A 72,089-nucleotide genomic window follows, 5' to 3' on the forward strand; every position below is an offset into this window, starting at 1 on the left:
ACTGATTTATTTTCCACATTGTGTGTAAATGTGTCCTTCCGAAGTGGAAAATAAATCAGTTGTTAGTGAGCGCTCGTCTTATGTGGTTCCTCGCTTCGTCCTTTGTGTTTTTTTCCGCGCTCCCAGTTCGCTGAAAGAAGAAAACATTGAATAAAGGCGGTTTTGTATGGGCAATATTTAATTCAACACCCTTGAATCAGGGTGATTATCACTACCATTCTCATGAGTACCATTGATAAATTTCACTAGTAAATTGGTCATCGTCAGCGCGACATTCCGCGTTCCTTAGCAGTGACCGTATGTACACTTAGCGCTGTCTAATTTCGTCGATTTGGCTTAAGGAATGCAAGTGCGGCCGTTATTTTCGATTCTTTGAAGTTAGTAACATGCCTGCTTTCTCTGCGCCACTAAAAATATTGCGTTCACACCTATACTTCAACACATTGCCCCTTTTAAAAATGGAAGTTTCCACAATTGTGAGTTCAAGCCACCTTTTTATTTCGGTTTCCGCAATAGGCGATACAAACGGATCGCTGCGTGCTAAGTCTGATATTATTTCACGCTTTCTATCGGCTTTTTATAGCAACCAAAAGTGTTACCGTCTACCTCTTGCCGCCAGTGTATGTCGTCCAGACATTCTTAGGTGTCGCCTTCAAGTAGCACGCCCGTGTTGAGCGTTGATGCGAGAGTCTTTAAAAAAATTCACTTTATTCTCGGTACTTCTTGAGAAGGCAAACAGGCTCCTCTGCGTTCCCCGAGCTCACCGGTTACATGCCCAAAGTATGTATGGTGCCACTACGTTAAGGTTCCCCAAACACGCAAAACAGCCACCTTGTGATGCCTGAGCATATATAAACCGCAACTGCAAGTACGTTTCTGGAAGTCATAATTACAGCGCCAGGTTGGCCTGAAGGGTCTCACAGACGGTCCTCGTTACTACAGACTTTATTGAACCTCTTATTAAAGTTTTTATTGGATAAAAATCGAGAACACACGCAGATGTTTCCAATCATTCCGAGGCACAGTCCACGTTTCTTGCCCTTCTTCTGGCAGTAGTCGTTGCAGCGGGAAGGATCGCGGCACTCACGACCTGCACGTTCAGGAAAACTTTGTTGTGCACAGATGATTCTGCGCAGGCAGTACTCAAACCTATTAGTCGGCATTTGTGGTGCCTTGTGTTCTCGCTTGTGTCCGCGTTTGCACGTCCAATGTTTTAAAATGAATACGTACCAACTAGCTTAGCTCTCTGTTATTCAAGCAGATGTCAACCGCTGTGTACGTCTTTCCCCGTCTTGTCCCTTCCTGTCCTGTTTCTCTTTCTTAGTGCTGAAGCGCGCTGTGCAGCAAAAGTCATATAAAATAATTGCAATCCACCACTGTAACTTATTTTATAATGTAAAGTGCACACTCTCCCGCAGAAGCGCTAAAACGTGCAGTGGATTTGTAGGAATGCGTAGTTTGTACGTAATTGTCGTAGTACGAAAACAAAGTAGATTCCTATAATCAAAAGAAGGAGAATGTAAGCGCTCGTTTTCCTTTATTAGACACAGCCCTAATGAAAAACAAGTCACTGAAGCCAAGTGAGATATAGGGCACTTTATTTGTAGTCCTTTATTTTATTGTAGTAATTTTGATATAAAATTGAATAAATTAAACGAGGTCGAAAAGACAACTTGCCGCCTGTAGGGACAGAACCCACAACATTCGGATAATGCTCTACCAATCGAGCTACATTCTCCCGTATACATAATTGGTAACATAGTATTAGTAACATTTAATCAAGTAACGTTGGAATGATCCATTTATTACTATGTCGGACGCGCTGCAGCAAGAATAACAAAGAGCCCTAGACTTCATCCGCAAACGCAAATGGCAATCCTGTTTCGTGAACTGCCGAGCTTAAAGATGAACAACATATGCGGGAAAGCATCGTGTCAAGCCGAAACTGTCCGCCGTATCACTAAGCCTGTCAGTCATGCAATCCCAGTCAGTGATATTAGTCTTTGGAGCTCCGTCCATGATAATCGCACAATGACTCGGCAGAATTGTTAGAGAGGGTTCCCATATTTCTCATTTCTCTCTTTTACGACCCAAACATACACAGATAACCTGTAATGCGAGCCTAGTTGCTCTATGACAAGGCAGAATTTAACACGTCCACCTTTTTTTTTTCACGGCGGCGCTGCTAAAGCAGAGCTTGAACGTAGTCGCTGATGCTCGCACCATAGCGAAGCGGTTATGTGCCATATAATTTGGGTGGGCTCTATTGCACAGGATAGGTTCACTAGACATGAAGAAGCTGTCTATAACTAGCCTAGCGCGTACGTGCGCAGCAGTTACTAACATCCTAGCATAGCATAGCCATGCTTAGTATAGCAATGTATTGCAAGGTGGTAGTAAATGGAAGTGAGAGTGTGGGGGAGGGAGAGAAGGAGGCAGGGTACAGCATAGCACAGCGGAGTCGTGTGGAGAACGGAGGCGAGTTGGAGGTTACAGAAATGCAGGTGGTCGTCGTGTGGAGAGGAGGAGTGGGTGAGCGGAGAGGAGGCAGCGGCGCAGGTCGTACGGCGGAGGCGGGTTTGCGAGAAGGCAATGTGCAGCCACACCTAGCGCAGATGCTGCGCCGGTAATAATGTCGTCGTCGGCCTTCACGACGTTAGTCAGTGCAGCTGGCCCCTCAACTTCGTTCTGAATTTTGTCTTTAGGACATTGAGTCAGTTGAAGCCACTTATACTTTTTCAACCTACCTTAAAGGGACACTAAAGAGAAACAATGAATTGGTTTATATTGATAAAGTGTGCTCGGAGAACTCTTTTGTAGTTTATTTCACCACCATAAATTTATTATTAGAGGAGAAAATCAAGTTCAAAGTTTCATTTTGAAATTTCGCGCTGAACTTTCTAATTCGTGACGTAAAGGTTTCAAAGGTCATTTAACGTATTTTGGCGCCACTGGCTCGACAAAATTTCCACAAACTCGTTATGTCAAGTATCTGGCCCCCTCAGATTACAATGTACTTCGCTTTAACCGATTAGGAACTACGTAGGCCCAAGCAGGCGCCGTCAAATATATGAGACGTCACGGCAAATGGTGCGGGAATTCCAAGGCGGCGTCGCCACCTGTATTTTCTTTTTGCGCGTTTTCTCGCTTATGAAGAGTCTTCTCGCAGCAAACGTAGCGTTTTTGGTATCGTGGGAGACTACTAATACGAGAAAAATCATTTTGCTCTTTAGTGTCCTTTTAAGTTTTCGTAGATGTGAAAATAAGCTATGAAACGGAAAATGAAATGGACCAAAATCGTTCTCATGTGAACATGGGTGATACTGGTACACACGTTTCAGCAATTCTTTGAAAAGTCTATTGAAAGGTTCAACGAGTAAATTTGTCTTAAATCATACTACGTATATGGGATGGCCGTGAAACCTTCGAATGGTGCCGGATCAAGGTCACTGATCCACATTAAGCGAAAACTAATCTATTGTGCAAGCGAATTTCGCGCTATTGCATGGCCAGTGACTGCCGATTGGCTGACAGGTACCTGCTGCACTTTCTTTGGTAAAGTCGTCCGTTTACGTATGCTGATTCAACATTTGAAAAGGAGAAAGATTTACTGCAAGGCCATTCATCTGATAGCGCATGTCGGCGCAGAACTTGAATTCACAGATGTGACATCCACTTGCAATTTTGGGGGATCGCCAACATATCCGCATGGTGATATGCCTAGGAACGCATGGGCCTTATAGCAAGCGCAGTTTTGGCAAGCACATATTGAAGTGATTTGCTTGTCTACAGCGGAGCTACGTAGAAACGAGTCCTATTCCTCCTTGCCCAGTTTGGGGTACGCCGACCGGCACTCCCAGAGCATGTGAGCTAGAGTGGAGGTCTGGCCGCAGGACGCCCAGGCGTCGTCGTGATATACGCTGGTGTAAAGTTCGTGTAAAAGGGCCAGACACGGATATGCGCCGGTATGTAAGAGCCTCAAAAAAAAACGGCATGCGCCCTACCACACCGCACCTACGATACAGTTACTTCGCTCATACGCTCATTCACGCGACGAAAAGATAGTGCAGTGCTGGATGCTACACAAGTAAGCTGTAGAACTGCCTAGTAAAGACACTGCTCCACACCGCTGTCAGAAGTACATGCGTGAATTGCGTGAGCCCCGCCAAAGTGCGGACTAAAATGTGAAGTTGCGCACTTGGCATGACAGCTTCAACTTCTTCCTGTTCATGCCTACGTTACGCCTGCGTTGTTTTGTGCATCGCCAGTGTCAGCTAGTGAGAGAGGCCGCGCGCCGACGAGTACACGACGAAGCCAATTTCAAGTCGCAGCGCAAGGATAGAAAAAAACCTGATACATGTCCAGATGCAGTGCTCGACAGGAACGCAACAAAGTGTCACGTTGATTGTGTTCCTTCATTATTATTCAGCAAGTCACTGAGAATTTGCACATGAAAGTAAAGACATCTACTACTTCTGTCAACACTTTTGAGCGTCCATACATTATAAACTACTTTCTACGCTATGGTGGACTTATTTATTTGTTTACAACACCTGTAAAGGTCCTCAATGCAGAGTGTTACCTGAATCCTAACATCTTTCGTCATCCTTCACAGTATAATATTATTTTTAACAGCGCACCTGTTCTAGCTCGTCGTAAAGTAAGTTGTGTGTGTGACCGTGCCAGAAAACAATCACCATCATGAACGGTTATGTGCCACAGAATATGGGCAATACCCACTACTCGCCGCTACGGCATGGCCTGTAATAACTCTAAGAACGAGTACAGAGAGAGAGAGAGATACAAAGACATAAAGAGAGAAAGAAAGAGACGGAAAGAACGATGCAAAGAAAGAGGAAGAGATAAATATTTGCCGCGAAAAAAATTCTTCATGAGGAGGGATTCGAACCTGCGTACCTTCCTTCCGAAGGCGAGCGTCCTAACCACTCGGCTATCCAGGCACGCTAGCGGAGCATAGCATAGCCTTGTATAGTATGGTGTAGCTAGGGGTGGGTAAGGAAAGTGAGCGTGAGGAGGAGAGAGGTGATGGTGGGAAGAAGGGAAATGAGAGGGGGAGCGAGTAAAGCGTAGCATAGAAAGAACGAGAAAGAGAGAAATAAAGAGGAAGACATGCAGAAAGAAAAAGAGATACAGCAAGAACATCAACAAAAGAGACAGTAAGAAGTAGAGAGAGAAACAATAGAGAGAAAGAAAGACGAACCAAGAATCGCGTGGTCTAGCGAACAGATACCGCACCACCTGGCCAAGCCGCGCATGTGCAGTAGCTAAGCCACACCCATAGATGGAGACATCACGCGCAACCTCGGTTCTATAGCGCATAGCCTGGCTGCATACTCCTGAGGAGGAAGCCGCGCATCTCGAAGCTGGACGTGCCGATCGACGGGGAGTGCGAGCGGCGACGGTCTCGTGCTTCGCTGTGACAAGCTCTGCGCGACTTAGTGCGAAATGCCCGAAATTTCTTTTTAAGCTAAGGACAGCATCGGAGACGTCTACTAATAGACTAAAGCATTAGGAAGAGCAACCATTCATGCCTAATGGTGACATGTGCGAAAAGAATCACTGAATGTTGTATGTCAACTAAAGATTCCGCACATATGCACTAAGGGCATTCATTTATAATTCATTCATCAAACTTGATTTGTCAAGATAACTCGGTGTCGATGTGACCGGAGCACTAGGGCTAGGGCCTTACTGGGCATCACTGCCTGCTGTGCCAGTTAAGGCCAACTCTTCGCCTGGGTGCCGACTCGCGAACAGTAAGCACTTCATTATGGAACACTGTGGCCACTGCACCAGCTTTGATCCATCGTCTTACGCCTGTGGCAAAAGTTAGGTCGCTAGTGAACGAGCAAATCAACATATTGTACGACCGACATCTTGAACTACACACCGACGGATATACTGAGAAAAATAAAGAAACTGCTAGCTACGCATCTTACGTAATTCCTGCTCCAAAGTGTACCGTGGCCTATCAGGTGTCACCGCGTCGTGTACTCAACAGCGTGTGAAGTCTTAACGATTGAAGCAGCCTTGCAAGAATTCAACAGTCTGCCTCATCTTTCCTGCTCTGTTTTCAGACAGCCAGGCTCTCCTGCAATCACTGTACTGTGGATTCCCCTTTGAGACATTGACCGACATACATTATAAGCTGCCAAAATAATTGCAAAAGGATGGATTTGCTACTGCAGGCGGTGACGCCACTGGAAGCCTTCCGTAGAAACTTTGCAATTCATACCAACAACGAAGACTCCGCAGAACTCAAAAACAGACACCAAACAGTCTATCCTAAATCATTTTCTATTAGTATAGCCCCCCAGCACCGACAACGTGATTATGGGACCTAAAATAACTGAAGCGCCCGTTTTTGATTGCATCCGCACTGAATTAGGGCCAGCTGAAGCATACAGGTGCAAGAAATGACTTCGCACATCACCACATTGTTCGCAGTGTAACGTGTGGCATTGAACATTATTAGATTGTTCTGACTTCGACACACAACGTGGAACGCTATCAGATAAACGGTAGCGCCAGATTTCCATGCACTTATGTGCACGTATCATTTTTCCCGCACGAGGGCGCTTTTCTCGGCAGAATGACATTGCAAGCTTGCTGTCATCCTGTCGCCAGGTATACATAGCTGACTTCCAGAGGCTTATCAGGCCTGCATAGACTGCGGTCAAAGCCAAGCGGACGCTACGTGAAGCTCAGCTCGACTATCGTCTTGAAAAAAACGTGCGTTCTCAACTATGAGTATCACCTACCTAGAACACTCTTGTTTAAAAATGATACATTTAATAAGCAGTCTTGAGCTTAACTTCGTCCGCAAAAGCATATTATTTCATTCAACTTACGGATTCTTGTGTGGGCTTCAAGGCCCCTCGCAATCTCTACTTGCTCAACTCTCTTCTCAGTACCATCGTTAGTACCATCCGTGTTTTCATCATTTCCAGAGCTGATGTTCAGTAAAACTGCGTAGAGCATAGAACAGAATATCGCGATGGTAAACGGGAATGTTTTCAATGTATATCAAGCACTTCCTTATTCATCACCGAATTCACTGCTGCCACATAAAAAACGAGTTTGTTCAAAATAGTTAAGCTTCGTTCACGATACTTAGTATCTCCGGACGACTTCATGCAGCATAAAACATACCAGAATTCACTAACAACCGAAACGCTTCCTTCATGTTCAATACATATTCCTACGCAGCACTTTCCCGCTGTAAGGAATAAAACGAATTAGGGACGACCTCAAGCGCGTCAAGCACACCACAAAGTCACGTTCAAACATGAGGTTAAAGAGACGATGAAACAACCAAATGAATTTGGAATGACTGTAATATTAGGGTACGATGTCCCACGAGAGTACTGGTTAGGGCATATTGGTGGAGCAATGCAAAATGAAAACGCGCACAAAATGAGGGCTGCCTTCGTCATAGTCCTTCTGCTTACATGTGCGATTGTCGTTTCTGCTCATGAATCTTCTGCCGCAGCACATCTTGAGCGCGTCGTATATCACGCTGGCGAACGACATTAGTTTGGTGTCGAGAACCATGCTGGGGTTGCGTAAAGGGATGACGAGGCACAATGCTCTACATGAAGGTTATGTCGAAGTGCATCATTGTCTTGAATATGGTCTGTTTCTTTTTTTTGTGGCACGCTCGGTCGCTAGTAGTTCTCGGTTTGCTAACCAGCCGCGTTAAATCCACGCAAATGTGAATGCCGGCTTTGTTAATGTTACAGTAATTTTATGCTAACAATAACATCTGATGGCTTTTACAAGCCAGTACTACCCGCCGTGGTGGTTTAGTGGTTATGGCGCCTGACTACTGACCCTAAGGCCGCGGGATCGAATCTTGGCCGCATCTCATTTAGATAAAATTCTAGAGGCCCGTGTGCTTAGATTAATATGCACGTTAAAGAACCCCAGGCGGTCGAAATCTCCAGAGCCCTACACTATCGCATGTCTCATAATCATACCGTGGTTTTGGAACGTGAAAACCCAGCAAATATTAATGCAAGATCTAAAATATGACATTGATAGACGCCGTAGTTTGGGAATTTCAGGTTGGCTTTTACTACCTTGGGTAACTTAACGTGTCGCTATATTTAGCTATACGCCTGTCCTCTTGATTCGTCTCCATCAAACTGCGGCAAATGTCGCCGGGAACTACACCCACGCCCTCGACGTTAGCAGCGGGAACCACAGCGCGTGCAACACTGCACTGTGATACGTGGAATATATGCAAATGAAGTGAAGTAGGCTTCGTAGCTCATAAGTTCACTTGCTCTACCCTTAGCTTTAAATGAGGTGCTGTTAAGATAATCTTCAGCAGCATTACCCGCCTTGCTGATGATGTCGTCTATTCAATTAGAGGCTCAAAAGAGTGGCTAATGCTGTAAAGCCGAAGTGCTTTGCAAAAAACTTCATCCACTTTTATTAGATTGCTGATGAAGGCTCACGATGGGATTGAACAAAACCATACGCACAATTCTGTTATACGAACACAGATATGCCACTAAATGTCAATCAGCATGTCGTTTGAGTTATGGTTCTTCAGGCTGATGTATAACATATAGATATTTATAGCTGTAGGAGCACTAAATTTATTTTAGAAACCAAGGACAAAGACCCCCACGCTACGTGGTAGCAGCTCGCAATCTATTTGAGCTGCAATCAGTCAAAATATCCGAGGAGAAATTTCAGGACCCTTATTGAGCTTGTTGCGCCGTGATCGTGGGTTAAGTATTTTGTAATGTGAGCGTATGCCTGCCAGCGGTTACGTACATGACTTTCTTGAGTGAATGCGATGAGGTCAGTGCGAAGTAACATATTTGTGAACAGGTGTGAGACATTATTATCACTATACAATGGGTGTGCACACTACATCACTTGAAGGAGTTCCGGGCTTGAAGGAGTTCCTTCCGGACTTGAAGAACTCCTTCAAGTTTACCCGCCCGTACCCGGCCCGGTGACTCAAAGCGAGGCCCGGGCCCCGCCCGAACCCGAGAAAATCTTTCGCTTACCCGGCCCGGCCCGACCCGACCGCAGATCGGGCCCGACAGGGGCCCGAGCGAATAATCTAGGTGGTGTTGCCCGTACATGGAATCGGCATCAAGACGTTTCAAGTGACAAATCTCTACTCTTTGTTCGTGCATGTTTCGCTAACAAATATACTTTAACCTTTGGTAATTCCTTGTAAAAAGCGGCTCACGATGGAAACATGTACCTGAGCGGGGGTACGATGAACGTTTGTTCGGGGGTCTATTTTTTCTGCAAATACAATTAGGATCATCAAGAGCGTTTTGTAACAGATATTGACAGAAAGTGATTGACAGAATGAGCTCAGTTTTAATAGGGAGCGCAATATTTGTTTTTATTGCACGCTCTATTGAAATTTAAAGCATTCTCTAACGAAAAAGTGAATCGTGCACTCTTCTGGAGAAGTAGCGCCTGTCTTCAGCATAATAGCGCCTTGCCACAGCGAGAGAAATAGACGAAAAAAGCCATATTTATTACCTTCGTTGTGAATAAATTATCCCAGGTAAAAATTATAACGAACCGCGTGCACTACGCATACTTTTAGTAATACGAATGTAAGCAGCCCAAAGGAAGAAAAAAAAACTTTTTGTCAAAACATACTTTTCATATATCACACCACTCCTAGTACAGGTTTTTTTTTGTGTGGCATAGTTTATAGTTTATTGTTTCACATGTTATTCTCGCAAAAATTAAATTATGAAGAGATTCCGGCTTGAAGTACGCTGTTGCATCACATATCCAGCCACGCTAAAGTTTCTTGCGCTGCTTCCGCTAGCCGCAGGGGCGCACATCTTCCTTGCGGATTGTGAAGGCGTCAGCCGACGTTCTTACCTTCCACCGCTGGAGAAATTTAGGATATATTTGTGGATCTCTGCAGAATGAATGTAGTAGCTGTCCACCTCATCCCTTCATTTCTCTCGTTCCCGAACAACGTGCCACTCCTCAATATTATGTTTAAAACTCCTCCTTGAAGGCTTCTTCCAGTTCTCAGCAGTGTATGTTATGCACGGTTTGCACTATGCTGTTTTTTTCTTGTTCTAATGGGTGTGTGCCTTCCTAACAATGTTGTACCGGCAGAAGGTGGCCATTGGGCTACGCGGGTAGGACTGACTGGAGATGGACGAAGCGATTTCAGTCTATTTTCGGGGTTCGTTCCAGTTTGGCAATAAAAGCGCGAATAAGCTTCTCGAAGCTTACTCATTGGATGAATGTGGTTCGACGTAAGGGGGACATCACCCGGTACGGTGGACCTATGCTAATCCTGCACATTCCAACTTTGTGGCGGCAGTTCATGTAGCTCTTTCGGGCTGCATGCGGCCCGCTGATCTCTCGCTAGTGTCTTAGTCTATTTTTTTTTATTTTCTTTATATGTACGTTCCAGATCTACACAGGCATGACAGCTCTAAAGAAATTTTTTTTGTGAGGCACCCCCTGCGGTCACCATTTGTTCATACATAACCGTGAAACAAAACTATATTTCAAAATCGGCGGCCAGATTTTAGTCCAGTTGGAGATAGGTATCTATATGTTGTCGGAATCCAGCCGCCAAACCCCGTTCAGAAATGACCCATATATGAGATATGTGAAAGGTCTTCTCTCAAACGGCGACGTGAGCAGACATTCTGTCCCACCCGATCCCCGCTCCTACCTTCGTCACTGTCTTGGCCCTGGCAGGAGTAAATTTTCCTGAATGCGGCCCGTTAGCTGAGGTGAGTTCGAGAACCCTGATATAGCGTAACAAGACGAAAGCTCAGACGTTAACATTGTGGGCACACAAAGCAGGCTGTGCATATCAATCTCGCGTCACATGACCACTGGGAGCCGCGAAGGATAAAAGAATGGGTCTTTATAGGGATTCTATATAACGATACCTCGCGCGGTCCTTGCGTTTTAGTGAAGGGCTGGGACTTTCAAGAACGTTTCTCCGCTTTGGAGCTCTGTGACCCTTCTTGCGATGAAGAATTGCAGGTATAATTTTAATATATTACATTTATTACTGCGAATACAGAATAACATTTGAGATATAAAATAATAGCGAATGCACCTAATAAAGCACGGAATAGAGAGATGTTAAAAATATAAGCCTCTCGTCTATTTACTTTTAGCTCGCCTATTTCAGATAAATCAGGTAGCCCCATATGCAAGAAGCAAGAGTAGTTCATTACTTGACCCTCAGAAAACTTCTTCAAATAGCCTGCCCAAGATAAAAAAAAAACTTTTTTTGTTTTTCGAGATAAAATATTGGAACATACGTGCATGCACAGCGTATGTGCTGTAAACTTAAAGGGACACTAAAGAGAGATTTGTATATTATCAGAAAATTACCCTCTTAAAATTCCAAAGTCACGCTCGCCGCGACAAGACTCCGTAAGCGATAAAACGAGGAAATAGCAAATGCGGGTAGTGACGCCACCTTGAAACTCGCGCAGCAAGTGCCGTGACGTCATAGGTTCCGACGGCGTCTACTGGGGCCTACGTAGTTCCTAATCGGTAAAAATGAAGTACATTGACCTCAGAGGGGTCATACATACATCAACATACCAAATTTCAGAAAATGTTTGAGCGAATTTCGCCAAAGTACGACTAATACACTTTGAAAGACATGACGAGCTGCGCAGAGATTTCGGAGCGAAACTTAAAAACAGAGCTTTGACACAGATTTTTTCCGCTAGAACTAAACTTATAATGATGACATTAATGGCATTCGGGTTCTCAGAGTACACTTTATCAGCCTAAACCGATTCAGTGTTTCACTTTAGTGTCCCTTTAAGAACTGAGCAAAGTAAGCCCGGCCCGACCCGAGCCCGCCACCTCAAACCCGGGCCCGGCACTAAGTCCGGAGCTCCAGGCCCGTGCCCGGCCCGGGCCCGCCATGAAAACTACTTTACCCAGCCCGGCCCGGCCCACGGGCCGGGCCGGGCTCGGGTTCTCGGGTAGGCCCGAGCTCGTGCAGTGCTCTAGTGCACGCCGTTTCTAAACGCTTGGTAACCGTGACATTGGCTCCAGTAGCCCTGTAAAGGCTGGTAAGCATCGTGGCGCGCGCAGGCACATTGTGAAGAATTGACAGCGTTCGACAGTCACCTGTTGTGCTGGACGAAGGCTCGTTGGGTCGTGGTCAACCCTGTTAACGTTGCGTGCACTTACAGACAAAATAACGCGCACACAAACATGTGGTAGGAGCTGACGCGCTGTGTGCGGTTGCGAAGCAGGTGTTATTTGCCTGAGTAGGAAGCATGCGAGTGAAGCTGCATTCTCGTTGTACAGCTGTCCGCCCGGAGTTTCTTCTGACTGTGTTTTTTTCTGTACAGCTGTCTGCTCGGTGCTTGTTGAGACGTCTCATAGCTGTGACATCTGCGGCTTTGTCAGCGATGAAGCGTTTCGATAATAATAATTATAATTGCTGGGTTGAACGTCCCAATACCACGATATGATTATGAAAGACGCCATAGTGGAGGGCTCCGGAAATTTCGACCACCTGGGGTTCTTTAACGTGCGCCTAAATCTAAGTACACGGGCCTCAGGAATTTTTCCCTCAATCTAAATGAAATACGGCCGATATTCGATCCCGCGATCTTCTGGCCAGCAGTCGAGCATCATAACCACTAGACCACCATGGCAAGTGAGGAGAGTTTTGCTTTAAGGCTAGCGTCATATATTAACATCTTTGTTAATATATACCAAATGCCGGGCTAACGACTACAAAAGTCTTGTCTGCTAAGGCCACCAGGAGGTGCTATGCATCGGCGAGACAATGAATAATTGATGTGCACACCTGGTTGGTGTCAGTAACTGCGAATCACATGTCCGTAAGTGCCATATTTCGTTCAACTTACAATTGAGGGCACTAAAAGGGCCGCGCGCTTGGCGGCAGTCATGTGGTAATTTTTTTGAAAATTCCCGCGCTTTAAAGAAAGGCCAGAAAAAAACTAAGCAGGGCAGTTAACATAGACTGAAAAATACGATGTTTCTGAACAAGCGCTACAACTTTTGTATTGAAAACTTTTTCTTTCGAGTTACTACTTAAAAAGTTCTTTAAGCAATGCTTGTTATTTGCCGGGCTTGGCGAATTGGAAAAAAATATTCTGACGTGCACTACATCACTCAGAACAATGCTGCGCTAATAGGAGACGCGTAGCGCCTATGCTTAATTTTTTGATACTTGGTGATTTTAGCTGAAACACCCTGTAAAAACTGACAATCACCTGTGGCATACACCCGCACACCATAGGCCCCAGCATGCAGCTATGTGCCGCACGTGACTAATGGAAGTGATTTCATGACGCAGGTGACAGGAAAGTCATGTTATTCATGTTGTGACCTGCGAATCGTGTTCGTCCTACATGCAAGTTCTCCTACGCCAATTTTAGTACATACCAAGCTAAGGAGACGACCCCGAGAGCACCAAGGCATAGATAGATAGATAGATAGATAGATAGATAGATAGATAGATAGATAGATAGATAGATAGATAGATAGATAGATAGATAGATAGATAGATAGATAGATAGATAGATAGATAGATAGATAGATAGATAGATAGATAGATAGATAGATAGATAGATAGATAGTGTCACGTGGTCGTGGCGTCGACGAAGACAGCAGTCGGCGTTTGCAGGATGAAACTGTTTATTTGGCCGAACTTGTGGCCGGAAAATCAGAACTAGAACTACAGCAATACACGCTGTACAATGATAGCGGCGAACAGGGCGTCGTCCGTCGATCAACTGACAAGCGGTCAAGCGCGTCGGCTTTTATACAGGTGCTATGGAACTTTCCAGCAATATCGCTGGTGGCGGCGTTATCTCTCGACAACGCTGGAACATTCGCGTGCGGCGCGCAATCTTAACAAAACGATCTACCAGAATCGTGAAGCTTCTCGAACACTGCTTCGGGGCCAGCGTCGAGCGTTGATAACCGTCCTTGCTGGTCAAACTCGAACACATCAAAATAAAAGCAGAAGCGGGCATGGCATTGCCCCCCTCTGAAGAAGCATCGTCCCGATGCTTGCAACAGAACATGGAAAGGAAAACACAAGTGCATACACAAATAAATTACAATAACAAAGGAAAAAGTAGATTCTCCAGGGTCGCTAACGCGCAAAAAGCGGCTTAAGGCGCACGACATGGACGACTTCAGGTCGTGCGCGGCGTCGCTGGGAGTTCGTAATGCCGTCCGGGACGACCTCGTAGTCAAGAGCGCCGTGACGTCGAAGCACCTTGTATGGCCCGAAGTATCGCCGAAGAAGTTTTTCACTGAGCCCACGTCGGCGTATCGGCGTCCAGACCCACACACGGTCACCGGGTTGGTACTCCATGTGGCGTCGTCGAAGATTATAGTGACGGCTGTCGACCCTCTGCTGGTTCTTGATGCGCAGGCGGACGAGCTGTCGAGCTTCTTCGGCGCGTTGCAAATAGGCGGCTACGTCGAGGTCGTCTTCGTCGGTGGCGGTTGGTAGCACTGCGTCGAGCGTCGTTGCCGGGCTCCTTCCGTAGACCAGCTTGTACGGCGTCATTTGCGTCGTTTCTTGCATGGCCGTGTTGTATGCGAAGGTCACATACGGAAGGATGGCATCCCACGTCTTGTGTTCGACGTCGACATACATGGCCAGCATGTCGGCGATGGTCTTGTTTAGCCGCTCGGTGAGGCCATTGGTCTGTGGGTGGTACGCTGTGGTCCGGCGGTGGCTTGTTTGGCTGTATCTCAGTATTGCCTGAGTTAGGTCAGCAGTAAACGCCGTACCTCTGTCGGTGATGAGGACCTCTGGGGCGCCATGACGCAGGAGGATGTTCTCAACGAAGAACTTCGCTACCTCGGCGGCACTGCCTCTGGGTAGGGCCCTTGTCTCGGCGTAGCGGGTGAGGTAGTCGGTAGCTACGACGATCCATTTGTTTCCGGTATTGGACGTCGGGAACGGCCCCACTAAGTCCATCCCAATTTGCTGGAACGGCCGTCGAGGTGGCTCGATAGGCTGCAGAAGTCCGGCTGGCCTAGTCGGCGGTGTCTTGCGTCGCTGACAGTCCCGGCAGGTCTTGACGTAGCGAGTTACGTCGGCGACAAGGCGCGGCCAGTAGTACTTTTCCTGTATTCTTGCGAGCGTGCGAGAAACACCCAGGTGTCCAGACGTCGGGTCGTCATGCAGAGCCTGGAGGACCTCTGATCGCAATGTCGAGGGCACTACGAGAAGGGAATCGGCTCGAAGCGGCGAGAAGTTCTTCTTAAGGAGAACACCGTTGCGCAAGAAAAACGACGTCAGTCCTCGCGAGAATACCTTGGGAACAACGGTGGTCCTGCCCTCGAGGTATTCCACAAGGCCCCTGAGTTCTGGGTCCGCTCGCTGTCGTTCGGCGAAGTCTTCGGCACTTATGGTTCCCAAGAAGCAGTCATCCTCCGTCTCGTCCTGCGGCGGTGGGTCGACGGGGGCACGGGACAGGCAGTCAGCGTCGGAGTGTTTTCTTCCGGACTTGTAAACGACGGTTATGTCAAATTCTTGAAGTCGTAGGCTCCACCGTGCGAGGCGACCTGAAGGGTCCCTCAAGTTAGCTAGCCAACACAAGGCGTGGTGGTCGCTCACAACTTTGAAGGGCCGGCCGTAGAGGTAGGGGCGAAACTTCGATGTAGCCCAGACGATGGCCAGGCACTCCTTTTCTGTTGTGGAGTAGTTGATTTCTGCCTTTGATAGCGACCGGCTAGCATAACTGATGACCCTTTCGAATCCGGCGGTCTTTTGCACAAGGACGGAGCCGAGTCCTACGCTGCTTGCGTCGGTGTGGATTTCCGTGTCGGCGTATTCGTCGAAATGCGCAAGTATGGGAGGCGTCTGCAGGCGTCGTTTCAGTTCTTGAAATGCTTGAACTTGCGACGTTTCCCACCTGAATTCGACGTCGGCCTTCGTGAGTTGCGTCAGTGGCTCGGCGATCCGTGAAAATTCCTTGACGAAACGTCTGTAATAGGCGCACAAGCCGAGAAAACGGCGTACGGCCTTCTTGTCGGTGGGCGTCGGGAAGTCAGCGATGGCAGCTGTTTTCCGCGGGTCCGGGCGAACACCATCCTTACTGATTACGTGTCCCAAGAACAAGAGCTCCTCGTACGCGAAGCGGCACTTTTCAGGCTTCAAGGTGAGTCCGGAGGTCTTGATTGCTTGAAGTAAAACTTCAAGGCGCCGAAGGTGTTCGTCGTAGTTTGAGGAAAACACAACGACGTCGTCCAAGTACACGAGACACGTCTGCCACTTCAAGCCGGCCAGTACTGTATCCATAACTCTTTGAAAAGTCGCAGGTGCCGAGCAAAGACCAAAGGGCATGACCTTGAACTCGAACAGGCCGTCTGGTGTTATAAAAGCAGTCTTTTCTCGGTCTCTCTCGTCGACTTCTATTTGCCAGTAACCGGTCTTGAGGTCCATCGACGAAAAGTACTTTGCGTTGTGTAATCGATCCAGGGTGTCGTCTATCCGGGGAAGGGGATACACGTCCTTCTTCGTGACTTTGTTCAGGCGACGATAATCGACGCAAAAACGTAGAGTCCCATCCTTCTTCTTCAATAGCACCACCGGGGATGCCCACGGACTCTTTGACGGCTGGATGATGTCGTCGCGTAGCATTTCGTCGACCTGTTTCTTCACGGCCTCGCGTTCTCGCGTCGAAACTCTGTACGGGCCCTGACGGAGTGGTCTGGCGCTTTCCTCTGTTATGATGCGATGTTTTGCCACGGGAGTCTGCCGAATTCTTGACGACGACGAAAAGCAGTCCTTGTATTGCAAGAGCTGGGTTTTGAGCTGTTCTTGTTTGTGCTTCTGAAGGCTGGGATTGATGTCGAAAGCTGGTTGCGGCGCTTTATTCGTCGGAGTAGGCTCGGGAGAATCGGTGAGGCCGAAAGCATTGCTGGCTTCTACGATTTCTTCGATGTAGGCGACCCTCGTGCCTTTGCTCACGTGCTTGTACTCGTTGCTGAAATTCGTGAGCATAACTGTTGCTTTCCCTGCCCGCAGCTCTGCTACTCCTCTTGCGACGCAAATCTTGCGGTTAATCAAGTGGTGCTGGTCGCCTTCAACAACGCCTTCCAGGTCTGCTGATTTCTGAGTGCCGACGGAAATCATGACGCTGGAGCGAGGGGGAATGGTGACCTGGTCTTCCAGCACATTCAAGGCGTGCTTTCTTGGCGGAGTGTGCGGCGGCAGTGCCTTTTCCGTGGACAGTGTTATTGACTTAGACCTCAGGTCGATGATTGCACCATGAAGGCCTAAGAAGTCCATACCAAGGATGACATCTCTCGAGCAACGCGGCAGGATTACGAAGTTCGCGGGATAAATCCGGTTGTTAATGGTGAGTCTCGCTGTGCAGATTCCCTCCGGGGTTACGAGGTGACCTCCAGCTGTCCGGATTTCGGGGCCTTCCCAGGCTGTCCTAACTTTCTTCAGCTTCGTGGCGAACGGTCCACTGATGACAGAATAGTCGGCTCCGGTGTCGATGAGGGCTGTGACGCTGTGGCTGTCGATAAGAACGTCGAGGTCGCTAGTTCGTCGTCTTGCGTTGCAGTTAGGTCGTGGCGTCGGGTCACGGCTACGTCGGTTTGTTCCGCTGCTTCCACGTTGCGTCGTCAGGTCTACTTCGGTCCGCGAGGTGTCGTCGTCAGGGGTTCGCGCCGTGTCCTGAAGCCTTCGTCGTGGCGGCGGCGTCGGCGGCGGAGGGTCTTCGGTATTTCGTCGTACAGCAACCGCACCTCCATCGGTTGCTGCCCTTAGTTTTCCGGATGCGGGCTAGGTGACCGGCCCCGGGTTGGGCCAGTGTATGGTCGGCGTTGAGGAGAGGCGTAGCGGCCTGGCGACGGCGATCGGGAAGGTCCTCGGGGGGTCCACTGCGCTCCTGCCAGGTAGTCGGCGATGTCACGTGGTCGTTCCCCCTGCTGTGGACGCGGCGCGTCGACGGCGAACCCACGCAGTCCCATCTGTCGATAATGGCAGCGGCGGTAGGTGTGGCCGGCTTCTCCGCAGTGGTAGCAGAGTGGACGATGGTCGGGGGCGCGCCAAACGTCGGTCTTCCTCGGCGCGTATCGCTGACCGGCTGGCGGGCGGTATGATGTCGGTGGTGGCGGCGGTGGCGCATGGCGGCGGAACTGCTGGGGATGGCGCGGCGTCTTGACGTGGGCGAGGAGGGGGGGGCGTTGCGTCGGGCTGCAGCAGCATAGCTCATTGCTTGCAGCTGCGGTGGTGCCGGTTGAGGAACACCCAGTGATTGTTGGATTTCCTCGCGTACAACGTCCGCAATCGACGTCACTTCGGGCTGTGTAAAAGGTGCGAGCTTTCGCAGCTCCTCTCGCACGATGGCTCGTATCGTTTCGCGCAAGTCGTCGGAGCCGAGGGCGTGAACTGCTGCGCTGTCTTGGAATGCGCGGCGATTGTACTGCCGAGTGCGCATCTCGAGCGTCTTCTCGATTGTTGTTGCCTCCGCGAGGAATTCTTGAATGGTCTTGGGTGGGTTTCTGATTAGTCCCGCGAACAGCTCCTGCTTCATTCCTCGCATGAGGAAGCGAACTTTCTTCTCCTCGGGCATCTCAGGGTCTGCGTGGCGGAACAGTCTCGTCATTTCTTCTGTGAAGAGTGCCACGTTTTCGTCTGGCAGCTGCACGCGGGCTTCGAGCAGAGCCTCGGCCCTCTCCTTGCGGACAACGCTGGTGAATGTTGCCAGGAACCTGCTGCGAAAAACGTCCCATGTTGTCAGGGTTCGCTCTTGGTTTTCGAACCATGTTCTAGCTGCGTCCTCCAAGGCGAAGAAGACATGCTGTAGCTTGTCTTCACTGGTCCAGGAATTGAAAAGGGCGACTCGGTCGTAGGCTTCCAGCCAGCTTTCCGGGTCTTCGAACGACGATCCGCGGAAGGTGGGCGGCTCCTTGGGCTGGCGAAAAAGGATTGGCGCAGGCTGCACGTGGTCGGTCATCGTCGCTGTGGTCGATGTTGAGATCTGCGGCTGCCTGGGTTTTTCGGGAAGGAGCCCGTGCTCTGGCTGCAGTCCCTTCTGCCTGCTGCTTGTTCGACGATCCGGCATTTCCTTGCCGTCGTCCTCGTCGCGGCTTGGGCTTGGGTCAGCGCTCCGCGGTGGCGTCCGGATCATGAAGCAGCACCTCCACCAGATGTCACGTGGTCGTGACGTCGACGAAGACAGCAGTCGGCGTTTGCAGGATGAAACTGTTTATTTGGCCGAACTTGTGGCCGGAAAATCAGAACTAGAACTACAGCAATACACGCTGTACAATGATAGCGGCGAACAGGGCGTCGTCCGTCGATCAACTGACAAGCGGTCAAGCGCGTCGGCTTTTATACAGGTGCTATGGAACTTTCCAGCAATATCGCTGGGGGCGGCGTTATCTCTCGACAACGCTGGAACATTCGCGTGCGGCGCGGAATCTTAACAAAACGATCTACCAGAATCGTGAAGCTTCTCGAATACTGCTTCGGGGCCAGCGTCGAGCGTTGATAACCGTCCTTGCTGGTCAAACTCGAACACATCAAAATAAAAGCAGAAGCGGGCGTGGCAATAGATAGATAGATAGATAGATAGATAGATAGATAGATAGATAGATAGATAGATAGATAGATAGATAGATAGATAGATAGATAGATAGATAGATAGATAGATAGATAGATAGATAGATAGATAGATAGATAGATATTGTGGTTGTTGCGTGCGTTCCTGCGTCTGTGAAAACTTTTTCCCGCGGTCGGAAATACGCACAACTTTGTGCCACCTAACCAACCAAAACAGTATTGTACAAAAGAAGGGCCTGTCAAACAAGTGTGCTTGCATATATGTACGTGACAGCTAAGTTTATTTTGCGTAACATTTCGAATTATGTTGGAAAGCCAGAGTTGATCATGAAGAGCCCATGAAGTAGCATGGTCTCCACTTGCTCTTCATCACTAAATAGTAAGACCCTCTCAGGCCGCTGACGGCAGTGCCTCAAAATATGTTGCAGAGCACCCTAACTCTGCATTTAACACATTTCTGTCTTACTACTCCGTATATTAATGGTTTAATGACAAATAGTATCGGAATGGCATGTTAAGGAGGCGCCAAGCTACCGCTTGCTGTGTAATAAATACTGGTTGGAAAGGGAGTACGAAGGCAACTTATTCACACTTTCGTTTTATTTCACGTATGTTTGCTTGAGCATAGATAGAAAACAAATTGTTTCGCAGGTTATTTCACAAGGCACTGTTGCTGGTCTAACTGTACATGTCCTGTGTTGATATCGACTCCGAATTTTCCCCATCATCGTTTAACTTCCTTGTTCTGGCAGACTTCTGTAGGTTTTTATGGTTCCTGGCACGTTCAATTCTTTAGCTCGTTTTTATGAATACTACTGCGTAGAGTTTCTCTTAGCAACATTGAGCTTCCGGTGGCGCTTCATTAACGTTCCTACGCGCCTGGCACTGCGTTAACAGGCGCGGTACGCAGCAGTGAAATGTAATTTAACCAGCGGATTTGCTCATATCGTGTTTTTGCGACGTTAAACTCCAGATAATATTGAGACAAAAAGTAAACAGATCACATATCTTATCGAGAGTTTGCAGACTGCGTAAAATTTTTCCTTTTGGCTTAGATGTGAACCTTGAAAACAAGCGCTGTACATTCACCATAGAAACCAAAATTCATGGAGCCTTCCGTTACTTCTGGGTGCACTCGAATACGTGACGCAGTGCCGGCGCGGTTGCGGCTGCAAATGCACGAAATGGTCACTAGTACGATCGAGAAAAAAAGATCAGTAGGGACATTCATTTTCTCAGCAATGAAGTAATCTCCAAGCGCTGATCTCAAATTCAAGCGCTTCCGGCGGGCGTTGTTTTTGTCAGACCCTGTTATGCTCCTCACTGCGCATGCGATGCTTTTCATGACCCGGGTGAAGCAACTTGCAGTACCTTTCATGTTGGTTTAAAGGTTGTGCTGTCAAAAAGTGTACAATTCCACAGTGTACAGGTAATTCTGGCTAATAAACACGGCTGTATGTTCTTCTGACGTCAATGGTTCGTACCTTCATTGCCGAGTGAATTTTCAAATTTCACCGCCATCGCCAATATCCTGTGTCGTAAATCTCCTAAGCGAAAGGTCTACAACGTTGCAAAACGAGTACACGTGCGTGGATTTCCTCAAAATGTGTCGATCGCAGTATCCTCAGCTGGTCAGCAAACTCAAAAATTTTAAGGTTTAAAGGAAGGTGCCCCACACGTGTCCTGGGCGCGTTTGAGTGGCACAAGCCGCAGTCGTCCCAATCGCAAAATGGACTACAGTAAAGTTATATATAGTGTGCATGTGCGGATTTCACTACCACAGCGGATATCACTCAGAACAGCGGTTAATACTATTTCCCGCCCGCAATTTCCACTCTCCCATGCTCTTTCTCTCCATTGCTAAACTGCGACTGCGCCTTAATTTTAAATTATTTACGATGGGCCCACTTTTCTACATGCTTTTGATTTGATATTCAAGATCGCGGGCCTGCCATGGCCAGTCGAGGATACAAAATTTATAAGGCTACGAACCACAGAAGATGCTGCAGAAAGTGTCACAACAAGCCGATGAACAATAGGCGAATATATTGAATAAATAAAGTGAAAGTAACAAATAACAAGCATGGATTTTTCATTAGGCAATGTAGCGAATTTTGTTTCCTTCTACCGCTGGTGTAAATTTACTTATCAACAACCCAAAAGCACCGCTTCTTACGCTTCGATATTGCTGGCTTCAAGTGTCAGAATAATCAACACGACCTTTCGATAGAGTAACGCTATTTTTGTAGTGAAAGTTGTATTATCGGTGGGCTTAATCCTGTTTTTTTTTTATACTAAACGTTACAAAACCTGTCATTTAAAAATAAGAGCTAGTGCTTCCATTCAAGCACTTGTTTACTAATACTGTTTACGCAACAGTATTGATCTATGCCGCATTGGCGTTTATTGGAAAGACTCAGTCATCTAGCACATTAACCCTTCAGTAATAATATCATGTGGGGTTTAACGTCCAGAAACCACGATATGATTATGAGAGACGCCGTAGTGGAGGCCTCCGGAAATTTCGACCAACTGGGGTTTCTTAACGTGCACATAAATCTAAGTACACGGGCCTCAAACATTTTCGCCTGCATCATAAATGCAGCCGCCGCAGCCGGGATTCCATCCCCTGACCTTCGGGTCAGCAGTCAAGCGCCGTAATCACTAGGCGACAGTGGCGGGGCAACCCTTCAGTGTGCGCTCTATGAAATAGACATCTCGTACATTAAAACTCTGGCGCTATTTAAGGTAACGTGGCTCTAAAGTGTGAGATGATGTGCGACATATGGCGACACTAGGAGCCACAGTCGTACTTCAGGTAACCTAATTAGAATGCTGCCCAGTTAAAATAACCAGCTCGGTTGCTGAATTTTGACATAATGTAAATTTACCTGGCAGCTAGACGTAGATGCCGTACAATGAGATAAATCAAGGTTAGTGCTGAATTATGGCTCGAGCAATCGCCGTAATATTAGTGGTTAGTGCGATGTAAAAAGAATATTTAGGCGCTGATCTGTTAAGTTTAAAAATATATGTAGCACAATAGTAACCGTGTAATGAATATAAATATTCCTGTGTTAGTGCAGTACTTTTGGGAATCTACTGTTCCCGGGAATGCATGCCGCATACAGAAACCATTCTGCTTCAGTCACAAAACGCGCACCGTTCACCAGCTATCCTCAATATCCTGTATCGTAAATCTCCTAAACCGAATGTCCTGCAACATTGCAAAGCACACGTGCCCACGTGCGCGGATTTCCTTAGCATGTGGCGCTCGTAGAACCATCAGCTGGTTCATCCTCTAGCTTTTCGTCTGTGTGTTGCCCATGCCTCTAACAATCGTGAATCCACGCAACTCTGCACAAAATCGATTTATTTTTCTCCTGCACCTCATTTGTTGCTCACTTCCTTCTTTCTGTGCAGCAGACGTGCCATTGTATATCGCTCTCTCGAGAGTAAAAATAGATAACCTATCGATTTCGATGTGGCCTCACACATTTTTACGTTTAATAGTTTCGGCATTACAGTGCCCTTTCAGCCGCGTCAGAAATGCGCTTTGCGCCTCCACGTGCTCAAATAAGTCTTTTTTTTATGTCTCTGCCTGCCAGTTTCTTTTCCCTTTCCGCTGTACTGATAGAATATATACACCCCGCTTACACGCAGTAGTTCTCTAGTAACTCTGGCATTACGATCTACAGCAATGTCAGCTTCAAATATTTTGTTGGGTTTGCTGAACGTTGTCACAGTGGTTGTTTTCTTCGACCTGCCCACCTTGAGCGTGTACAACACGTTAATAATAGGCACCGAATACGACTACATAATAGGTGAGTTTAATGGGTGTTTTCCCATCATTACGTCACGGCAATATAATTTGTGAAGTGCATATTAGCGCAATAATGAAAGAAGTACTGCAATTATTTTATGTATTAAGTTTCTTGCTAGAATTCGTTTACTGTACAGTAGGATATAGATAAAAAGACTCTGTTTTCTGTAGCCACCGAGATATTATCCGCGGCTGTACTATATATTAACCTATATGAAGTCTTCCCTTTACTTCAAGGTAGCTGCCATAGAAAGAAAGCCCGATCACTTTTGAATGTTCTTAGCCTCAGGCACATTACATTGCGCATGTTTTTATTAGGCTTACCGACAGCCGAGCCGAGTATCAGGCGAGCTTCTCCGATATTATTCGTACCAGGGGCACAAGGCAAACTCTGACGCAGAAGAATAAGCACGTAAGTGCCTTCGTGCCCCTCCTCAGCTGTGTACAGAGCTCTACTTGGAGTACGTCTTCTGTTTTTGGATACCCCAGCAGAACTCCTGAGGACTTTGGACATTTTATAATAGAGCTGCTAGTTGCCCAAAATTGGGCTTCTCTTGTGTCAGTTCCCCCTGTGCGCTTGTCTCATTGGTTCGAAGAATACTTCTGCCACGAACAACACGCAGCGGCGATTTTTGTCGACGTCAGACGACATCAACGCGCTCATGCGACTTCTATATTGCCGGAATGTGATCAACAATATTTTTACCGATGATTCAATAGGACAATAGGAATCAGACATCTTTTGGTTGATGCACTTGCACAATGAGACACTGAGACAATGCGCATGGGCAAGACGAGCATGCTATTCAGTCAGCTATCTCTCCAAAATACTTCTGGGTAACGGTGCAAACTGCAGAGGCCATCAGTTCACTCAGGAGTACAGTGCTCACGGACCGAAACGCGAGAATTTCGGGCTAATTCAAAAAATTTCCTCTCCTCCATCTCCTTCAGTTCGTGTTAAAACGGCGTGATTTCGGCTCGAACGCTGACGTTAGGGTCAACATCACCTTTAGCGGCCAGATTTGCAGCAACGTCACGCGGTTCGGGAAACTGTCCAGGAAACTGGTTCAGAAAATTCCAGGAAACTGTCAAATCTCTTAGAGAAACTTTAGGGCAGTCACAGTCTTGTATTAGCTGAATTAAGGCAGACATACTGCATTATTCGTAATACTATATATGCAGTATATCTCGCGAACTAAATGGTCTTCGAAGCGTGTAATTACATCATAGAATTACAATAACACTGCAGTGCAGGGACAGTGCAGTGACATACTAAATTGTCATGTTGGCTAATGCACCCATATGCCCGAAATGAGGGCATGCCTGCTTCTTGCTCTTATACAAACAAATGTGCAGTGTTTTAAACGCGCTAGCCTTGTAATGAATATTCAGATTCATCCGTATTCATCTGGAAACTTTCAAGTTCAATGGGGACGTTTCACTGAGAAATTCACTGAATGTTACCAAAGTTGGTGCAGGCTCAGCCGGCTGCGCATTGGCCAATAGACTCTCAGCTGATCGTAGCAAGACTGTCCTCCTACTGGAAGCCGGCGGCCTCGAAGACGAAGCTGTCCAGGTGCCCTTCTTCGCACCTTTGCTGCAGCGCACATCGCTCGACTGGCAATACTCCAGTGTTCCACAGCAAAACAGCAGCTATCTATACGACGGAAACGTAAGTCTTTTGTATTTGTTAGCTCGCTGGTCGAGCAATGCACCTTGGTGCCAGTGAGGTAGACACAGGCTGGCAAGCTGGTAGAATGCGCGTTTACTTTCGGTGCACGTTGCAATATTAAGATATGTTAAGGAAAGAGAAAAATGGAAACATGGTAAAGGAAAACGTCAAATAGACGCTTCGGCTACAGCTGAGCAAAAAACTGATAAGGATTACCCTTCACTTGCAACAGTTATATACATTTCTATGGCATAAATTGATCTTACGGGTACCACGCCAGAAATGAAAGAACCAGGCGCCTTAAGGTAGATTTTTTTTTCACATTTTTCCACGTGGTGCTTATCATCACGAATGACTGGTCGCGAATGAACCTAAATAAAATTAATGACAAATGTAAACGCACGTCGTTCGTCTTCGTGGCCATTACTTTGGACATATTTTTACAAGATTTAGTGTGTTTCGATTGTCTACCGATAACAATCTTGGTAGACCGTCCATGCGTATAACATGATACATTGCATTAATTCAGAGTTCTTCCTGACGCCATGGTCAGGCTAAGTTATTGTTTATGTCGTTGGGAAGTTCAACTGGCATGAGATTCATTTTATTTCGAATACAAACGTTTCCTACACAACAAAAGTGACTTATTCAAGCCGCCGGACTTTTTACCAAATACTTCTTTTTTACCATCAGCCTTATCAAACTTATTAACACTCTGACCTACCCGCCGCGGTGGTCTAGTGGTTATAGTGCTCGACTGCGGACCCTGAGGTCACGGCATGGAATCCCGGCCGCGGCGGCCGCATTTCGATGGAGAGGAAATGGAAGAGGCGCGTGTACTTAGATTTACCTCCACCTTAAACAATTCCAGGTGGTCGAAATTCTGGAGCTCTCCATTACGGCGTCCCTCATAATGATATCGTGGTTTTGGGACAGAAAACCGCATCAATTAATATTATAATAACTATCTGAACTGTAGAGCATCAATAAAGCGCGTGCGATGTTCCATTTACTAATGTGTTGGAGATAGCGTACATATATTTACAACATATATATACGAACCTTGGAAATGAACAACAGCGTCTTGACGGAAGACACAAAACGTGAGGTTCAACGGTCATATGTTTTTAGACTAACAGCTCCTATTCATACATCTTCCTATTGATGCAGACGACTTGAAACTTATATTCAGGAACGTTCTTTTCTAGCATTCTAGCATTTTTTTTTCAGGACGTCGATTTCAGGACGTCAGATCAGATTGTCAGGACGTCAAATCACATTTCGAAGAGTCGTTTTCAGAATATATATCGTTATCTTCATTATTTCTGGAATTGCTTATTTCAGAAAGTTGCTTATTTTTATAGGTCATAGTCGTCTCATAATATACTAGCAGGTACTGCGCGAAGTATATTATGATATATGTGTTGTATTATTAGGACATGTACTGTTTTCACAATGTGCTATATTTTCCGAATGCTAACTGCACCATTCTTGTTTTGAAGAGTCACAGATACAATGCTACTAAACTCTCATTATAGACTTCTTTCTTCCCTTTCTTGCTTTCCTCAAACAGACTTTTCCTTTATTTTCTGTGTTTTTTTTATATTTCGCTAAATCTGAACCTATTGCGTTGCATACACTGCGGGCATTCTCATTCTGTCGGCTTGTTCATTTATCGATCTTGGAGGGTTGTGCCTGCCCTAATCGTTTTGAACCTGTGTTGAGGCTAGCACATACGTTTCGCAGGTGAACCGCTTTCCCAGAGGAAAAGTCCTGGGAGGATCAAGCTCAATAAACTACATCATTTACTCCAGGGGCGACAAACGAGATTATGACGCGTGGAACTCCACATACGGCGCCACCGGATGGTCTTACGACGAAGTGCTTCCATACTTTGTGAACCTCGAGACGTCATACTTAGGTTACGACAGTGGTATGTATGGTGTTGTCAATCTTCTCAAATTTGATTGCAAGAACGCGTACGACATCACTAAGTGCAATTAACCGGACAACTCTGAGGCAACCAGAAAACAAGCGGATGGGTACTCTTATACTGGAAATATTTAGAAGTAAATTCATGTGAGCAATATAGACAACATACTTGCTGTACACAAGTCCTCAACGTCTGTATGTAACCTGTGATGTTTCCAATTGATGTAGTGTAGCGAACATCCTAGTAAAGTCTAAACTCGCTGGTTTCTTCGTCGCCCGTTCGGTTATTTCTCTGATGGTTATTGGCAATGTTGACTACAGGCAGGCTGCCACGAACGTCACGATGAAATATGTTGGTTTAATATGCAACGTCCACAAGACACTGCCTCACTTTTCCAGCATCTCCCAATGTTTTAGCCCAGATTGTATATAACGTGCATGGTACCGAGTCCGAATGATCTATCGATGCAGATTTCAGCCCGCACGGACGTACCAGATTCCGTGTAGATCAGTATATGAGAACTCATAAGGTCCCTTATGAACTCACCTCAGACTACTGGAAGGCAAAAGCGATCTTCTTTTTCTGCTCAGTCGATGCATTAACCTCGCCCCGCCAGCTTTCAAAAGCTTTCTGCACCTAACGTGGTTTAGCATTTGCCTCCAGGAGTTCAGGCACGTAACCTGGTTTTGCACTGGTGGGGCGATCACTTAGGTCGCGCCACCGTTGACCAGGCTACAATGCCATGTGTCGTCATAACGTAACGTCCCGCCATGTGACGGCATGATGACGTCATAATGACGTCACACATTTTGTCGATCTGTGACGTCAGGATAGCGTGTTATGATGACGTCTGCACGTGATCATTTCTTGCATCACTTGAGTGGACGCCGCCGATGTGGGACGCCGGTCAATTTTCACGCTCGACAAGGCTTCTAATGGATTCCTTAATAAACACACAAAGAAGAAAGGGCAAGGATGCCGTCTAGCAGTCTCACTATCGCAGTTACCAGGGAGACCATATTTTTGGGCGACAATCTATCGGACTGAACCTCCCGTGTAGAGAAAAGATGTTGACAACAAAAGCTTCCTCTCTTTCGCATTTCTGCACGGGAATACTATTCATGCCGCTGGAGAAAGAAGGACATCTGGATGGTACAATGCATCGTTCTGCGACATCAGTTAGCAAGCAAAGCTGGTGGCAGCTCAACAAAGCCTTTTCAGAACGTGGGGACGAGACACTGCATTACACACCTCGGTGGCCTTTCTTAGCCAGTGGAGGGATGGCAAAGCAAAAAAGCCTGTCGGAACAGGATTGTTGCGGCGATAGGACTTGAAGTATTTGATCATGAAACGGTGCTCTTCACGTCGTCACCACTCCCGGCATTCGCAGCGCCGCTTGTTGCTTAGCACAAAGTTGCTATTCGGAGAGCTCCAAAATTCAGTGATTCTCGCAATATTGCACCTGCGCAGATTTCAGCTGTCCACAGGAACCGACGTCACCACTTCAATTACAGTGTTCTCTGAATTCATCAGGCCGGGCCCGTAGGCGAGAGTTTTTTTCGAGGGGGGCCTACTTGCTGAAGGCCTTGACTGTTTGAGGGAGAGACCTAGTTTCATTATTTATTTTTGGTACAACACCATATCTCACTAAAATTTGGCTACGGGCCTGCACCCCGCCCTTCCGTAGGTCAACACGCGGCTCTTCACACAAAGTGTATCCTGGTTTCTAATGTGAACTCAACACAAATGATAAAACTCGGCACTCTCAACTACGAAAGGGAGAAAAGCTTATGTCTGCCCATAAAACCATACACGTCGGTGTTCTGCGGTTACCGCGAGATCAGGAATCCAGAAAAGAGCCTTGAAACACCGAGAAATGGAAGCAAATGAAAGAGGGGTCACTGCCATTGGGTCATGGAGGCGAATCAAGCGCGAAAGGGAATCGAGTCTGCTCCCCTTTCCCAAGTAAACGCAATCGCCCGCAAGAAATGCTGGTTATGCAAATACGTAATTTCAGTTGCATTTCCAGTCCGCGTAGTTTTAAATATGGGGCTTGATAAATTGGGATGCGTGTTCGTTTCTTCTTTCTTTTTTTTAACACGAAAGTGTTTTATGCCGGGGCCCACCACGGCTCCACTGACGTATTGCCGTCACGGATATGACGTTGTAAAACATATAGACCAAGGATGGTAAAAAAAATCTAGAAGAAACAGTTCCGTCACCGGGAGTCCAACTTACGACGGGAGTCGACCCCTCGCTCCGCAGGGGCAGGAGGGAAACGGCTCGGCCATAGGCGGCACATTCTTATACACCATTTGCCGGTGGCGGTACTCAGATATCGGTGGCACTTCAGCGTGGTTTTGTTATCACTAGCGAGATGGCGCGAAGAGTTCGAAGGACGCGCTTTCAAGGTCGTCATCCCACGTGCAGCGATGAGCGCCGCCTGTATAGGGCGTGGTCGCTTGTACAGGCGCGCGCTCATCGCTGCGCGTGGGGTGACGTGGGGAGTTTGCGTGGAAGTTACAGAGCGCACGAAGGTCACTTCGTTCGCTGCAGCGGCAGCCGTGACAGTACGTGATCATGCTGTGCATACTTCTGTGTTCGTTTTGTGTGTCCTCATTTGTGTATGAGCAACGCGCTTTAATTGTCGAGCTGTGACAGTTGTTAGTTCGCGCTAGTCCTGTGTATTGTCTCTCCGTGCGTCCTTCCTGCTGTTTTTATAGCTGCTGGCCGTTCTTCGCGTGACATTAAAATTTGTTGCTAAAGCATTCATTTCTTTGCCGTTGTGGCGAACAACGCACAACAAACGCTCAACTACGTCTGTGAAGACACGTTTCACTTTCGTGTTATACCGATTTCTATGACAGAGGGATGAGCCATGGTTTTTTGTTTTGCTAGAAACAATCTTTGTCATCATTTCGCAAGAGCGAAGGCAAAAAAAATTTCTGTTATCGGGAATTGAAGATCGCAAGAATCATTCACGAGCCGTCTTTGCAGCTACACTTCGTGCAACGTGCAATTCTACAAAGTGCAATTCTGCAAAATAGATGGATCGCGCCATATTAACTAAACTATTAAGGCGAAAGCCTTAGATGCCTGATCAAACGCAAAAATTGACCGGCGTCCAGCATCGGCAACCGACGTCTGGAGCGACACGAGTGATAAAAAATATCACATGACGATGTCACCGTACGACGTCAGCATGAGGTCACATAAGGCCGAAAATGACGTCGTTATGAAGTAACATGGTGACATCATCATATGACATCACTGCTTGGTCTAAGGTGAGCCCATTCCGAAGGCAGTGCAAGACAAGGTGACGGGCAGAATGCGCAAAATGATTCCGATCCTGGAGGAATTGCAAAACCATGTTAGTTGCAACAAGCTAGTGAAGGAGGCGCGGGTACTTGTGGGGTCTGAAAGAGAGCGCCGCTCTCTGAACATGCGGAGACAATCCACGCCGTCTGGTCACAACCACGTGCACATTTATTCACCTGCTTTTACACCACGACGACCTCGCAAGCCTAATCTAATACACAACCAGTAAAGCTCTAAGTAACCCTATACAATGCCAATACAGTATAAGCAAACATAACACTCCTACTCTACCGCGAGTGTGGCGTCGCCGACGTTCCACTCACCACGAGGGGTCTACGAGAAATGAGCCGTGGGATCTCCCCCGTGCACCCACCGCGGGAGACGTCTGTCTGGTCATGCCGCCAAACACCAGAAAGATTCGCTGCTGTTGTCTGCACGCCGTCTACCCTCGCCCACAGGGCGGCGCCACGGCGCCACCTTACACCACGCGATCAGAGTGCCACCTCTCGTTCTGCGGCTGTTAAACCTAACTGCGGCCAATGCGCAAACTACATGAGGCGCAGACTACATCACAGGTAGTCATAGCACTTCCACAAGCTTTAATAGATCTACCTAGAAAAAGATGATTTCGCCTGCGAGTCGACTGATGCGAATACATAAGGGACCTTGTGATTTTTTAACACGAATGTGGTGGTTTATGCCGGGGTCCACCACGACTGCAGTTACATCATTTCCGTCATGGTTGTGTCGTCGTTAAATATGTGCGAACTGATGACAAAGAAAAAAAACCTTTGTTGATTTGGACAAGCCAGGAGTCGAACACACGACCTCTAGGCCCGCGATGATGGGAGCCGGGCGCTTTACCCGTTAAGTCACCGACGGGTATTTTTTGGTTATTTCCAACTCTGATGCATGTGTTCTTGTGAACGCGCCTTATATGCGAGTCTTTAGTTGCGAGTCAGCGCCTGTCCTGTGTTTCCTTTTACTTCGTCATTGTTTTGTGTGCGATGTATCAACCAAGATGAAAGCATACCAACTCGCTCAGGCTTCTATTCTTATGCGCCTTATGTCTTTCACATCATCTCAATTTCACGGTAACCTTGTTGGCGTGGGGCGGTGTTGCCATTTTGGAGAGGTAAAGTTGACTACTACATCATGGCACTTACGAGCGCGGACAGCACGCGCTTCGGTAGTCTCAGCGCACTCAGCGCTAGGGGGCCTCGACAGTCCAGGGCTGGGCAAAGATACTTTGAAACTGTATCGCGATATGATACAAGATACTCAGGCGAAAAGTATTTGAGATACAGATACAAGATATTACCGCAATATATGTATCCCATACGATACTTGCCAATTGTATCTTAAGATACTTCGATACATTCGCAAATTTGTTATTACAGACCCCCATAACGTAGTAGCGACTGCCTGTGCACGAAAAGGTTTTCTTAAAAATTTCTTTATTGTGACCAATTTGGTTTCATCTTAATGACATGTCTGTTAGTATCTCAAAAGTTTTGTCCTTGCTCAAAGTGCATTAGTTTACTTCCGACAGAACTCATTGGGGTTTGGTTAAGCTGCTTAACAGGAAAGCTCTTCACTGACAGCGGCACTTGTTTGACATTTTTGTAATTAATGAGTCGCTGCTCAGCTTACTGACCAACTAGCGGGTCGCCATCTAATCACATGAACTTCAATAAGAAGCCTTCTCACGACGGCGCAAATACCGGCGTGGAGGTTTACCTTAATTGTCTGCTAACTACCGTTTACACAACACCGAATCACTGGTGGACAGCAACAACGCTGCTAGCGACATTGTTCGTGACGCGTTGTGTATACGTAGAGCTCATAAAAATGCAGTGATTTTTCATATTCTACTTATCTGCTGGCGTATAGCGTTAGTTATCATATTCACTAACTGCAAGCTTTTAACAATTTTTCTTCAACGAGAGAACATGTGCAGCCCAGAAATGCCTAATACCTATTGCATGATAACGTGGTGGTGACGATGAAGAAGACGGCAGTCACTCTGGTAGAGAAGAAACTACTCGCTGGGCAAACTTGAGACCAGAAAACTGACTCAAAGTACAAGCAAAGCACGCTGTACACTGAAAGTCGTCGGCCTTCGCTATTGTGAACATCGGCGGAACGCGTGGTCGCATCAGCGATAGAACCTTCCAGCGTCACCGCTGGTGCTCGCGTGAGCTCTCGAATGAACTATAGTGCTCGCGTCCTGCGCACATTTTAACGCGAAAGCGTTATAGAGCTCGTATCGCAGAAATTCCGCCGTCGGCGTGGGCACCGTTGGTTGTAAGCGAAAAATCATCATCTTGTCCGTGAGCGAAAAATCGAAAAAGGTGCAAATAAAATAAATAATAAAAATATCGGGTCCGACTGAGAATCGAACCCAGGCCGTCTGCGTGGCAAGCAGGTGTTCTACCACACAGCAACGCCTCTGCTTTTTTTTTTTTCTTTCATGGTATTTATTACAAATGTGTGTAATTAGCATACATAGCGAACAAACTACTTAAGGCGGCCTCTACCAGCGTACAAGCGTTACACAGAAGTCCTAAAAGGGTATTAAAGCTATACATTTCATGAAGAGTGGATACCAGTCCGGTTGAAACTCTAATTGTTCGTAAAAGTCTTTTAGTTGAAGAGCCATTTGAATGAGATGCAACCGCGATGATACCATGGGTTCCGCATGCCTGTCTAACATGCGAGTTTTCCATAAACTGTGCATACCCATCAGTAATAGCATGTCAACAGGCATAGAATGGCTTTTGGGTGGCATGAGATAACGTATGCTATACGAATTTAAATCGAGTTGTTTTTTAAAAGCCCTTTGTAGAACGTCCCAGAAGAGTATGGCGTCTTTACAGCTGATGAAGCAATGTTCTATAGTTTCCGGAACTTCACAGAGGCGACAGTTAACTGAAGATACAAAGATGCCTTTGCTGCTTAACCAGGTCTTCACAGGCAGCGTCTGTGTATGCACTTTGTAGAAGAATGTCTTGGATGTTGGTGAAATAGGCATTTTCTTCACACGCACAAGCACGTCGTGTCCAGGCAATCCAGCATATAGTGAGCGGTACAAAGGTGCAGGAAACAACATATCTAATATGGCATTATATAGATCTTTTCGTGAACTAGAGAATAAATAGTCGTTAGAGAATCTTACTGTCAAAAACCGCACTGATTCATACACTTCACGCATGAATCCTTGCAAATAGGGAGGCGAGGCACAATTAGCAGATACCACTAAACTTGGTAAAACATCGACGAGATTCACTTGTAAAAATGTTCGAAGCAGCGGATGATCGCAGTCCCGAAAGTAGAAAAAACGGGATACCAATTGTTTAATAAAGAGATGCACCAACCCAAGACCACCTGCGCAAACTGGTCTAAAAACATTGTCACGCCTCATCGGCTCGTAACTTGATGACCAAATAAAGGTAGCAAAGATTCGATGAAACTTCTGAATGTAAACCCTGGAACAATGTAGTATTTGTAGTACGTAGAATAATTTTGTTGCCAGGAATAGATTGCATGCTTTAGCTCTGCCAAAAATTGAGAGGTTATGGGGAATAAACGTCTGGGCGTAACGCTTTAGGCTGGGTACACGTTCTTTCCAATAATGTGCGCTTGACTTATATGCATCCAATGGAACGCCAAGGTATTTCGGTGGCACACAAGACCATGCAATACCCTCGAAATTCGTTGGTTTATAAGTCCACGGGCCAAACCACAGTCCTAAACTTTTAGCAAAGTTCATTCGTGCACCAGAAATGGTTCCGAATTCCCGAATAGTGGACACCACTGTTTTTATACTGGAAATGTCTGTACAAAAGAACGCCAGGTCATCCGCATACGCTAATACTTTCACCTCAATTCCGTAAACACTGAAACCATGAACATCGCAAGATCGAATCACGCTTAAGCACAGTGGTTCCAAATAGAGGGCAAAAAGCAGTGGCGACAACGGACAGCCTTGCTTCACAGAAGAGTGAATCGACACAGGTTTCGACAGGTGGCCATTAACAATCAAACGAGTTGAACAATCACTGTAGCATAGTTTTATACCTTTGAATATAGTGGAAGCAATGTTAGCATGTTCTAGAAGAGAAAATAGAAAGGAATGACGAACCCGATCAAACGCCTTCGCTAAATCCACTTGTAATATTGCCAGTTGGTCATACGAGTGGGAAGAATGTTCCAATACTGTGCGGGCAATGTGTATGTTGGTTTGTATTGAACGACCTTTCAGGCCGCAAGTCTGGTGGGCGCCAATAAGAATTGACATTGCAAATTGTAGTCTGTTTGATAGTATTTTTGCAAAAATTTTATAGTCAACGTTACACAATGTAATCGGTCTGTAGCCGTCAACATGACGAAGCTTTTCTCTATCTGAGTATTTCGGAATTAGGACGGTGTGGCTTCTTGTAAAAGATTGAGGAAGGGTGCCCAGATTCAAACTCTGCGTGAAGATGTCCAGCAGTACCGGGCACAGTAAGGATTTAAAGGTTTTGTAAAACTCGCCCGACATCCCGTCGGGTCCTGGCGTTTTCGACATCGGTAACTGGTCAACGGCGAGTTCTATTTCTTTTAAAGTGATAGGCCCACTAATAGACTTACACTCTTCGTCCGATAAAGGAGCCACAAATGACAGAAACTGCGTTGCTAGATCTTCATTATCTTTTTCATAGGAATCGCTGAACAATGCTGTGTAATAAGCTTCAAATTCTCTCATGATTTCACTTGTATTAGTTACCAATGACCCTTGCGAATATAAATCTGGTATAAATTTGCTTTTTGCGTTGCGGTATTCATCGAGTAAGGCTTCACGTGTGGGTTCCTCTGAATGCAAGGTACGAGTATTGCGTGATCGAACACGGGCACCTCTGTAGCGTAAGGTGTCGTACCTCTGGAGTGCGCATTTGGCATTAGCGATTTCGTCTGTGTAACAACCAGGCGCCTCACATTCAAATTCATATAAGTTTTGAAGATTCTTTAGCAACATATTTTGTTCTAACCTTCTGTAAAAACCCCGCACTGATCCGATTTCGATAGCTACTGTCCGAACTTCTTGTTTGAAAAATTCCCAAGAGGCAAACAAAGGCATGTCAGCCGACAAGCAACTCCTCAGGGCTACGTGCACGCGAGCAGTAAATTCTTGGTCACTCACAATTGAAGAGTTGAGTTTCCAGAGTGCCCACTGCGGTCTGAAATATGATCGAGTGTTATGACCAATCTGCCCCACAACAATGCAGTGATCTGAGAACGAAATAGGCTCCGTTTTGCATGACAGGTCGCGAGAAATAAGAGGCGCTGAAACATAAATGCGATCAATTCTAGTGTGAGTACTACCCTGTGCATGTGTATATGAGGGTAATCTATTCAGTGCTCCTATGTCAACAAGTCCCGCATTTTGAACTATCAGAGATAGCACTTCAGCACTCTTATCGCTGCGGCTAAACCCAGTACGATCACACGGACTGCAAACACAGTTGAAATCACCCATGAGCAGAATGTTACGGTCAGGATCTAGCAAAGTGGCCAAGCTTTCAAAGAAATTAGTGCGCCGCGGTGCATCATTGAAGGCATATACATTGATTAGGCGCCACGGCAACCCATACAACATAAAGTCGCATTGTATAAGCCGCCCCTCTGCGTCAACATTATAGGCAACAGGAGCTGCATTGAAAGTAACTTTCATGCTTCCCAAAAATACGCGTCCTGTATACAGGTGTCACAGTACAAGATGCATTATCGCAGTAATATTGCGTGGTAAAAACCATCGGGCGTCACACCATGTCTCATCATAACGACTTTGTGGTTTAAAGACAGCCACCCATTACAGAAGGCACATTACTGCGCGTATTCCTTTAAGACCACGTAGTGGGTGCATCGCAACTTCGAAAAAGTTTCTCGCGCATAATTGCCCCTGGTTTAAAGCATGCTACCCATTACATAAGGCACACACCTTAGTGCGCGCATTCTGTTAAACACTCGTAGTGTTAAAAGTGCCCACTAGGGGCAGGATATCCCTATCGCGTTCAACTCTTAAAGGCGAAGCTTAAGCGTCCCCCCAATTTTTTAATAATAATTGTTGCGCTGCTGCATCATCACAAAACCACAATATAATTATGATGGACGCCGTAGCGGAGGGCTCCGGAAATGTCGACCATCTGGGGTTCTTTAACGTGCACGTAAATCTATGTACACCGGCCTCTAGCATTTCGCCTCGATCGAAATACGGCCACCGCGGCTGGTATTCGCACGTAATCTTAACGGAACAATTTGATACAATCGCTAATATTTCGAAACATCACGGCGCGGCTTGAGCCTAGCCCTGCTAATATTTCTTTTGCGGTTTAAACCCGATCAAACGAAAATAGAGAAATAAGAGCACGTGGCAGGACACCGCTGCAATTCACGCTATTGCCACCTATAGCTCTGATTACCTGATGATTAGTAACAGTAAAAAAAAAGTTAGAGAGACCTCAAAAAGAAAAACAAATATACATAAATAACATAGAAAAGCCGTTCTGTATCAAACATTCATCGTGAATAATTATTAAAACACTATACAGGCGGCATCGCTAATAGCTATGACAAATAGGCATGAAGTATCGTCAACTTACCTGTTAATGTAAGACAATAAAAAGATTTAGTTCCTATGAAAAATTGACTGAAACGGCTCGTTGGGACGCTCATGAGAGAGACGGATCTTTTGGTACAGCAATGTTTCTCGAACCCCCTTCATAACGACTTTAAGGTGGCTCCTTATTATTTCCTTTATTATAGTGAAAACTCAATTTCACTGTTTTACTAAGCAGTAAGCAGGATGTTTGCTCAGTGCGCGGCTACGTAATTACATATTTGTTCTCAAAATTGCCTTGACAGAACAGTAAACTCAAGTGAAATATAAATGTGTGAACAGAAGCAGCAATAAAACAGACAGTTAAAAGTAAGCATAAAGGAAAGAGCTTATTTTGGCAGCACGTTACAAGAGACACGCTGTTGTGACCAGACCGAAAAAAAAACAGTTCAGAGCCCTAGTAATGTACGGGATTCAAGAGAAGGAAAACCAAGAAAGCACTTGTGCTAACAATCAATTTATTATTCCAAAATCTCTTTGAATAAAGATCGCACGAAGCTAATAATAATAATTCTTACGGTTTCACATCCCAAAACCACGATACGATAATGTGGGACGCCGTAGTGGAGGGCTCCGGAAATTTCGGCCACCTGGAGTTCTTTAACGTGCACCTACATTGAAGTACACGGGCCTCCAGTATTTTCGCCTCAATACAAAATGCGACCGCCGCGTCCGGGACTCGATCGACAGCAGGCAGAAAAAGATAGGGTACGCGAAGATATCTTCTGTTAGATAAACTCGTGCTCTATTAGATCTAGCATCGGTACTAGAGTTGCTATAGTTAGGATCTTATTCGCACATAAGTCAATCGCAAGAAAGTCGAACTTACATCCACAAAATCCTTCAAATCGCTCATGTGTGAAAGCCACGAGACGCAAAGCAACCCTATATGCTTCAGATATCGTAGCGAAGCACCACGCAGGAGAGCGGCATCAGAATTTGCTTGATAATCGCCGCACGCGTTGTGGTACGCCACGTTGGACAGTGCATAAGGGTAAGTGTCACGGCAATGACACATGTAAAAAGAAACAAAATGACAAAACGGAAGGCACGTGAACTAAGCATAGACGTTCGCGCGCTTGTTCTTTCGGGTAAAGTGCGCTGGGGGGCTAGTTGGTATGACATCAGAAAGGTAAGGAACTGCGTTATTGACGGAACACGAGAAGAAGTAGTACACAGGACAAGCGCAGTTCTGTGTACCTGTTCTACTGTGTACCTGTTCTTCGCTTGTCCTGTGTACTACTTCGCATTGTGTTCCGCCAGTCGCGCAGTTCCTTACCGTTCTGTCGAGACTGCGCGAGCGCTGTCATGTTACTCTGCTCAACCAAAACGGACGCGCACACCTCATCGCCTGCCCTCACTGGTGGACTCTACCAGAAAGATAAAAAGATGTCACTGCCCTTGGTTTTATTCATGCGGTTTAGTAGCACCAGTACCAGCTTAAGAAGCGGAGTTGAGCCAGCGATTATTGTTTCGGTGGGTGATGTTCCTACAGGAGTATCGTGTATCTTAAGATACACGATACATTAATGAATGTATCGGAAATACAGACACAGATACTCATTTTGCGAGACGCATCGCGATACAGATACAAGATACCCAAAGAGTATCTAAGATAGTATCTAAGATACATGTATTTTCGATACTGCCCGTATCTGCTCGACACCATCATTCCATCCAGGCACCCTACTCAGCGGAGCGAAGGCTGCCTACCCGATTTCTACTCCACTTATTTCAAAACAGTTTCACTCAATGCTTTGTCGCAGTTAGACGCGGCAGCAGGCAGCGGGACGCCTTCGTGAGTTCATGGCCCAAGCTACGATCTCTGCCTCTCGCGTTCCTGAAGCACTGTGGGGTAATGTTTACATGAGCAGAAGGGCAGGTTACCCAATTACTAGAGAGCGCACACGTTGCCGTTTCGCTCCTCCAATAACGACGCTTTTCATGAGTGCATGTCGAGTACTAGTGATTACGTGCTTGTTCATGCCATCTCTGCTCTGGATTCATCGTTCGATGTGTCCGAGTTTACGATGACTACTTCAGCTACCACAAAGGTTTAATCTTGATCGTTGACGTTCATCGTTGCGATGTAGGTGTGTCACCAGGCGTCGACGTAGGTTCGTCCGCATCGAACAGTGCTATAGCCGTCATACACCAGCTGACATTGTGCAAGCTATCTTTTATCAATGTAGAATGAACATTGTACCATTTTTGTAAAGACGCGTTACACTTTCGTGTCACACAAATTCCTGTTACCGAGGGATCAACCAATTTTTTTTATGCGCGGAGCTCTTTAGGGGCCGGGCTGTCGTATGGTGTCGTATGCTGTTATCGTATGCTGTCGTAGCTTAGCGTAACGCAGGCAAAACCACGGATAGCATCGCCATCTGTAGCATATTGCGCACGCGCTCGCGCCAAGGAGAAGTCTTCTTCATTTTGTTATTCGATTGCCTTGATGATGACAAGTGCGGAGCGCTCTAGGGGCCCGGCAAAATCATGCATAAAATTAGAAAAAAAGAGGGAGCAAGCGAGAAATAGAAGATAAAGAATTGGAAATTATAATAATAACTGGCGTTTAACGTCCCAAAACCAAGATATGATTATCAGGGACGCCATAGTAGAGGGTTCTGGAAATTTCGACCACCTGAGGTTCTTTAAGGTGCACCTAAACCTAAGTACACGGGCGTCAAGCATTTTCGCCTCCATCGAAAATGCAACCGCCGCGACCGGGATTCGATCCCGCGACCTTCGGGCCAGCAATCGAGCGCCATATCCCCGAGACCACCGTGGCGGGGCGTGGGAAAGATAGGAAGAAAAATAGAAAAGTAGAAACAAAAAGAAACAGATAAAGATAGGAAGAATATAAATATAAATAAAGAGACAAAAAAGACATAAAAAAACGTAAAAAGAGAAAAAGAACGAAAGAGAGGATACGCGGAAGGGCACAGGGGTCTAACGTGCCTGATTACAAACGACCGCAATTTTCGTTGACGAACATCGCGATGAGAGAATTGGGGTATCGGACACACCGGAATTCATACTGTCATAAAGCGCTGAATAACCGACCTAAGGCGAAAGCCTTAGATGCCGGATCAGGCGGGAAAAGTAACCGTGGGCGTTGTCAGCGTCAATATCGAGGATGCAAAATATCATGATGTGACGACTTCATCCTCTGACGTCGTTGTGACGCCCCAGGTCGCCAATATTTGTGACGTCCTAATGACGCTACATAACTTCACGTCGTACATGACGTCATCGCATGACAACGTCACTCAGTGAAGGTGGACAGATCCCAGAGGCACTACAAAACTATGTGAAGTACGGAAAGCTTCCAATGTCTCCACACCCGGAAACATTGCAATGCCACATTAGGAGCGGAAAACCTTATGGGCAGGCGGGATCAATGCAATCGACTGAGAAAGAAGAAAACAGTTCGTGCCGCTTATCGCTGTGGGCCCAGTGTTGTCAGCCCCTTTATCTGAGCTTGCAGTTCGATCAGTGATTTTTCTCACAGAACACTTTTGCGGAAGCGTCCATTTCGTTACATATTCTTTATGTTGCTCTGAATAAGAATAGCCATGTGGGTGAGTCGGTTTACGTTCATGGTGAGGAGCAGCACGAAGCACTGAAGTGCGGAAATACAAGTAAAGGATGACTGAGGAGGCAGATGAATGACGAACACGGGCGGCCCTGCCTTACCTTATTTATGCACCTAGAGCTTGGCGCTGGTCATGTTCACCATGTTTATGGTTTGTACCTATTTGCGCAGTACTCAAAGAAAACCGTTGAGAATAAATGCGGCAAACATATTCCTTTGGAAGTCCTATTTTTTGTAATTGCCAAGCTGTGTGCGAAAGTAGAGGATTGAACTGGTCAATATAATTTAGTAGACCACCACAAGGGGTCCATGACATGCGACTGTGTAGTTCGAGGACGTTCACTTTTTTCGTTATGCTCGGTGAACATAAAACGTTAATTTGCCGAGGGAATTAGCAGAAAGACAAATGGGCGTCTGTTGAATTCTCAGGATACCATGAGACAAAGCAACACAGCACGTTACTCTGAAAAATTTGATTCCCCGATTCCTGCATGAGAATAATCAACGAAGCTGCAAGGTCGTAATTATTGCGCCAAATAAGCACATTTCGGATACAAGCATTCCGAACGTCTTCATATAGTATTCTCATGTTTAACTACCTGTCTTTCTTTTTCTCAGAATCACGTGGATCGAACGGAGAAGTTCCCGTTAGCTTTCCGACTTCGCACACAGTGGCAAGTGATGCCTTTTTAGATGCCGGCCTTGAACTTGGCTATGGGCAAGGTGATTACAACAGCGGGGATCAACACTGTAAGTTCAAAAAAAGGAGGAATGTTGTTTCACGTTAACGTCATATGCGTAATAACATTGCGCCTCTGGTGTCACTGTTTATTCTAGGATGCTGAGATTTTGACAGCATTCGACAAGTGGAACGTATAAACCTGTTCCAAAATGATTCGTGCACCAAGAATTCAAGATCGCATATTGTACCGGAACTAGCGCGTATACGTTTCACTTAAGGTCTGCTGAAATTTTCGCCCAATGTTCGGACTAGGGGTACTTATAAACTAATGCGTTATGGCGCTAAAGTGCGCGCGGCTTAGCGTTAAACTTGTCACCTCCGATGCAAACATGGGCGGACACCAGTTTCTCAATAGCCCAATCAAACTCTCGTATTGTAGAAGAGGCTCACTTTCATTCTTTGCTGGGAAGTGAATGTCATTGCCCTGTAGGAGACGATTTTCTTATATCCCCGGCTAACATAAGTGCACAAGCGCACAGAGGTGGAACAGGCTTTAGCTGGCTCAATCAAGGTCGCGGAGCATAAGTTAAAGTGAGATTATAGTTGCGCAAGCGTTTGCCTGTAGTCCGGCTCTCACTTGGGCACATTTTTCAGTGGCTTTCAACAACTGCGACGGCTCGCAAAGGGGGCGTTCAGCCCACCGCGTCATTCGAGAATAGAATCTTGCATAGAGATGATGTTTCCAAAGCTGAGCATGCCCGATGATTCTTTTTCTCTATATTGGACATCTGTACCGGTGAAATAAAGCAAGAGGCTCGTAGCGCCGCGGTTATAAAAGTTCCTTTCTAACATTATTAGTTTATCGGCACCTTCGCTAAATTTAACGAATGCTTACGTTCGTTTTTTTTTCGCAGATTTTTCCCGTGTACAAAACAATATCAAGAATGGCGAGCGGTGGAGTTCAAGCAAGTCGTTCATCACGCCTAATATTCGTGCTCGGACAAATCTCGACGTGGGATTGTACTCACGTGTAACAAAAGCACGTATATTTGGCAACACTACTTTGGCAACACTGCACTGAGATTCTACTTCAGCGTAGTTGGGAGCCGCGCTTTTGTGAAAGAGCAATGTGAGAAGCCGAATATGAATGATACTCCCGGGTTCTTCGTATTAAAGTACACGAATAACAACTCTATGCATAAAGCTGCAGGTGGGCTAAAGCCCACGTGCAAGCAAATCATGTTAACAGCCATTAAAAAAGGTCAAAACAGTTGTGACCGCGCTATTTTGCGAGACTGTGAAGAAATTGATATGAAATGCTTGAAATGAATGGTAAAAAATGATCAACGTTTGTACGTATTAAAAGTAAAGCTGTAATTCTCAAGGCATGCTAGCATTTATCCTTTCTTTCAACTCGGAATTGTAATGATGTTCAGTACTACGAATGAAGCCTAACTAGCTAATCTTCTTTTTTATGAGTACTCGCCTCAGTAGCGCATTTAAAGTACAGGCCAATAATGGAAGTTAGTTCATAGCGCAGTTATGTGGCTATGAGAAAAGAAACGTCTTTCGTTTTTGGTCGGGAACGCTTGAAATGCGTGGCCTATAGCGGTTGTGATCGTATGATGTCAGCTGCCTAATTTGTTGCATGCTTCTTTAGGTGGTTTTTCAGGGATCCACCGCTGTTGGCGTCCAGTACAATCGCTACTTGATGACGCGTACCGTGAAAGCGAGACGTGAAGTCATCCTCTGTGCCGGCGCTATAGGATCGACACAAATTCTACTGCTTTCTGGCATAGGACCAAAGGATGACCTTCAAGCACTAGGGGTGAGATGATAGCTTCATGTTGTGAACGATTGCTTCCTCAGCTAATGTTGAGGAAGCAATCAATCAGTCCTAGAAATGCACTTTTGTTGTTTATATGACAACTTACCAGATAAGCAAATTCAACCCCTTGAATGACTTTCTCTACACACATTCCTAAATCCGTCAATTCGAATTTTTTTTTTCAGATTAATGTTTTCGCAGATCTACCGGTTGGTCAATATTTACAGGATCATTTAACAGTGAACGGTGTCGCAGCCACTGCCAAGGAAAATATTATCATAAATTACTACGATCCTATCATTATACCTCAATACGCGTTTACAAGAACAGGTAAGCAAAATTTTCGTCAAGAAACTATGCCTCCTATTGTGTGCCTGTGGCTACATTTCTTCGAGTTTCGTGGGTATAGAAAAAGGCCTGAGTAAATCCGACTTGTTGAAAGTCGCTTTCATTATGCAGTGAAAACAATATTGTGTTAATGCCCCCCCCCCCCCCTATGATGAAAAAGATGAGGAGGATGTAGAAGTTTATATGTCGATTTGAGTGCAAAAACATAGAGAAACCTTTCTTGAGTACCTACTTATGAAGGTTAGCTTAATACTTATTTGATTCTCTACTTGTCGTATAATCCTCAACATACAGTAGCACTTCAACATACGTGCGTTTGTCACTATGGGTACATTATATGACCAAGAAGTATTAGTTGCTGGACTGTTCGGTTGATGCTGCCTTTCCGGCCATAAAACCTAATGCCAGGTATGCATTCACTTTGTCCCTTGCCCCTTAGTGGTCGTTCTTTTTTTTGCGCTAAAAGCCAATGGCTTTTACGTCAATGTGCCAAGTGGGGCTGGGGCTAGGTGAGAAATATATTGCTGCTATAACATGTTCTTTAAGCAGAGCTGTTGTGGTCGAGGTTTGCCGTGCGTGGTACACAGAAAATGATCACGATCATGAACCGGCACCCACTTCATCACCGCCGAAGCATTCGTTGCAGAAGGTTAACAAGAGATGCTGAAACGAGCGGCCTCTAATCAGGGTTTGCCGCCCGTGTGTTCTCTTGTTAACTATTATTAAACACAATATTAATGAGAACTAGCAGACAAGAATGCCAAGTAAAGCATAGGAGATGTTATTTGTAATAATTAGGATATAAATGTGAAGAATGTAAAGCGGACGAAAAGATAACTCGCCACCGGCAGGAACCGAACCTGCGACCTTCGAATAACGTGTCCGATGTTTTACCACTGAGCTACGGCGGCGGTCATGTCCCCGTCCACTTTATAGTGTCTATGTGTTTGTCAGCGCCGATCGCTGCCATGGCTACGATCGGCGCTGACTAAAACTCCTAGGTTTAAATGCACACATATACCCTATAAAGTGGACGGGGAGATGACCGCCGCCGTTGCTCAGTGGTAGAGCATCGGGCGCGTTATTCGAAGGTCGCAGGTTCGGTTCCTGCCGGCGGCGAGTTATCTTTTCCTCCGCTTTACTTTCTTCACATGTATATCCCAATCATTACAAATAACATTTTCTATGCTCTCCTTGGCCTTCTCGTCTGCTAGTTCTCGTTAATATTGTGTCTAACGACAAAGAAAAACGAGCCCTAAACGCCATCCTCTTTCCTTGTTAAATATTAGTGGACCAGTGTGATGAGCAGTGCGATCTGCCCAATTTTTGTGGCATGTATGCGCTGAGGAGTTTTACAGGAGAGCTGTTACGATTGTGGGTGGAAAACGATAGAAGGCCAGAGAACGACTACAGGGAGAGAGAGAAGGAAATGACATAGGAAAAAGAGAAAGAGAAAAAAGATACGAAAGAAAGGAAGACAGAGAAGTAGACGTAGGGAGAAAGAGATAGAAAGACAGAGACTCAAAAAAGAATACGAAAAGCAAGCATAGCGGTGTATACTGTAGTATGACAAGGAGTGGGAAAGAAGTAGGTGAGAGGGTAGAAGCCAAGCCAAGCCAAGCCCGTCTAGGTGCCCACCAGCGCTGCTGTGAGCCAGTCTTCCGCGACTTAGTGCAAGGTGGGATAGTTTTGTTTTCTACGCTGACGTACTTGCTCAATAGAACGGAGTACTTTCTCATACTTTAGTTTTTAGAGGATCAATCACAAAACAGCGAAAATCTCCAATATCTGTTTTTTTTCTCACCTTTCCCCTGACGTAGGTGTACTCAGCCGTCCTTTCGGAGTCGAGTGCGTGGCGTTTCTAAGCACACCTCAAGCAGATCCCCAATATCCGGACATTCAGTTTCTTCTTTCAACCCTGAATCCAACAACGTCGGAGGCTGAGTACATCGCAAGGGAGATTGGCATATCCCAAGTGGTAAGCGAATTGTACATGTGCCGTCCTGTATCGTGACACTGCAGCACAAATAATGTCGTCTAATACATCTTCATCAGAGTTTTGAATATAAACCGGAGCAAATAACGATACTGCCATGTGAGAACGAATAATGGCGCGATTAGATGGACGGTGTTTCCACTACACGGTCATTTGCCTGTAAGTCAGAATTCTAGCAGTGAGTTCTGTTTTTCAAACCACCGGCTTCTAATGCTGGCTCCATTGCCGAAGGGCAGTCAACTGAGCAAATGTTCATAGTTCAATGCCGGACTATCCTTGTCTCTGTCTCGTTCTCATATTATCAAAGAAATGAAATAACTTAACATGCTGTATGACCAGATGAAAAATCAATGTGCCTTGTACATTTCTCAATAACACTACAGTTTATATTCAGTTTGCCTTAGCCTTTGGCGCAGCCCATATTTTTACCCTGGAAAATTGCGGGGCAAGCATACATGTGCGTTAGATATTGGTTCGTGTTGTTAGCGAAGAGATATCAAGTGCTGTACATAAAAACATTCTTTTTTAAATGAATAAGTTTTCAATGTGTCACCTCACCTACGCGGCCTAAGTAAATTCCAAGGTAAAAAAAATTTGGTCAGGAGAGCCCCGGAATATCACTCGCGTACCGTCTGTACATGCAGGAGACACTTGTCAGCTGGGGTGCTATTTAGAACATTGTCGAATTCCATCATGTTTTCTAATTATGTAGTGTAGCCGCTCTGATTCGGATCCGCTGAAGGTAGGCTACACCTAGATTTTGTAGAATGCTAGGCGGATACTTGGTAAGATATTAGCAATGCTTGAAGGCTACTACGGTTGGCTACTAAGCGCCTGATCGCTGCATTTAGACGAACTCACTATATGAATAAAAAAGCATGTTCAATTTTATATCAGTAGGGTTACGAAAACGAAAATTGCCATCAACCCATTTATAGCACAAAGCTGGGGGGAAACGATGCCAAAAAACTGGCTCTAACGCTTTTAACTACTAGCCTCCTGGTTAGTGAGGCGGTGCAGCGACCTCCTGAGAAGTTCGCAAGCCCTGCTTCCCTATCCCACACTAGGACGCACGTTTAGTTTCTGATGAGGCTTTTCTTCTGATAAATGTGTTTGGGATGTCTTTTAGCTTCGTGCAATGTAAGGGTGAATGTCAATATTCTCCTCCAAAACCCCTTCTGCTACTTCGGGCATTCTGCGCAACTGTTTTACACATACCATGTCCATGTGATTCGAGTTCTCCGTTGATTCGCCCTGGCCTTGCAAGTTAGTAGTCTGCTGGTTAGCTCAACTGGCGTAGCGACCTTCTCGGAAACCCGATGGTTCCGGGCTAGCATAGTGGTTTAAATGGGTACTTCGGCGAGTTGGTTCATTGCTAAGAAAATTAAACTGCGCAGTAAGACGGAATGCGATTAAAGCAGGTACAGCGCTCTATCAATGTGTCTCGTCTTGCTCGTGTTCTGTATTTGTGCGCTGCTTTTATTTCCTCGAACACCAGGATGTATATTTGTAAACTAAGAAGCCTCTCTTTCTGAGAAATATTCATATGGATTTTCGTACAGATCTGCTCTGCTAGCGGGTAAATGGCGATATTATTTTTCAGTACACTATTGGCTGACATATACGGTGCAACGGGCAACCTGTGACACCCTACTCTACATTCATTGTGACGTACGACATTGTGACATTCATTGTGACGTACGTCACAATGAATGTAGAGTAGGGCGTCACAGAGAGTGGGTGTTTTCGCCAGCGTTTACCAGACGATGAAAATTTAGACCATTGTTTCTAAAAAGTAAAATAAGTTTTGAAGGAGTAATGGATAATAAGCTTCACATCCTACAGTGCAACATCGATGAAATGTTGAGGTTACATTGCTCACAAGGTATCACGGTGCTTTGATATCATTCAAATTTATAATATTCCTGTACTTCGGGCCCATCAAGTTGCTTCATGGATCTCGCATTATGAAAACGAATTACAGATGTTGGACGGCTATTACAAGCAAAAACGCGGCCAGTACGTCTTCCAGATAATACCCATTCTTCTACGACCAAAATCAACCGGCACCATCAAACTGAAGAGCACCGATCCTGCGGAATATCCTATCATTGACCCTAAGTTCCTCTCAAAACAGGAAGACATAGATGTCGCTGTAGCTGGTAAGTACCGAAGCTATGAGTGCGCAACAAGATTCACGTGTAACCATTGATCATACGTAAGCTTCTTGCACATATTCAAGTCATGACTTTTGTGCTTATATATTTTTTTGTAATTTTACTGTCTTTCTCCCCATTCATGCCTAACTAAACAGCTAGTTTCCGAACAAGCACATTTTGTAGTACTGTCCTTTTTCCATTGTCGCTAGTTTGTTAAATAACGTGTATTCCTTAAATTATTATTTGTCTAAGGACCGTGCAATAAACTCGTTTCCTATCCGACAGCGTTAGTTGTAACACCCGCATTAAGCAGGCATTTTGCTTTGCAGGTGCCCGTTTAGCTGTACAGACATTCCAGACCGAAGCAATGAAGAAAGTCAACGTGACGCTCTTCGACATCCCTGTTCCTGGCTGCGAGACGGCAGGTGCACTGTGGAGCGACTCGTACCTGCGTTGCCTCGTCCGTCAGACGGCGCACAGCGGATGGCATCCGTGCTGCACAGCGCCCATGGGGACGCACCCCGCTGCAGTGCTGGACGCCAGGCTCAGGTGAATGACGCTACGTGCTAAGTTCCCAAATGATGACATAGAGAAAGCTGGAAAGGCTTGCGCGTAACCACGCCTTGTCCACAGTTTTGGCGTAACATGTACACGGTCTCCACGTGCTAATTCTTTCTGGCTTAGAAATGGGTCGATGTACACAATTATCTGTTTTGATCAACTACAGAAGTGCGTAACAGGCAGGCACCTTCTGCATGATCGGATGGCTGCGCAAAGAGCGGAATTTTTTAAAAGAATCAGTCATATTTTCTATGAATTATGAAAAAAACGCTTGAGCTTCGCCTTCAATAGTAGAATGTGATAGCGTAATCGGGCTCCATGCGAATCGCCATCCAAATTCCTCACCGGGCTTCGGTTCTCGGTGCATGCCTCAACCGTGCTGTAAGGAAACGGACGACTGTGCGCGTAACGTTGGCACTTTCAAACTGTCCGCAAATGCCTACTGCAAGCACAGTAGCGCAATGCCCACTTCGCCATAATTCTTCCTTTTGGGAATCAGCTAAGGGCCCACTACGCGGCCGTAAAACACCACGCGAACCTACGCAGCTGCCCACTTTCGTGATGCTTTTACAGCTGATGAAAAATAAATATGACCGAGCGCTTTGTAATGGGTGGGCTTATAAAACTTGCAATCGTTGTGCAATCGAGATGTTTTAGCGCCTGGCGCGATTCTACGCTTGTGCCACGCAATATTACATGCGTTTAGGAGATGTAATCCACTACATGACATTCATGTAATGTTTTTTTTGTTTTTTACAAAGCTTCAAGCAATAGCATCGCCCTGTGGTAGAATACCTGCTTGCCACGCGTACGGCCTGGATTCGAATCTCACTTGCGCCGGAGATTTTTATTATTTATTTTATTCGCACCCTCCTGGATTTTTCGGCCACGGACAAGTTGGTGATTTTTGCTGACAAGCAATGACGCGGACACCGACGCCGGCGTAGGAATTTCTCCTAAATAATCTCTTTAGCGTGATTGCGCTAAATATGATATGCAAGAGAAAATTTCGGCGGCTGCCGCGCATTCTGAGCATCAATCTCGCTACGGTGACAGTGAGGTGATGTGCATTTCATACGTAGTGTCGTCGGTGTATTTGAGCCGCGTTTGCCCATAGCTTGCAAAGTCAATGTTTATTACGTTGTTATAAAAGCAGATAACCAATTGTGTAACCACGTCGGAGCGTTGTCCCGACGTGAAGCTTGTACAGGGTATTTTATAAGCCGCTTGGTGCACTGTCGTGGTCATGCGGTAGAAGAATACTTGACTACCATGCAGAATGCCTTGGTTTGATGTGTGTTCGAGTAGCGATTTTCGTTCTTCGCATCTTTCAAAATTTGTCCTTCATCGACAACGCCGTGGACGCGAGCACCGGATTTTCTGTTGCACGGTTTCTCTAATGCAATCGCAACAAAATTCCTAATGCATGTTGGCCCTGTTGCGGGGTTTATATAGGCTGAATCACCCGCGGCGCATACCCGAATGCCTCGGGGCGTGTTATGTGTGTTCTCTTATGTGCCACACATGACAGGTGGAAAGAGCTTCCCGTGTACGAGACGGGTAGGTCACGTTATTCATATCATCACCTGTGAATCGTGCTCTTCAAACACCACGAGAGCGCCCATACGTAGGCGGCTTGATAGATAGATAGATAGATAGATAGATAGATAGATAGATAGATAGATAGATAGATAGATAGATAGATAGATAGATAGATAGATAGATAGATAGATAGATAGATAGATAGATAGATAGATAGATAGATAGATAGATAGATAGATAGATAGATAGATAGATAGATAGATAGATAGATAGATAGATAGATAGATAGATAGATAGATAGATAGATAGATAGATAGATAGATAGATAGATAGATAGATAGATAGATAGATAGAAACGGTCAAGGTACATTTGGTTTGCTAAGAAATGCTTTATACTAAAAAAGCTAATTCAATCGCAACGCAGCTTACTTGGCGATATTCTGAAGTGTCATTTCAGGACTGTTTTTCGGTATTGCATTTGTGTTACCTACACACTGTAAAGGGGCCCATAATCATGCTCTGGTGTGACAGCAATCAAACGACCAATCACTCATTTGTTCCAGGGTTCGTTCTGTAAGCAGACTTCGCGTAGCCGATGCCTCGTCGATGCCAATGGAGTTGTCCGGCAACCTCAACATTCCCATGATGATGCTCGGAACGAAGGCTGCCGCTATGATAATTGAAGATAACGCTTGAAGAAAAACTGAAGTCTGTTGCGGACCAGCAGAAGGAAGTCCGGGGTGCTTGACATCTCAAACATCAGCAATGAGTATCAGACATCAACAATCAAGACAAGTGGCGTAAAAGTTGAAAGCACAGCGCGCTTATGGCCATAACGCCAGCGGGATAGAATGTGTCATCACCTTTTTTCGAGTCGCATTTATAGCAGTTGTACTTTGAACTATGCTTAAATCTGCTTGGCGCATATAGCTATGGGGAGAAAAAACGGTTACTAGAAGAAGCCAGAGTGACTGGCCTGCGATATCTTCCTGCGTTCTGCCACTCTACATATAACGAAAATAAGAAAAGAGGGTAAATGTGAATAAATATGACGAAAAAGACAAGAAAAAATGATGCACTTACACGAAAGCCTCGTAGAACATGGGTTTTCTTAATCATAGACTACGCCAGTAGTTTTCAAAGGGTCTATACAGTATTTTGCAGATGTTGTTGATAGTAGCTGATCACTCTTTTCGAACAGCGCACAAATATCAGTTTATCGTATTGTTTAGGATCGTATTTTCAGCACCGATATTTCATGAACATTGTCACTCTCTTAGTTTTTTTTTTATTATATGGGGTTTAACGTCCCAAAACCACGATATGATCATGAGAGACGCCGTAGTGGAGGGCTCCGGAAATTTCGACCACCTGGGGTTCTTTAACGTGCACCTAAATCTAGGTACACGGGCCTCAGACATTTTCGCCTCCATCGAAAATGCAGCCGCCGCGTCCGGGATTCAATCCCGCGACCTTCGGGTCAGCAGTCGAGCGCCATAACCACTAGACCACCATGGCGGGGCGCTCTCTTAGTTCAGTATTTTCTTTTCTAACAAACACAAATATTGCACTAAAATCACCCTCTTTTCCATGGCTGCCACTGGGCGGCTCGTTGTAGTGCGTATATGAACTTGTCTGTGCAGGCTGAGACTGACACAGATGTTAAAAGCATATGTGTTCTTTCATATTTGAACAGATTTTCAATATAATAGCTTGCCAAGTTCATAAGCAGCCTCCCTTTCTTCTTCTATAAAGCAGCTTTGATACGACAGCATTCTTTGCCTTTTCAATTTATTGCTGCCGGAAGGGAGTCAGAATTTTAGGCACACGTGGACTGCATAAAAAAAACAACATAATTATTCTGTTAAGACGACAGACACACACATGCGCGCTCAAAACAGTATTCACCGGAGCTATTTGGTCCATAACAAGCACTGGTTAGAGCAACAGAACTTAAAACGAAGGAAAAAAAAAGAAGACAAACAGAAACGCCGCTGTACAGCGAATGCACTGTCTGTCTTCTTTTTATTCTTCTTATTGCTTGCTTTAAATCATTCTGCTGAAACCACTGTTTCTTATGTATGCTCCTTTTGTGAGGCGACCCAACCTTCGATGAAAGCTGGACGTGTGCGCCTTTTATCTTTGTTAATGGCGTGCGGCTGGTTAAAAATAAGTTACAAAGAAGCGTTCACGAGGGCGTCCACAATATACAAGTTGAAACACAAAAACTATAGCTCCCAATGGCGGTATACATTACCTATCACCGCAGATTACAAATTATCGAGTGAATACTTATCGCGAGAAAGATTTTATCATCGAAAAAGTCCGAGACACAGGAATCTGCGTGAAACAAGCGTGTCATCCATATTTATACGTGTATTCTCGTGAACAGCGAAATAGCGCCAAGGTAAATGTAAACTGGTAGCGTAACTTCCGTAGAAGCCCACGTGTCAAGCCGGTGGCTAGTTGTTGCAACAGTCGCCATCTATGTGAGGAGGGGACAAACAGAATTAAAAAAAAAAGAAAAAGATGACGTCACAACCGGAAGCGGAAATGACGTCACGTTTTAACGCGATGGGCGCGAAATTATGAAATTTTTTGACAGGGCGCCGCTTCTTACGTTTTTTTTTATAACTGCATGTTCTTTTTCTTATCACTATGACGGCTCCATAATGGAAGCCTGCAAGATAACGGGAAGACGAAAAACACAGATTTGATAAATAAGGTGTATTTTATTGGCGAAATATTGCAGTTGAACAGGATATTACCCCAAAATATATAAGACAGAAATCAGAAGTAGCATAACAATTTAACGTGCACACTGTGAAGGTGTAATGTGGGCCCAGGATCCGAAATAATTCAACCGGCAGTGAGGTGATTCTATACACACAACACAGACTTTAACACAATCGATAACTCTGACGATTCACACACAACACACTACAGCATTCCTTATTTACATCCTAAACGTCCTACGCGCCTCGCACACAAACTGTCCTACTCGCCGTTATGAACTGTTGCCGCTGCGGCGAGGTCGGTCGTCACCGGTACTCCTTGGGCAGTCAACAGTCACGCTGCCTTGACCGTGGCGAGGTGGTAGTGGTGGTGATGATGGCACTGCAGGCCAGTAGATCACCAGGTCACTGCAGCGCAGGTTAGCTGCCCGTCGCCAACATGAGCCGCGGCCACCTCGTGACACCACTCGGGCCCCAGGACCTCAGGCCAGGAACAGACTAGGCTGCCGGTCTCTGTGTCAGCACCGGGCACAGAGCGGGAATCAGGCTCACCAGGTCCACATGGCTGCCGGACGCCTGGTTAAGCGATGTCGCGACCCGAACCGCCGACCAGCGGCTGCCGTTCCAACCGTGTCGCGCTCCAACTCCTCGAGCCGCACGCCCCGCTCGCGCTTCCTTTTCGTCGTCTTCCCCTCCAAGGCGTACCGCAGAGCAGAACTGTCGTTCCCTCTTCGCCCCGTCACGGGCCACACAATCCACATCATCACACACACAAACCTTGCACACGTGTTGCTCTTGCATCCGTAGACAGCGCAGCGTTTCTTCGCGTAGCGTGGCGGACTCATCGTCCCGAAGGGCGACAGCACGCCGGCCGTGCGTTGGCAAAACACAGTCACTGAAACGGTTCCCGATGGCTGCGATGGGCTATATTACCTTCTGCCAAGTACCACCACTAGAAAACAACGCTTATGCGAGGAAATATCTACGGACGACAGGCACAAACCTACTGCGCAAAAACGAGCGACGCCATTTACATCTCAAAATGCGCAAAACCGTTGGCCCATGTTACCAGACTGCCTGCATGTGCCCGCTGTTTCTGAAAATAAACGAAAAAAAATTGGCCACTCAACCACATACCCAAGACTAAAGTTTGATTAAAGTAATCTACTAATTTACTTTGTGACAAATAAAATTAAAACTAATGAAAATAAACACTTAATTAATTTTTTGTTTTCATTATTTGTCCCCCCCTCACCTAGTAGCGCTTTAATCGTCACGCGGATGTTGATGTTTGTCGCAATAGGTTTCCGACCACTTTTCGTTCCGACTTTCGCGACCTATTTAGATTGACCTTGATAGCGCAGCGAAATGTGATCATTATATCTCACATAACAGTTTAGGCATACTTTAACAAAGCATACCTAGATTCTTTACGTTGATATCGACGTTTCGCCCTCCCGTGTGTCACTCTTCGTGACGGTGTATGTTGTCCATTAAAATACCAATAAAGATTTTAAAAACCATCGATTTTAACCAGAGGGTCAAATGCGGACCTGATACAAGCCACCCTTTTGTATAACGTGTAAATAATATTGGCATGTGTTACATACTGCCGTTATTTTTATTGTAATGTACACTTGCATACGGATATTGCTTCTTGAGCATGCGTATACTATAGGCGCATACATGTGCTGCAGGCCCCAAGAACTGTGTTGCGTATCAGTTCACGCATTGCATTGTGCATCATTTGTTTTTAACCAATGATCATAGCCAGTCGTGGCTCTGATGCCGGCAGCGAGGACTACAAGGAAGTATAGCCCCGCAAATAAAGCTGTTGAAAATTTTCTACTTTCGCATGTGCTCATCAGTGTTTCTTTTTGTCCTACGGTCATTGCGCAACGTTTAAATCTTTCAGTATAACACTTCCAGCATTGAAGGTTCAAGACGTACTAGACGCTGAGTACTGCACATTCGAGCGTTGCCGTTTCAAAACGTACTGGACACGTGAAATGCGATTGGAGGTTTAATTCAGACTGCAATGCTGATTTCAGTTCTGTGTACCAACTTTTGTATGCACGAAGCAGGAACTCATCGAACTAAGTGAAGCATGTCCACCATCGCTTCGAAATTTTACCTCGAAGATTGGACAACACGTAACAAGGAAGGCATCAATTCTAGCCTGCTCGTTTTCATAGGAGAGTAGTTGCAGCCCGCTTTACCACCTTTCAACGTTCCGATTCAAGTCAAAGCGACGATTGTGTTGCAATCGAGAAAAAGTCCCTTGGACCTTTAGTTCTATAATGTGTTTTAGCTACATTTAGGTTTAGTGCATTACGATTCACCAGGACTGGCGAGTAAAGAACATTCGCACGCCCAGTAAAAAGAAAATTTATTGAACTACAATACCCTTATATCGAAAGCACTTATAAGAAAACTTCTGGAAACCAGATTCCTCGAGCACTTTTATTATTCTGCTTTTCCACGGGAATAATTCACAGAGATTTTAGTACTGGTTGACGAAGTCAAAAATATGTTTAGCAATGTTCATTAATGAAGAGGAATGGTGTTGTCAAGCATCAGAGCTGAAAGCCACGAAAAATTGTGACGAGATGTAGGCAAGAGCACCCCTGCAAAATATGCTCTAAATAGTGTCCGTCCAAGGCTTTCTAGACTGATCAAAGCGTTTCACCATCACATATGAGGTTCTCGCTTACATATAATTAAGACCGCCATTATGAAAGCTGATCTCCTCATGACGCATAATTCCAGCGCCATATCTTTCAAACGCTCAATGCATTGCATCAATCACAGCATATTGTGCCTCAAGGCGGTATCTGTAAGTGCCCAGGCGGAGCATTCGTGCCATGATTGTATCAGGCAATATCATTAAAATGTTTCTCATCAGCGACGAACTGCTTTTGCAGCATTTGGTTTCCGTAATAAGTATATCCACTGAAAGTTTCCCCGATCCTTCGTTAACATAATCCACAATTATGGCGGAATTGTTTTTCATCATAAGGGTAGATTATGGCAATGGACATGCTGGCGACAAGATCGATGTTCTCGTGCGCCGTAAAGACTACAGAGTTAGGGCAACTTAAGCAGTTTCTGTGCCCACCCTCAGCAAACAGGAAATCTCTGCGTCTGCGTGCAGCTGGCTATCAGAGCGGGGAACCAAAGAGAGGAACCGTTCACAGCTACAGCTTCTCAGGGTGTCTCCTCTGGGCCACAGGAGACACCAACCGCGTACATCTGCTGATGTGGTTTACTGTCCTCTGTAAGTCCCGCTTCAGGGTAGCCAACAGTACGCAGATGCAAAGGGTCCTCACTTGCTTTGAAGGGGACACATCATCACCCACCATGCCTTCACCATGTCCGCTACAGTATCCACCATTTTCATAAATGATATTCCATTTTTATTATTTAATCTGGTAATGGATGATGGACACATTTTCAATGGGAATATTATTTCTCTTTTAAAGCAGCACATGAAAAAACATGTTAGTTACCCGAGGCCGCACAATGGGGACCAATATGCAACAACTATGTTTAGCGATGATGAAGTAAAAGTATATGTTCACCTAACAACCGCTGAAATAATTGCCCCAACCTATTGTGAGCAAATAGACAAGGTAGCCATGCAATCGTTGGCTACAATGTGAAAAAATAGGGCTTGGGGGAGGTTGCAGCAATAACAACGAGGCCGGAACTTTTACACTTGAAGCCAGAAGTGAAATGACGCAGTACCGCCTGCGTGATCTACGGGGAGCGCTTTGACCTCCGCAGCTGTAGTGGCCTTGCAGAAAGCGCTCCACGCCTGAGAATGTTGGCAAACGCACGGTGAAAATTTTTATCGCGTTTTGGGTGCGACGTTGTAAGTGCCATTAATACGGTGATGTTCTTGTCGGTGTTCTACGCCAACAGAATGATGCCAACCACAGTATTTATTGCTGGTGTCGGGAATGTTTAAAGGGACCGACTACTGGCAAACACGTGAGATTAGGGTGTTCAAGAAAATTAAGACCGCGACTTAGAGTGACACATTCAGTCATGCTTTGGGCATTTCCGGTAGGAATATACCATTACATTGCGTTTAAAATTTACCAAAAGACGGTATTCGGCGCAACTTCGCGGCAGAGACTCTTGCACTATGAAACCTTTCCGCGGAATGTGCGTAGTCCGATGCTTCTATACGCACCATAATTAGTGCTGAAATATAAAGTATAATATAATTCACCCACCCTCTATTCTGGGTGGCATACAAGGTAAACAGAGTTGACCGGAAGGAGGGCGTCTGGCTTCGCGGCTATTAGTGGAAAATGCTCAGCCGCGGCGCTTGCTCGTGGAGCGCTACACTTTTAATGCTAACCAAGGGTGAGCTAGCAGTGGCTACTGCTTTTTAATTGTGGCATCTGTTGACTATCCGTGTTTAAGGGATGGCTTGTTGCCTAATTGTGCCCAGTGCTTGCTAATTTTAACTAGTAACTGCCAAGGTATGCCTACTATTGGTTACTGCCACCTAGTGTTTGCTACTGCATCAAAAAATTACCATGTGGTGGCTAATAATTGTCTGGTTTGCACTAGCTAAGTATCGTTTAGTTACTTTTACTGTTGGCTAACAGTTTACAAGCACTGAACAGCGTCGAGAAACTGTCAGTGCTGACTATCTTAAGCTACTTTTCGAGACGATTGCCTATCAAATGTCAAAAGGCAGCCCGTGCTGGCTTATTGTGCTGGCTTATGGAAACAACGCTATATTATTTACGAAACACACAAAGAATAATGGGTCCATCTCAGCTTTTGTAGCGTTACCTACACTTGCCTAGCCAAAGCCGATTTCGCGTGGAGCGTCATGAGCCCTGCTGCGCATGCGCGAGGATCAGTGATGCAACACAGCTGGGTCACCGGAGCTGGCATCTCACGCGCTCTCCGACCCGTGCCCAGCTCGCCGCTGCTGGTCTGTGCGTTCAGGAGGAGGGGCGTTGTAGGCGCGGCAGACAGGCTGGCGCCGGCGCGCGCGCAGGCTCCGCCACCGCAGCGCGCGGCTCGCCGCTGCTGGCCTGCGCCGCATTCGAGAGGAGCGACGTCGTAGCCATACACACGGTGGCGCGGACGCGCGCGCCACCGTGTGTATGGCCACACGGTGGCGCGCGTGTTTACCTTGGCTTAGAGTCACTGGAAAATTTTCAGAGTATCGCATCTGTTTTCCGCGCGCCGCCGCCGACGCGATTGGCTTACTCGCATCACGTGACCTCTCGCCGCCATATCCCTTCCGAGCGCTTTGGGTGCAGGGGCGTTCAATGCAGAGCGTGGCCGGACATTTAGCAGTACCACGGTCCCCAGAAGTGCTTCGTCGCTTTTTTAAACGCGTCATGCAGACAGGGGCGTAAGAAGACATTTTTTTCGGGGGGGGGGGGGGGGGCACGGGCCCGGTGTGCCACCCCCTGGCTACGCCACTGCATGCAGATGTTAGAAGAGAGTAGCTGACCATCAATCGAACGTTACTGGTGAGCTACTCTGGGAATCTCGTTTGCCGTGTGGGAAAAATTAATGTCAAAGAGCGCCACAATTGCCTTCACTCTTTCCTCCTTCCTGCAGTGAACTACACTAACTTTACTGGAAAAGGTCTTATGCGACAGGGTACTTTGCCTTTTCGGTTCGCTATGGTCAGCGATATTGAAAACTACATATCTTTCATTTGCTCGGCTGTTTATATATCGATCTGTTGAACAGATTACGCATGCTATCCAAGTTATAAGCGTGTCACGCACGAGAGCGAAATCGAAGATTTATTAAAATAATAACTGTTTGCTGGTATACCTTGAAGGCAATTGTGGCATAATCTTTGGCACTGCACAAAACAGAAGCGTGGAACTCTGTTGATAAACTTGGTATAAGGCAATGTTATCAAGCGTGTTTTTATATTTGTTGCAAAAAAAATGCTGCTAATGCTGCATTGCACCGAGCGTACGCTTAAAATACTGTGTAGTTGGTGAGAAATGGTCACAGCAAAAAAAAAAAGCAGATCCCACGCGTTGAGGGAGTCGATTTTATGGGAGCCCTAGGTCTATATACATACTGCGTTGCAATAGCATGCGCTTTAAAAATTCCGGGATGTGCTATTTCTGATCGAAAGAACATAAAGCACCGTGCCGAGGAAGTTTTAATAAGAGTGCATTATGCAAAAGAAAGTGCAGCAGTGCAGAAACCGAACCCCAGCTGTATACGCGCTGGCAACGCCAAAAAAAGAACCGTTTGTCAGAACACAGCAAAACATTTGCAGATTCATTGCAACGTTGAGAATATTAAGGAGACAAGAAATAGGAAATGAAACAATTAAGTAGCGATGTCAGTAGTTGTTGATGGCCAATTTTCTACGTATCGTAAGATACGATGCACCTTACCTACCGCACGCCGATTCGCCCGTGCGTTCGGCTGCTGGCGTTCCGAATCAAGACGTCGCGCACAACTTCCAATTGCCGTACACACACAACTTCTATTACACATGTCAACCAGTTGAACAGCAAGCACGGTGCGCAAGTAAGGTATGCGTCAGCGATCAGTTGAAGGACGCAATGCTGAATGTTCTCCATGTTCGATAACGGTCTCGAGTGCAGTGAACCTGAACACCGACTGCAAAGCTAGCGCAAACAGTCAATATTTACTAAATGTCGAAGTGAATGGTATCTCGAACGATGTCACTGCGCTAATGCAACTATGTTTACAGATCCGGACCTAGCGAGCACGCCCGGGCGTGACACGAAACGAGACCGATGAAGCCATGAAGAGAGTTCGCGAGCACATGGCAACATTCGCCGTACGTTTCATTAGTTACACCGCTAACCGCGGAGTCGATCCATACCTGTCCATGACTCGAAATCACTTCTAATATGCTCTTGAAGAAACACACACAAATAATGCCGTTCTGCCGAGCGTAACACGGCACTGAGGCTAAAAGATCGGTCACTTCTCAACACACGCTAGCAACGTGCCGGACGGTCTGGAAGGGACATGGCCGCCGCCAACCAATGTTGCCCGCGTGCACCCTACCTTTGCGGTACTCTGATTTTCCAGTGACTCTACCTTGGCTGTGCAGTCGCCGTCTGACGCTATGCCTGGGCCGCTTGATAGCGCCTCTGACTGGCGTTTGCAGGTGGGTAACGCCATGGAGAAGGAGAGCGCAAATGCTCCTCGACGGCGCAGAAGAGCCAAGAAGCTTATCTCATCGGATCCCGCAGTAGTTGCCTGACAATTAGCGGTTCAGCGTACGAAGAATGAACAGAAGGCTAATACTCCTAGACAATCTGGAAATCTAAGAATAATTAGCTGAACCTTTGCTAGCGCTACGTATATCCTGGCATAGCCAAGCTAAGCCACTGCGATTTTTTTTTCCTTTTCGTTTTGAACTGTTCCTCTATTTTCGGAATGCTGCTTATACGATACGCACGTCGGCGCGCCGTGGCGTGCAACTCATCTCCATGAAATAGCAACCTGCGTTCCAACGTGAGTCCCGGCGTTATGTCGGACTCTAAACTACATGCCACGTGCCGTAGCGCAGTTGAAGTACAAAGTGAGGCCGCGCACGGACTTACCTGCGAATATACCTACCGAAGGCAACCATTTCGGGGTCTTCAGCTCCTCCTGGACTCTTGCATGAGATTGCCACGGTGCATGCGACAGGTCGGAATGCTTTTCTTTCGCCAGTTACTAAGTGACAAATCAACCGAAAAGCTAATTAATTCAAGAAGCAATGATATACAGCGCATTTCTCTTTAACTGAAAATCACAAAAAAAAACTTTAGTCCAGTGACTATAAAGTCAAATAACACTGGAATGACGGCAATATGAACGTCAGCTTAATCAGTGTTACGCTGGTGCTTCCCCGCCTTTCAGAGCAACACTAAAGCGTTGGAGGACAGTGAATGGAGGTACAGGGCATTGGTTGTTGGGGAACTCGTTGTGCCGGTGTAGAGGAGCCACGCAGTGTTTTCACGCAAGTCACCGAAGTCGGTTACGGCGTTGAGGAACTGCGTATGGTGAAATGGTATTTCATGAATAATCCCACTGCACATACAAATGGCATACCGAAGAGTAACCTAATAAGTTCACGCAATGTGCGCTAATTGAACTACAGTTTTTTTTTTATTTTATTGAATTACGCCTATTCCACAGGAATACTCCAAACGACCGGAAGGGACATATACATAAATGAATGCCTCGTAAGACGTATGGACGAATTGCGCACGTTTAACAAGGCATGAACACAACGAACAATAAACATTTACAGCTATAAAATCAAACGCCTTCTCTTATTGATATGTCCTCTGATGGGCACAGGGGACAAATATTTTCAAGCATGGGGATGCACCCACAATAAGGGCAATGAATGCACCCTTGAGGGCAGCTTCTCTTAGTGATATTATAATTATTACTGTTATGGCTCTGACCGAGACGCCTGTCATATAGAATAAAACGCGTATTTTGCATGACAGTAGAATGGCGTAGGCAACAGTTTCAATACGTCTTACAAGCTGCTCGTCGTGTGGAGTAAAACATGCATCTGGCTTGTCATTCTCTTAACATGTTTGCATATATTCTGCCGATTTAAATTAACAATTATTTCATGGCGCACATAACATACTGCATCAAGGTGTGACTATTCTTTAACCTTATACTGACATCTAAAAAAGATTGAGGCGAATTCGCACTTGTGGTGCCAAGCTTGGCCGACGGGAGGGACTGAACGGCCTGCCTTGCTTCTGTAGTTTTTTTTCTTTCTTTCTTTCTCGCTTGATCTATATTGTTTATGTCTGTTTACCTGTCTTTTTCTATTCAGATCTGTACTTGTCTATTTCTCGGTTCCTCTTTCTTTCCCCCTCTCTATATTTATTTCTCTCTTTCTTTGATTCTCTTTTTGTTTCTTTGTCTTGCTCTCTGTTCTATATATCTCGATTTGCTGCCTGTTTTTTTGTATCGCTTTCTTTCTGTCTATTTCCCTGTCTTTCTATTTTTTCTCACTTTCTTCTCTTTCTTCCTCTCTATATATCTCTTTCTCTTTCTTTCCCTCTCGTTCTTTCTCTTTATCTTTATTTATCTACTCGTTCTCTCGCCTATGAGAGTTCTTGCATCCCACGCCGGAAAAACCGGTGTGCGCCTTCTTAGAGCCAGGCGGAAAATGACAATGAGGCAAAGAGGAAGAAGAGGGCAAAGGGAATGCAATGCCGCTTTATAATGATGATCATTTTTGTTCGCGAGTAACGGAGTTTCTCCGAGCTTAAACACCTCTGCTGTTAAAATTATAATCATTACTGCGTCAACACCTTACAAGTGAGAACATCCCAACTGTCATTGCCGAATCAAGGTGCTAAAGCGCTGCTAACAATGCTTTGATACGGGTCACAAGGATCCTGGATTTAAAAATATAAAATCATCAGCGTATATAAAACCTCCTAGTACATCATATAATTTAAAATTCTCTTGGAGAAAGCTGATGCAAGGAACAGTACATAGGAGATAATAAAATAACTGCAATGAAAAAGAGCGACACAATATTCGAGACAAGTTGTTTGTCTTGCCTCGAGGGACATCGAGGTAATTTTCACGTTCCTTAATGACAGCGACTGAACGCTCCAGATACCTAAACGAGAATGAAAGAAATGAGTGAGGAATCACAGAGAATGGTCAGGCGTAAATTGTTGGCTATGTTGTCCATGCTTCCTACTTCCTTAAAGAAAGTTAGGGCCCAATTCACAAAACTTCTTTGACAAGTGAGTTTTCCAATTGGCAAGCAGGCTTCGCTAGTTATATGACCCGCAGCGTGATTGCCTCAAATTAATTAACACGACCGTCCGGTTAATACGACCGCCCTCCTACACGGTCGTATTAACCGCTTGCTGATCCCTGTCAATATAGGGCGCACTCGACCGTGAGCAGGAGATGAAATTAGGCAGTTGCTGCCGCAGCGTCATAGTCCCCCCTCCAGGACACTCCAGTGATCCTTTCGTGTGTCGAAATACTGGCGGTGCGTTTCCTCTCCACTTAAGCCACGATCGTGGAGTGCCTTCGCACGTTTTCGCTGGCACAAAGAACGTAGGACATATGGGGCATTGTTGTGGAGTTGCACTTGATACGGAACTTCTAACTGGCACCTACTGCGACGGCAACGGCAATATAGCGCCTGGAGTGTCCATAAGTTGTTGGACTAAAAACGTCACAGTTTCACCGCAAGGGCGAAGCAATCAATGCGATAGCAAGAAACTAATGCTATACGAAGTGAGGCTCGCTAATGGATACTCTCAGATTGAACAGCGCTCCTGCTGCAAAGGCGGCCGAAGCAGCGAAGGAAACTAGCGTGCTTCAAGTGTCGAGCTGTGACACTTGATAGTTCGCGCTCATCCTCTGTTTGCTCGTTTAGCGGCGTCCCTTGAGCTCGCGTGATTTTCGTACGCTCCGTAACATGAGCGCGGACATCGCGGTGAAAGCTCGAAACATCCCTCTATCCCTCACTACGAGAAAACCGCACGAGCAGACAGTGGAAGGGCAAGGTTCTCCCTGCGGAAAGATTAGAAGAAGCGAGCGAGCTGGCCGACGAATTTTAAATGCGCCTGTTGCGCTCCTCGCGCCATATCGCTGGTAATGAAAAAAACGCTTCTAAGCGCCTGCCGTCTATAAGTCCTGCAAGCGGCAAAGGGTGTGTATAAACGCTCGCTGTTAGCTACCTGAAGGACCTGCGCCTTGTGGCGTAGTGGTTAGCGCCACGCGCTGCGGACAGAGAGGTCGCTGGTTTGATTCTGCGCTTCGGAAGCATTTTTATTACTTATTTTCCTTTGGGACTTATATATATATATATAATATATATATATATATATATATATATATATATATATATATATATATATATATATATATATATATATATATATATATATATATATATATATATATATATATATATATATACTTATACCTATACGGTGCATGACGGTGGCGGCACAAACCAGCCGGGACTGTCCATATAATTGCTATCGCAATAAAACATTGCAACCAAACAAAGGATGCCTGTCTTCACTGCGCCGTAGAAGCTCGCTCAGCGATTCACACGCGCTTTCGGCTCCTAGGAAGTGTGACAGTACCGATAAGCATGCAAGGCCGTTTTTAATGTCTGCAATGGAGTATTACACGAGGTACCGCTGTCGTGTTGCATTCACCGGTGGTCAGACTGGGAAAAACGGGTGCGCGTGGCAACACTAGCTGCCTTTTGATTAACTACGGAGCTCATTTGATTTGGCATTGCAATGCGCATCAGGTTGAGTCTCAAGCTGGCAAGAAAAGGCTTCTTGGCAAATCCGTCGATGATGTCTGTATCACGGCTACCTCGTGCGGTTTTGTTCCCGTAAGCCACACCAGACGCGAACTCCATCGAGACATCTCCATGGTTCCCTAGCAACGGCAGCGGGGCAGGTGGACTAGCGTGAGCGCACCCAATGGACCACACTTATCCATTGGATGTCCGATTTAGAGCCGAACGTCCACGTCCGGGAAATAACATCCGTCGTACAAACGGAGGACGTACATTTTCGAATGTAAAGAAACGTCCGCACTCTAAAATGCGGTGGAAGTCCAGTGGATGTTTGATTGCGGGTTTACCAGCAGCGAGCGTCCCGCGGATGTCCTCCCACGGACAATAATTGGTTTTTGTTTTTGTCGGCACATTAAGCACGTACGTGGAGCTAAATGCTATGGTCACGATGATTTCAGTAATATGTAAAACATTAGCAAAAGTCGTTTGATTTTACATTGAAAGTGACTGCCACTGCAAGTCATACTGTAAAATCACCTCCTGGCGTAGTGCTCAAGAAAAGATAGAATCTTCGAACCCCCTATTTTTAATTGTTTTTCGAAAACCGGTACAAAACGGCTAAAGAAAACCTCTACTCGCTGAACCGGTGTTTTGGTCGGTCTTGTCGCCTTACGTCATTGTGGCGTTTCGGTTTCGCGTTGCCCGTTCACCTCCAATCGTCATGGCCATCAACAGTGAGAACCGACGGAACAATCGTCGAATCGACAGAACACGTTGCAGCTGGGCTTTTTCGCGCGCCTTTCGAGACGCTACAAGGGTCGTACCACATCAACTGTGCGCATTGGAAACACGGTGAGTGAATTTTTATTCTGTGCATGTGGTTAGAGGACCATTTTTTGCGCGGGGAGTGCTGACGCCGTTAACAAAACTGCGGTTAGGCCTACCGTCACAACTCGCGTACTGCAAGTCAAACTTTTGTTCTGGCTTCCTACGCACGTCGCGACCACCTGACAGGCGTGCTTGCGAGGAGACAATCAAGGAGAATAAGAAATTGATTGAAGTTTTTGCGAATTGTTGTAAACACAACCGTCTTTGTTCCGAGGGTTCCTTGCTAAACGTACCGAAGCATCATGGTCAAGCGGTCGGAATAGCTCAGAAAGCTTAAATCTCATACGTGAGCTCTGAATAAGAGGACTGCCGGGAATACCTAGCACCCGTAGACACCGATGACGGGGAACAATGTACAGATGTCGCTTGAGATCTGTTCACGTTTGTGCGTACAGTAGTGACAGTGATGAAGAGCGCGAAAGCGAACTCCCATAGTAAGTGCAAGCGCATGCCGTCGCCGAGGTGTTCCTTCCATAGACATGGGTGTCACTTCCACGCAACAGCATTGTCATAAGCCAGTAGAACAAAGGTAGGCGTATAAAATGAGTAAGGAAGAATAGGCATACCAGTGTGCTGCATTAACAATTTAGTAACAAGGCACAGATAACGAACAACGATAGGATAAGTAGAGGCAAGGAGCGCTGATTTGTTGGTGCCTACCCGACCTTTTAACGTCTATGCGCTGTTAATACCTTCCTAATGGATCCTTACCAACTCGCCCAACCTTCATGCGTGGATCCGATTTTACTGCAGAAGTGTCCTTCGACTGTTAAAATTAGCTGTCTAGATCACGACTCGTCCCTTGAGGTGGTCATTCAAATAGGCTATATTGTGCGATGTCTTGAAGATTATGCACAAAGCAAGCTTGCACTGTTTTGTTTTCCCGTACATCACACGTTTATAATCACTGTGCACCTTTATGTTTCTGCAGAACAAGTGGAGGCCATTGTCATTACCATTGGGTTGCATATGATTGGAGCCAAGATCAAGGGACTGTAGGTGCTTCTGAGAAAAGTTCCTGTTTGGTTGTGTGTGTCTGTGCGACTGAACCTTGTGCAACTTTGGGAATCTTCTGTGGACTGTGCAACACCAAGGCATGTTCTGTAGACTGAAGGTAGCTACCCCATGGTATTTTTGTTTTTATTTTTGAAGATATTTTCACGTTCCTATTGATAGCCTGCATGTGGTTTCATGGATTCAGGTTCTTAACATGCTGTATTCCAACATGATCGCTTTGATGACATCTAGGTAGCATAATTAGGTCACAGTTAACCAACTTCGATGTGATCACAATGCCGCTGGATTGTTCTGGGCTCTGTGCATGCATAAGAAAGAACCTATTGTGGTGTACTGATACATTAACGTGACATGGCAATTACGGTGAGGTCACTGCAAGCCATGCATTGCTTCTTTTTATTGTTCCTCTGTACAAAATATGTGCGAGGAAACCACAACATTAAATATGAGATATTTTTTGCCTAAATTTCTGTTTGTCCTATATGTGTATCTATTTGTTGACCCACTGTTTACATTGAAGATGCCAGTGCATGGTTCATACACAGTGTAAAGTGCAAGCGGTTTTTTTAGCTTTCATTTGTCATCTGCATCGCATCACGTAGCACTATCTTGACGTCACTGCAAAGCCGCACTTTTGTGAGACCAGTATTCAGCCCTCTTGTAAAATAACCTGCAAGAGCCTGTTAATATACATAATTTTACGTCACGAAGAATTCTGTTATCTTCTACATAATATACGTTGCTGTTATTGCATAGCCATACTTTTGTAAGGCCACAGTGTTATGTGTATAATTTAGTGCGAGATACCTTCCCGTCTTATTTTTTTGTGTTTGTGTTTTATTCACATATACCGGGTGTCCCAGCTATCTTTAGCCAAGGGTTAAAAAATACAATATTAGAGGCAGGTGAGTGAAATCAGTTGCAAATTGCTGACAGCCACCTTGCACACCACAGACAATTCTCTCTTACGAAATTGTTTAATTAGGATTGTTTAATTAAGTTACTAATATTGGCTTTAGGCAAGAAATGCAACCTGCAAAGTTCGAGGGCGTTTTCAGAAACCCCCATTGCATAATTTGTGATAAAGAAAGTCTCACGTATACAATTTTTTCCAAGCTGCAAAAAGAACCACGTGGTTAAGCCACAGCTGAGAGCAGCATCGCGTGGTTCTTTTTGCAGCGTGGAAGAAATCGTATATGTGAGACTTTCTTTATCGCAAATAATGCAGTGGGGGTTTCTGAAGACACTCTCGAACTTTGCAATTCATTAATCCTAATTAATCAATTACGGAACAGAAAGTTGTCTGTGGTGCGCAAGGCGTCTGTCAGCAATTTGGAACTGATTTCACTCACCTGCCTCTAATATTGTATTTTTCAACCCTTGGCTAATGATAGCTGGGACACCCAGTATATTTGCTGCACCAAGAACATTTTCCTGCTACAGGAAAGGTGTGCCTTAGCGAAGTATCCCAATCAGTTTTCTACATTGTGTATACATTGCTGTATGTTGCATGCCGTAGTTCTACTTTATATAGATTAACTTTTCTGTGCAGTCCTTGCTTTGGATATGCCTGCATATAAAGAGTCATTGCTATCAGTCTATATCTATGACATCCAATGAAAGAGCCCATCTGTTTTTTGCATCATGTGGATTACTGTTTATTGTTAGAAACGTGCCATTACATGTCTGTAGAAAATGTGTGTGTATTCCTTGTGCCCGATATTTGTTCACTTCTATTCTGTTCCTTTAGGTTGCAGTATTGCAGTTCAGGTGTAAGTGTAGTCAATTTATTCCAGTAATTTCATTTTCCTTCAGAAAAAACATGTTAACATCAGTGCTTTAGGTGGACAAGTAAAATCAGTTAAGGGCAGATTACTTAGTAAAGGAACACTAGACTTTATGTTGTGTTAAGTGACTTCAAGGTGCATTTAATATTTCTCTTCTATGCTACTCTACTGATGCTGAAAATAACATGTACACTTTATCTTGTCATTTTCAATTCTTGTGGGTCCTTATCGGCTTTCAATTAATGTGTTCATATGCTAGGGTCTGCTGTGCCAGGTGTTTTTATGCATACAAGTGGTGTGTTTGCAGTATGTTTTTTAATAAAAATGCTGTTGATCTGCTTTATGTGCAAGTCTATGCCTCAGTCAGATCGTCACGAAAAGCTGCACAAGTCTTATTAAAAGGCTTATATGCATTATTTCTGATGACTGTGTACCAATGCAGTCAACATTAAAGATGTTGACCTTGCTGGGGATGCTATGGGTGTTGTTGAATGGGCTGCTGCTGTGGATCTTGTGCCCTGTGCTAATATGTTGTCACTCATCCAACTGTTACCAGTGAGACTGTCCTATATTTGCCTTGGGGTATGTATTAGTGAACGCTACAGCACAGTAAAGCAAGTGAAAAATGGTGCATATAATTGGTGCTCTGATTTTTTAATAGAGTACAACCTCTAAAGCATGGAAAACGCTGAAGTATGACAAGCGATACACCAACAAAAACCAACGCATACTTCACTTTCAATGCTTCAGAAGCTGTACTCCTAACATTCATGATTAATTATCAAGGCGCAAAGCATGACAAACACAAGAAAGGACACGGGACGGAGCGCCACTAACAACAGTTGTTAGTGGCGCTCCGTCCCGTGTCCTTTCTTGTGTTTGTCCTGCTTTGCGCCTTAATAATCAATCATGAACGTTCACCAACTTGCCCAACAAAAAGTTCTCCTAAACTGTACTCCTAACAACCTATGCACCATGCTTCACTTTCTTTACTGTGCTATTGCGTTCACAAATTTGTGCCCTCAAAGCAACTAAAAGACCTTCTTACTGGCAAAGGTTGCATGGGCGACAACATATTACCTCAAGACACAACATCCTCAGCAAGAGCCCATTCAACATATTTAATGTAAGTTACATTGGTGTGCAGTCATCATAAATGTATGAGAACTGCTTCCACGTGCACCAAATTAGCCAAATATGCATGATAAAGGGACTGTATATTAACTTGAATAGTCATAACTGTTAATTTAAATATTAGGCTTGTTAATGTGGAGCTGAATGATGCATGTAAGTCTTTTATTAACCTGTATGTGCCCATTGTCCTACATTCTTTGATGCACTCCCCAGTTCATCGCTATTTCTTTAGCTGATGAGAAGCGCCACCTACAGCACATCAAGCAGGCCTCAATGAGGCCTGCTTGATGTGCGGTAGGCGGCGCTAGTCATCAGCTAAAGAAATAGCGATGTTAGAGTGCATCAAAGAAGCGTCCTATATGTAGGACACTGGGCATATATGGGTTAATAAGGCTTCAAAAATTCCGAATTTATCACGGATGTCCGCATTTAAAATCCTACAAGTGTCCCGTGGACGTTCATGTCCAAATTATTGAGTCCGGTGGACGTCTGAATATCCGTGAAAGACGTGTCCAGGACGTCCAGTTTAACGCCTTTTTGTTTGCGCGGGACGGTCCGTCAGATATCCGCCGTACGTCATTGGGATGTGTACGGATGTCCACTGGACTCACGAACATCCGGCACTGAACATCCATCTGTGGTGCGATCTTGTACGCGTTACAAAATAAACACGGAGGCGTGGCATGACAACCAGCCGCACGTGACCGCACGCGAATGGCCCATTTGAACCGCGACAGACGTCACGGCTCTGCATTGACCAATCGCGTGCGGTCACGTGCGGCCGGTTGTCATGCCACGCCTCCGTGTTTATTTTGTAACGCGTACAAGATCGCACCACTGATGTACTGGGGATTGTTTGTGGTCCATTGGGCAGTGTGCCTGTCGGACACGGCAGAGCTCTTTTCTTGGCCAGCACTTTCCTCCTCATGATTCCGCTGCATGTTCCTTTCCTTACCCCATCTCACTATATGTCCTATCTGCCTCATTCGATCTGTGCTCGGCGCTGTACTCGCTCCCTTTCATTCTCGCATGTGTTGATTGTTTGTACGGTTACAGGGGAGAGTGCCAAACATACGAAACGGCTCTTGAGAGCTGCGATCAAAAAGTTAATACGCCATGGCACTTGAAATGCTAGGGGCCGTTGATATCTGGAAGTGGGAGATATCATGCAATGACGTTGGTATAAGTGACATGCAAATCGCTTTTTTTCTGACGACAGTTATCTTGTCACAATCGCCGTTAGATATTTTCATTCTAAAACAGACAGGGCGTGCAAACACGGACACAAGAAAGAAGTCAGGACAGCACAAACGCCGACTCACAATTGAATAGATGCACAACGGCGGAAAAGAAGAAGGTACGAATACTTATCTGCGCATGCCCATGTAATAGGGGAACCTATCAATCCGGCAAGCGTGGGGCCTACGCGAAAGATAACTGTTAAGATATTTGATTTCATATTTATGCAATTTAATCGACGGTTGGCTCACACTTCATTCTTGTGTCCGTGTTTGCACGGCCTGTCTTTTTTAGAATCAATACTCGCCAACTAGCTCCGCTCTGTGTTATTCTAAGATATTTTCATGTTCGACTCAAGACAACGACTCTTGCTATATTTGTGTGAGCACTACAGCGACGCATCGCGTGCAAGCCATTTTCTTCGGGAATACCTAGGCAAGTGTCACGTCGTCTTTTCACGTCTCACTGGTTCGTAATATTTCTTTGGGTTCAACTTAGCAAGCATAGCAAATGTAGGTCCATGTCTGTTCATAAGTGCCCTTATATGAAATACTATATAATATCTGGGGTTTAACGTCCCGAAACCACGACATGATTATGAGAGACGCCGTAGTGGAGGATTCCAGAAATGTCGACCACCGGGGGTTCTTTAACGTGTCCCCTATAAGAAATGCCCCGGCAGCTGTGCAAGCTGTTAACTGTACCCTCATATATACAGCCCGATGAAATCGCAAACAGATTCCTAATAGCCACAGCGCAACAAATGTACCTGATGAGGAGCTTCATTGGTCAAGTAACAAAAATTGTCGCTGTCTGCTCTACAAAACTTTGTGCGTTTACCTGTCTCCTCGTTAGTTATTTCGCCAGTACCGTCTCCACAACTACCAGATTTAGCTCACTCGTCCGGTGCTTTTAGAAAGCTGCACCGCGATCTCATGTTTAAATCAGCGAACAGGCGTCACATGACAGTTGAAAGGTAACGAAAAGAACGATCAGTCCGTCTGCCCATTAGGTGATTTTGCCCAAAAAGCGTCTGACGCACCATTCATCTAGGTATGCGTCCACGTTTCGCTTTGCGCTTCTCACAATGTTTCGTAGCACAATAATTCCAGCATATTTCTACTGAATCTCTTTTTTTTTTTCAGCTCGTACACCTCCAGGCAGAAAACAGTTGAAGTTGGAAAAAGAAGGAAAAGACAGCCCATGCATCTACTGACCTTTGTAGCCAATGAGTCGTTGTACTCGCTTAATGTAAGGATTTTCGACGTATTAGAGAAAACGCCGTACGCGTATACAGGATCGCCGAGGTAGTTCTCGGGGCCGCCAGTAAAATCACTATGCTTGCAAAGCTGGAAGAAAGAGTAAGAAAGCATAGTTGCGGACGCCGCATTGGTACACGTGTGCGTAAATAAATATGTAAATTCATTGGAAAAACATGTTGGAAGCGAGCCCAATCTTCGACTTAGGTGCCTGGTAATGGTATTCGCACGTCGGCGTTCGCGTGGCCCGGTGTATTCCTTGGGTTAACGCTGTGTTTCGTCCCGCTGCCGAAGAGGGTCTCAGAAGTGACGTAGAAAGACGCGCGTGGTTGAGATCTACTCCGACAGGTGCCGCAACAATCCTACTGGCCACAAGAATACTCTCTTCTCTTTCAGTGAACTAATTCACTGCATAATTATTCCGACAGTTAGCTACCCCTTGTTCCCCGATATCATTTTTATCCCAAAGTGCACTTAACTTCAATCAGGACCTTCAATTTCACATCAGTTGTACTTTCCAAACCCATATTTTTATAAAACATAGAACTCGATGATTCTCGCTCAAGTTACAGTTATGTTGGACAGATAGAATACTGGAGCACACCGTTGCTATATATAGGGGCGAATTACACGTAATGATAATGAAAATAACCGATTTCATTGAAAGAGTTTGAGCACCTGGCGGAGTAGATCTAAACCATGCGCTTTTTTGTACGTTGCCTCTGAGATGCAATTCCGCCGCGCGAAATCTGCAATGCTAGCACAAGCAATAAACCACAGCATACTAACGTGGACGTGCGAGCGCCAGACTCCTAAGTCAAGGATTCGAGCCGCCTTCAATTTTTAGGGGCGAAGCTCCTTAAGGCGGCACCCGTTCGTCCCTCGTCGTGGTCGTAGTAGTGAGTAACAAGTCTTACGCTTTGACCTCCAAGGTGGTGCCGGTGGGAGATTTCTCCTGTGCGTTGTTGAACAATAAAAAGTTCGCAGCGTGCGCGTTAACTAAAAGCCGAATT

At 45.7% G+C, this 72,089-nt stretch overlaps 1 protein-coding gene across 1 annotated transcript; it reads left to right on the forward strand.

Annotated features, from left to right (window-relative positions):
• The first annotated feature begins 23,300 nt into the window (after positions 1-23,300).
• Positions 23,301-50,414, forward strand: LOC119403374 (ecdysone oxidase). Its single transcript, XM_037670315.2, has 10 exons — positions 23,301-23,424; positions 24,893-25,095; positions 26,842-27,028; positions 38,771-38,859; positions 42,945-43,112; positions 43,298-43,442; positions 45,281-45,438; positions 47,441-47,618; positions 47,945-48,164; positions 50,282-50,414. Exons 1-10 carry the CDS (start codon positions 23,301-23,303, stop codon positions 50,412-50,414), a joined length of 1,605 nt encoding a protein of 534 aa, XP_037526243.2.
• Positions 50,415-72,089: the final 21,675 nt, after the last annotated feature.

The sequence above is a fragment of the Rhipicephalus sanguineus genome, chromosome 8 (genome assembly GCF_013339695.2).
Source record: "Rhipicephalus sanguineus isolate Rsan-2018 chromosome 8, BIME_Rsan_1.4, whole genome shotgun sequence".
In the NCBI taxonomy this organism is placed as follows: Eukaryota; Metazoa; Arthropoda; class Arachnida; order Ixodida; family Ixodidae; genus Rhipicephalus; species Rhipicephalus sanguineus.

Bases quoted from the DNA above. Each gene is read 5' to 3' on its own strand.
- LOC119403374 (XM_037670315.2), top strand. From the start codon at position 23,301: ATGTCAGCTTCAAATATTTTGTTGGGTTTGCTGAACGTTGTCACAGTG. The intron at 38,860-42,944 runs GTAATGTTTACA...ATGCTTCTTTAG, and splicing joins CGTTCCTGAAGCACTGTGGG to GTGGTTTTTCAGGGATCCAC. The intron at 47,619-47,944 runs GTAAGTACCGAA...TTTGCTTTGCAG, and splicing joins CATAGATGTCGCTGTAGCTG to GTGCCCGTTTAGCTGTACAG.